Source organism: Pecten maximus, chromosome 13 (genome assembly GCF_902652985.1).
Source record: "Pecten maximus chromosome 13, xPecMax1.1, whole genome shotgun sequence".
NCBI lineage: Eukaryota > Metazoa > Mollusca > Bivalvia > Pectinida > Pectinidae > Pecten > Pecten maximus.
The window spans coordinates 35330511-35402599 of record NC_047027.1 but is presented as its reverse complement, the minus strand read 5'-3'; the positions used below and the strand labels follow the sequence as shown (position 1 = coordinate 35402599).

At 35.0% G+C, this 72089-nt stretch overlaps 4 protein-coding genes across 4 annotated transcripts in view; 1 reads left to right on the top strand and 3 right to left on the bottom strand.

The window, feature by feature from the left end:
* Window positions 1-14019: 14019 nt before the first annotated feature.
* Window positions 14020-24261, top strand: LOC117340703 (sodium-coupled monocarboxylate transporter 1-like). The gene is made up of 10 exons (XM_033902467.1): window positions 14020-14352; window positions 14901-14969; window positions 17267-17347; window positions 17961-18034; window positions 18452-18589; window positions 18673-18808; window positions 19374-19462; window positions 20587-20699; window positions 21260-21330; window positions 24010-24261. Exons 1-10 carry the CDS (start codon window positions 14020-14022, stop codon window positions 24259-24261), a joined length of 1356 nt encoding a protein of 451 aa, XP_033758358.1.
* A 161-nt stretch (window positions 24262-24422) lies between these two features.
* LOC117340702 (sodium-dependent multivitamin transporter-like) lies at window positions 24423-49589 on the bottom strand. Its single transcript, XM_033902466.1, has 13 exons — window positions 49528-49589; window positions 48851-48931; window positions 48295-48368; window positions 47263-47400; window positions 45928-46063; window positions 45506-45594; window positions 37509-37621; window positions 36628-36698; window positions 35201-35287; window positions 34240-34466; window positions 33027-33136; window positions 31789-31904; window positions 24423-24488 (listed from the first exon to the last, which is right to left on the bottom strand). The coding sequence occupies exons 1-13, from the start codon at window positions 49585-49587 to the stop codon at window positions 24423-24425; spliced, it is 1368 nt and encodes a 455-aa protein (XP_033758357.1). The 5' UTR covers window positions 49588-49589.
* A 6573-nt stretch (window positions 49590-56162) lies between these two features.
* LOC117341096 lies at window positions 56163-59509 on the bottom strand. The gene is made up of 2 exons (XM_033902930.1): window positions 56724-59509; window positions 56163-56624 (listed from the first exon to the last, which is right to left on the bottom strand). Exon 1 carries the CDS (start codon window positions 58294-58296, stop codon window positions 56806-56808), a length of 1491 nt encoding a protein of 496 aa, XP_033758821.1. The 5' UTR covers window positions 58297-59509; the 3' UTR covers window positions 56163-56624; window positions 56724-56805.
* Window positions 59510-62714: 3205 nt separating this feature from the next.
* LOC117341502 (sodium/myo-inositol cotransporter-like) overlaps window positions 62715-72089 on the bottom strand; it is a 16423-nt gene continuing 7048 nt past the window's right edge. The window contains exons 3-16 of the mRNA XM_033903373.1: window positions 71961-72032; window positions 71702-71806; window positions 71011-71070; window positions 69857-69961; window positions 69370-69475; window positions 69062-69142; window positions 68458-68669; window positions 68091-68226; window positions 67475-67582; window positions 66888-67038; window positions 64987-65155; window positions 64425-64643; window positions 63527-63740; window positions 62715-63049 (exon numbers count right to left, since the gene is read on the bottom strand). Coding sequence (XP_033759264.1) covers window positions 62817-63049; window positions 63527-63740; window positions 64425-64643; window positions 64987-65155; window positions 66888-67038; window positions 67475-67582; window positions 68091-68226; window positions 68458-68669; window positions 69062-69142; window positions 69370-69475; window positions 69857-69961; window positions 71011-71070; window positions 71702-71806; window positions 71961-72032 — 1971 coding nt within the window. The 3' untranslated portion in view covers window positions 62715-62816. The remainder of the gene's footprint in view (window positions 63050-63526; window positions 63741-64424; window positions 64644-64986; window positions 65156-66887; window positions 67039-67474; window positions 67583-68090; window positions 68227-68457; window positions 68670-69061; window positions 69143-69369; window positions 69476-69856; window positions 69962-71010; window positions 71071-71701; window positions 71807-71960; window positions 72033-72089) is intronic.

Genomic DNA, 72089 nt, shown 5'->3' with positions numbered 1-72089 from the left:
GTTCACTACCTCACTGAAGTACACTACCTCACTGAAGTACAATACCTCACTAAAATACACTGCCTCACTAAATACACCACCTCACTAAAGTACTCTACCTCACTAAAGTACACGTCCTCACTAAATACACTGCCTCACTAAATACACTACCTCACTAAAGTACAATACCTCACTAAAGTACACTACCTCACTAAAGTACAATACCTCACTAAAGTACACTACCTCACTTAAGTACACTACCTCACTAAAGTACACTGCCTCACTAAAGTACACTACCTCACTAAAGTACACTACCTCACTGAAGTACACTACCTCACAAAAGTACACTACCTCACTAAAGTACAATACCTCACTAAAGTACACTGCCTCACTAAAGTACACTACCTCACTAAAGTACACTACCTCACTAAAGTACAATACCTCACTAAAGTACACCACCTCACTTAAGTACACTACCTCACTAAAGTACACTACCTCACTAAAGTACACTACCTCACTCAAGTGCACCACCTCACTAAAGTACACTACCTCACTAAAGTACTCTACCTCACTAAAGTACACTACCTCACTAAAGTACACTACTTGTCTCCGGCATTATGCTAATGTGATGTAGCACTATAAACTCGACTTTGTTTTGGCTGTATAGATTATATAAAATGTGTGGCCTTTGTCATATTGAGTCAACAAAATGTACGTTCGTGTGAAATTATTGACATTCTGTCATTCTTATGAAACCATTGCATTATCTTTAAACGAATAAACCTCTAAAACGTTCATACCTTGGAAGAGCTCTGGCAGGCTTTGCTTCTTGATAAAATCTCTACAACTTTTTGAGTGGACACATATGTTAAATTGATTGTAACTGTGACGGAAAGGTCATAAAAGTAACAGAATAAACTAAAGAACCTCTGCCTAAAGTCTAATTTAAATAAATAAATCTTCAAATTGATTGGTTGCGTCTAATTGAAAATATTCCATCGGATCAACCGATTGAGACTGATGTACGATCCGTAAAAATAAGTCAAAATCTCATGAAATTGAAAGTGATTTAAAATGATATATATACTTACATATCAAAGTTTAATTCACATGGCATTTGTAGATACCTTTGAAATATACAATTATGTCACTTAAACTTGATCATTAGCAAGATAGGCTTTAACCAACATATGTTAGATTCTACAATACAGTATATCAGCTCTTGCCGATGAGCGTATAGCATAGCGCGGCGTCCGTTATCCGTCAACTTTTCATAAAGTTGTTACAAGTCATGAACGACACCATGACCAAATTCGGTCTGAAGCATCCTTGAGTGAAGAGGGAAACATTTTTGTGGAAACGACGGGTGAAGCACACATCCCCACTAACCCCCATTTCCATGAGTCTGAAAGGTGGGGTCTAATAAGGCAATTTACTGCATTTTTGCTGTGAAATATAGAAAATTATCAAACTAATATAACTTATATTTTCACTGCAGCAATGAGCAGTGAAAATATAAGATTTTGCAGTGAAAATATAAGATTTTGCAGTGAAAATATAAGATTTTCCGTTTTTGACCAATCAGAGCGGACCTTTGTATTCAGCTCGTTGAAACTTGCCGATTTTTCCAGTCGAAGCGGAGATAGATAAATGGGTTATTTTTCTGTATTTCTGAAATTTTCAGACTAGTTTTTGACTAAATACTCACTTGATGCTAGTTATTCATGCACAGATTCTCCTATAACAGCAGAAAGCTCTTAAATATTGCGTTAATCAGTCCTTTCAAAATGGCGCCGTCAAGTTGACGTGGAGTAACGTCACAAAGAGATGACGTCATTACCGTTTCCCGCACTTTCTGACACTATTAATTTTTCGATGTTTTTGATTTTGTTTTTCAAGTTGATGAAATGCAATAAAAAGAAAATTGAACGGTTTCCCGTTAAGTATAACATATATTTCACTCGTATGACAGAATATTTCGATATTTTTCAATCGTGCTTCGCACTCGTGAAAATATCGATATTCTGTCATACCTGAAATATATGTTATATTAAACAGGAAACCATTCAATATCCTCTATATATTTATCTATACATAACTCTCCGAATGGGCGTATCTCTTAAGGTTGATGGTTGTTGTGATGGAAAGGTGGTCAAATATATATAAAAAAAAAAAGTTTTTTTTTAATTGATCTGTTAAATACAACTTTAAAAACTCCCTTCAACAGACAACGGAATTATATAAACAGATATATCAATGGCTATTCACATTTTGTAGAATCATTTGGAAGTATACAGATATGTCATTTTGAATTGATCGTTAGCATGTTAGAATGATAAAATCCTTAAGCCAACATATAATACATTCAATAGTTCGTCTCTGCAAAGAAGAAGGTGCTAAACAGCTGTTATTTTAATATACATTGTACATGTATATAATCAGCTGTAAAGCTTATTTAAATAGTATCATCATTTTGAAGTGAATCATTTTACTATGTACCTCGTTACAGCTTGACACATCTCTTTATAGATTACATTTCATGATAATGTTTAATATTGACTTACAAGGCAATAAAGCAAGCATAAAGCGATCGTGTGTCACTGGCATTGGATATTCAATTTCAATATGATACACAACGAAGTTTTAAGTTTTAAATGAAATAAAACTTCGATTTAGATATTGACGTATTTTAATACAGTTTGAAATAACTACTTGATACTAAAATTGGCCTAATTGGTCCAACTAGTCAACTGCGTTCCTGTGAGTAAAATATAGACTTAACCTTTCAGAAAACACAGGCATACAGTAAACACAATCGTCTATACACAGTTTGTCCAGGCTACGACGGTACAACGCTATATTATGTCAGTGGGATTTCTTGAAACCAAAATCATAGACTCACTCATTCCTACACTAAACCAAGCTCATCACGCTTTGATGAAAGAGAATTCAAATATATCAAACAAAAAATAAATACATTTTAGCCAAATTCCACTTGTACAATAAGACATTTCTCTCCCTATACCGATTTAGAAAGGAGCTAAAACACTACTTCACCACTGAAGTCTATGTACATAGAACGATTTATATACCCCAAAGTTTCTAAGAAAATTGACTTATTTAAAAAATCTCTTCTAGCTGTTTTCTCGTATTTTTTGCACTTACAGTATAAGGATTTATCTTTTAAATGATCAATTTTTTAAGAGTGTGAAGGAATCGACGGTTTGAATAAACGTGTGAACATCCCGTTAACTGTCAATTATTTTTTTGATTAGTACATGGCAACTCTGTAAGTGGCACAATCCTTATTGAGTATATCTTCCCAGTTACAACTCCCCTTAATCTATTATAGGTAAAGGGAGGTAACTTGCATGAACATAAAATACTGTTTGTATTGATGTTTATAGTTGACAACTCTATCTCTATGTACTAATTGTTTTAAAAATGTTTATGAAAAGATTGCATGATTCTAAATTTATCCCCAAATCCACACATTCTATGTTCATTATTTTCCATAAATAAATCTACGTAAAGCAACTGGTCGTTAATTCTCGTATTGTTTTATTGAGCTTTTCTTGATAATCTAACAGTCAATATTGTTGATATATGTTGTATTAGTGATTTTTTTTATTATTAAATAACATGTACAAAGAAAATTATATAAGGAAAAAAAGGAAAATCTGCTAATCATAGATTGTAATTAACTTCAACTCTTTTGATAATTAAAATTCTATGCAATTAATATGACCAAACAATTGAATACATAAATGATAATACAATATGAAAAAATGACTACTTTCCTCGGAGTGTGTCGTAAGATCTTCGGTGATTGACAGCATCTGTATCAGGCGTGCTGGTAGGAAAATATGTGTATTTCAGCGCCGCATTCTTTACCTTCTTTAAAAATGTTAAGAAACAAATCTACTTGAACATGTGTTGGCTAGCACTTGAATGTTTTGCATTAATAATGCATTGCGTTGCGTTGTTTGCTTTAAGCGATGTTATTGAAAAACAAATATTGATTCGCTTGTGATCACAATATAATAAACTATAGAAAAACTGCATATAACGTATTATAAAAGTAGCCTTTTACCCTTTAAAATTATATTTCACAGAAAATGCGAAATCGTTATGGTGATCATAAATTACAGATAAGAAGGGTTTTTCCATCTATTGTGTTTATACGGTTGTACAACAACAAAAAACAGTGTTTTTCTTTCCATTACTCCAGCTGTTCGTGAGTCGAAGTCCAGCTTTCTGTACAATGTTTTGTAACTGCTTCATTGTATATTTACAGCTGAATCCAGCACCTTCGTGAAGATAGAGTCGTTCTCCTTTGGTCATTGTCAAGTCGATACCAAGTCCGGCTGTGGGAGAATTATTTAATATCAGTCAGTATTTCATAGCATATATGTAATTTACCATTTAACTTTCAATTGCATGTTAAAACACCAATAGTAAGGAAAAGAAAAAAGAAAATAATACCTATTCCGGCTGTAGGGAAATTATCTAATACCATTAGGTATTACATTGCATATGTACAATTTAATATTCAAAATTCAATTGGACGTTAATACTTTGTAAGGAAAAACAGCACATATTAATGGTTGAAGAATTTTTTTAATACTAGCGCTAGGCCGATAGTTGTGTCTAGCAGATAAGACTGAAGAAGTATACTATTGTATGATAATCAGAAGTAACGTTATATGGGATATTATCTTTTCTCTTCTTTATATTTAATTTTCTTGGTCCTATTGTCTCCCTTGACATTGCCTCGTGTTTGGATCGTAGTTGTGCGTTCGCCTATATAAGACTATGAGTTATATATCCCCTGGCTAAATATATCATACCAGAAATCATAAAATGGCGGTTGCCTCTCCTACCTAACTCTCGGTATTAATATTAGCAATAACAATACCAAAAATAGTAGAAAATAAGGAAGAGCTAGAATTGTCAATTGAAAACGGAAAAGAGTCCAAGCCTAAGAAGCCGAAATTATATATATATATATAAATATTTATTTATCAATATTTACAAATATAGATATGAATGTGCATTCTATTTCGAACATTTTTTTTTGTAAAGTCTGTAAATAGTTCGCATTTAAGTAAATGAATATGTATAGGTTGAATTATGAAATGATTATTATTACACAAGGAAGAACTTGATTTCCATTTTAAAATAATGCATTTTGCAAAGGATAACTCAACTTTTGACAGAAACAGTTTAACCAAAAACATATACACAAATGTATCAGTATCAATTATACACTACTTACGTATCGAATAGTTAACAGCTTCCTTTGCTTCCAAGTAAGCTGTGACGTAGCTCATATGATTGGGATTCTGGTCAGGGATAAAATCCATCTTATATGTGAACTTCTCGAGGTCAATCTGGCTGCCTTCCTCTTTATTCAGGCGACTGATGGAATATTTTATGAAGCGTTGAAGTAACCCTATCAGATAAGAAAATATGTATTAGCAAGTCAGGTATGATATATAAACTTTAAATTCCATATTGCCATTTTAATTGACAGAAGAAATCAGCATATACTGATTACCTTATACTGTATTTATCATGGATGTGTATATGTAATTTTGAAAAAAACCACTGACCATATACCATTTCAATCTATACTGGTTTAAATCATCGAATGTTAAAGATATAACATAATAAAAATTACCTTCGTCGTCATTGTAGGCTTTAAGAACAGTGGCTCTATCCTGTGTGATGTCACCAGTAAAGAATAGTAGGCATTTGTCTGAAAAAGGTAGGAACATCACAGTGAATATTTCATGACTAAATTGTTAATTGCCTATGCAAGTACTAACTGTAAATATCCTATACTCATACTACATCGATACAAACGCCTAGACATACAGACCAAGTTGATTTTCAAGTGAAATCATTTTCACTAACGTCTCCGGCGCCAAATCAAAGTGGTTCTTGTATTCGAATGTGTAAATTATGGAAACAATTGTACAATTCACATTCATAAGAAACCGTAATGATACATATTCTTTGTTTATATCAATATTTCTTTGTTCGTGCCAGTTTTTCAATCTTGTTGTTTGTTCTGTTGACTTTTGTTGAAACCGATATCTATGAAAACGTTTTAGAATGTGTTACTATGACGTAAAGTTCTCATTTTATGCAAAACCCGGAAATCACCTTGCACTGCTCATCTTTCCTTTGTATCGATGATTAGTATATATGGCATATTTAGTAAACGTATTCATGCAGTTTACTTTAAAGACTCTACAGTGCCTACGGCATATATACTGTCTGTTAAAAATGGCATGGAATTGTATCCTAGGTATAAAATCTAACTTATCAACACTGGAAAAATGGGAAATAAATACCAAGAATGTGACCGGTTTAAGACCATAAGTTGTAGCCCCATCACGCGTTGACCGGAAAATGTAGAAGTATTATGATATTTTTCTGCAAATGTTGACAGGAGGGGCAGAAACTTGGAAATACTTTACCCTCCAGTTAAAGTGTCTATCAAGGCATAAGCATATCGGTAACAACACCAACAATTGTTCTCGCATTCTCGTATTTCACGTTATACTAAAAACTGGTGGTGAAATGAAAATTGGTTTTATAATTAAAGATTAGGCCTACCATACCTGTCATAATGGTTGAAATCATCCTGAGAGTATTCACCTGCTCGTCATACGGTAAATTGATAATACCGCAAATCCAAAGTATCACCTTCGGGCCTTTAATGTGTCTAAAACAGAACAATAAAACAAAAGAACACGAATTTAACACCTTGTATAGTAGTCCAATCACCTTAATTCAACTGGGACAAGATTGTAACAGAAATAATTCTTGTTTTGAATTACCACATAAAAGAGATATACCAGAATTTTACCAAAATCTACCAACGGGAAGCCATCAAATAACATCAGCTTTCGTACGTGTATATACGCATGTATCATCTGCCAGCCTCGTCAAACATGAAGCCGTTGAAAGGGCTTTGATAAATGTGAAAATAAGACAAAAATTATAACTAATAAAGTTCAAGAAAACGGTTCGGACACCCAAACATGAAATCATAGAATCCTTCATGCATTCTTTTGTTGTCCACGATCTCTCTGCCAATATATGCTGTGCAATCATGTTTGAACACACTCGTACTGCTAGGATACCATACTGTACGTAGGAATACGTCTATTTCCTCATTTAATGACTGAATCGCCGATTCCACGGATTTCCTCAAATATATTACATATAGTCTTCCATTTTCGTTTAGTTGTTTTAGTTTTTGCTACACTATACATATTTTTGTTTTGGATTTCACGTCCATGACCAAATCTTCCATTTTTTTTTCATTAAATACTAAGCTACTCTGACGGGTGTATTTATACCTTTTTTGGATTTGTTGAGTATAAAAATTACACATTGAATTACCTTAATAACTGCTACTGTTTAACTGTCAGCCTTTCAAATGTTTTAAAATTAATACAATTTGTAAAACTAGTTTTGCGACTTACTTTAGTTGCTCCATTCCTTGTTGATAGTCCACACCTATAGGTGTAATTACAAGCGAGTCGTCATATTTTTCTCTCAGTTTATTTGTAGAATTCCAGCAGGAGTTCTGAAAAATAATCAACATAATATAAAATATCAAAAATAATTTGACAAAAATCCTTTTAAGCACCAGTATTAAGTAACTTACCCTTGGAAATATCTACCGGGAAAAACGAAAGGTTCCTCTGTCTTTTCAGAAGCTCATCTATAACAAATCTCGTTTTAGAACAGTCTCCACTTCCGAGGTCAACTAAGGTAAAGTCATGAAGAACCCGAGGAATCATATCCTGTAAAAACGGTACAGAAAAAGTGTTTACTTTTCAATTAGTTTTTTTTTTTTTTTATATATCCATGGTAATTGTTTAAATGATCTGTCAAAACTATTTATGCGTTAAGAGTGCAGTTGATTAAAGTTATCACGCATTTTAACGCGACATGACACCATTATCCCAATTTATTTTCATGTACCATTAAATAGTGATTGTTTTAATGATTTGTCAACACTTATTATGAATTTTATGTGCAGGTAATTCAAGTTACCTACACATATTATAATTATCACGCATTTAAATGCGATATTACTGTGTATTATACCACATTCTCCCCTAACAAGAGTTCATACACAATATAAGCATTCTGGCAGTCATTGTATGGGGGGTCAATAGAGAATAGTTGTTGCAAAAAGCACGAGTTTGTATTAAAATCAATACGTTAGGCTGAATTATCCTGTATATATTTTTTTCAACGTGTGTTTTCCCCCATACAATCAGATTTAAACATTTGATCGGAAGTGAAAAGCCGTTAATCAATATTCAAAACTAACAATTTCGGAGAAGTGTGCAGATATTACAATTTATTCCCAATATAGAAAATAATGAGAAAGTTCATTGTTTTTCAAATCAATACATTCAGCTATAATCTACATACCAATTTGTTATCACAATATCAATTTCGAGCTATAGTATGTGTGTCATCATTTCTGCGACCCCATGAAGCAGTCTTTAAGTGTTAGCCTATCAGAAATCATTGAACAATGTAATTAGAAATAATATCGGTCAAAGGTCACCCTGCCAACCATTTCAACGCAATTAGAGTTAGTTTCACGTGTGATACATGTATATACTATTTGCTATTCAATAGTTAAAATGCTTATCGCATGCCTTAAGAGTTGGATAACATACACCGAGTGTGCCAGAAAACCCGATTAGTCACGTGACCGTGTATTACTGTTTGAGGTTATCATTAATTGGTACATCATTGTAATCTTTTCCTCAAAACGATATCGATTTCAAGATTTGGCATTTGCTACCTTATTTCCTTGTCCTATGACTACCTGTCGAACTAACTGGGACATCTTTACCTGTCACTGAGATATGATTGGAAACATTTCATTATGAACCATGTCAGTAAATCGTATTTGGAAGTGTTTTTTAAGTCCTCAGTTACCGTTTTTGTCGGCAAATTTGAAATTCTGAGTTTGACAACTACTGTCAAATAGCAATAAGCGTGTCAATAAAACCTAATTTGAATTAAAATATCTTGTGATATTTAATTTATGAAATAAAATACATTAATTGTACTGACAAAATATTAATCAATTGTACTGTGTTTATATATTCACTACACTTCAAACCTTTGTATTTGATGACGGCAAAGATACTGTTGATTGTGAAACATTTGCTTTGGCTTATTCTTTAAATAATTGTGGTGACAATAAGTTTTCGAAAATACAGACGCAAACCTCACATTCCTACCTGGAATGTTCGTATTGATTTAATTCTTTGGAATAGAAATAATCAAAAGAATAAATGTAACGAAAAAAGAAGCTGGTAAATTAGTAATTGGCAAACCAAACTCGGCAAGACACAAACGTATGCTGTCCCTGGAAAAGAGATAATAAAAAGCAGAATGGTCACGAAGGAGCTGGTAGTTTATTAGTTTTAAATGAAACTCGGCAAGTGAGAAATGTTAGCTGTCACATTCCCTATAGTTTAATAATAAGCGTCTCGTGCATTGTATTAATTAACTTGCTAGCCTTACCTGTACATGGTGTTCCAGAGTAGAAATATGGCTTTTTGTCAAATAGTAATTAACATTTTTCGTGGTAGCTTTAAAGTAAAGTTCCGATCCAGTCTTGTCATAGTTGTACCAGGTTGGGATGTATTTTCGACTTGATGTCAGCCCTGTTACCAGGATCTGCTTTCGGGCATCTTCCATTTTCTAAATATATACAAAGTTATTGAAAGAAACATTTTTTTAAAAGATTGGTGTGTACATTTAATCGAATAAAGGTTAAATAATTGAATAAATATGCAAAGGTCACCCCAATGGTCGCCAATTTCAAATTTTGTGAGAAAGAGTGGCGATAGAAATGTGAAAAACAAAACAAAACAAAACAAAAAATAGCCAGTAGTTTGCCGAAAAAACAAACTAATTGTTGAAAGATAATCGTATATAGTTACAATTTGTCCCAATCACCTTTCCCAGGATAACTGTCATCCTATGGGGTAAATAACTTGTGACACGCTTTTGTTCAACTATAATCCATATCGTCGCGACTGGAATGCTTCTTTTGCGAGACACGCAAGCGCCGGGTACAAAAATATTGACATTTAACGTCAACCACAAACAACTTTACGGTAACGCAGTCATCCAATGAGTTTGTTCATTCAATTATTGGCCTATTTGGTAATGGTTAGGTGATTAATATAAGATTGATTGTCACTGAAACAATAGAAGGTCAGTGTCCACGCGTATTGATATGAGAAAAAAAATTCAGCTTTCGTGTTTGAAGTGATAGCACGGGTTTATTGCCATGCCATGGCATTACCCGGTATTGAACGTTTTCATAAGATCGGTTAAATCAAACGATGATTTTGTGTCGGTATTTCTTAAAATGACGGAAAATAATTTGTTATTCAACTATTCAGTACAGGATCGTCAAGATGAACGATAATTAAATCAATCCGTTACTTTGACAACTTACTGTACCAAGTTGTCATTGTAAGGGTTTTCGATACCAGTGAAGAAATAAGCACAAAACTGATTAACCCTGTTCCAAACCCAACTGATCCCAAGGACGTTCAAAGATGTTTGGAAATCAGAACATCCATGGCTACAATGTAACGCAAGGTCCTTTCGTCTTGTAAGGTAGGGTGTACGTTCGCGCATGTGTAGTATGACCATTACCCACATCACCTGTCCCACTCCAGTCACTCAACAACTGACCAGCAGACCACAACCAACGCAACCTGTTTCCTTGGTAAGTGCCATCCCTAATTATGTACATATATACATGCTTATGAAGCATTGCCATTATTTATATGTAATTACTCGCATGTATATTGTGTTTTTAGAAACCATAAAGCAAGCTTAAGCAACACGTCTGTGTTGCAGGCCCTCCGTGTGATGTGTCTTCGTCCTAATAAATATGAATCGTACCAACCCGCCTTGTGGAAGCCAAAGGTTGCATATGCATGTACCTGCGCAAGTGTGCAGCAACTAATGACCTTTTACTTATTCCTGAAATGTGATAATACATGTTTGTATGACAGTCATAACAGTTAACTCATTTAGCATATTAGTGCAGCGGATAAGTACATTCAATTTTTTGCAAAATAATTCTTGTCATATTTGAAAGTCAGTGGTTTTTATTAGGCCAAATACATGAATGATATTAAAAAACATTATGTATTATCTTATAATTAATTTCCAGTCTGTGTACCATAAGTCACGTTTCTGGAAATCAAGAGCATATTACTATAAACTAAATACTCAACATTGGTGTCAGAAGTGGGTCTCGAACCCACGCCTGGAACAAATGTTGAGTATTTAGTTTATAGTAATATGCCTTTGATTTACAGAAACGTGACGTATAAGTACGCAGAATGAGGTTTTCTGATTGGTTGAGATTTTTGTTCATACCTCTAATCCGAAAATGGCGTGTTTTGGCAAAATGGCCGAGTTTTGATTGAAACTTTCCATACATAGTGCACATTAAGCTCGAGAAGACTGGTCATAAATTGATATATATGAATAATTATGTAAATGTTCCGCTATGTATCATCATCAACACCAACGTTTTGATCTTCAGGTTTCGGCTATCGGTCCTGATTTTACCATCAGCTTTTAAAACATCAAGCAATCAATCGCCCTCGGACGGTCTTAAAATTCTAGTAAAATTCTTGGTTTTCATGTATCTGCTAAAGACAACTTTACAACCAAACAAATATCGTTAGACGCAATTTAATAAATAGGATAATTTTTTTTAATATGATATTTCAAATCATGGACATATCAAAGTATGTGGGATGGGGTATATGGGTATATGGGGTATATGGAGTATATTGGGTTTGGTTTATTTTGCTTAACGTCCTATTAACAGCCAGGGTCATTTAAGAACGTGTCAGTTTTGGATGTGGAGGAAAGCCAGAGAAAAACCACCGGCCTACCGTCAGTACCTGGTAACTGCCCCACCATAGGTTTCGAACTCGCAACCAGAGGTGGTTAAGGTGTCCCGATACTTTATCACTAGCCCTCCACCTCTGGGTTGCGAGTTCGAAACCTACGTCGGACAGTTGCCAGGCACTGACCGTATGCCGGTGGTTTTTATCCGGGTACTCCGGCTTTCCTCCACCTCCAAAACCTGGCACGTCCTTAAATTACCCTGGCTGTTGATAGGACGTTAAACAAAAACAAACAAACAAACAAACAAAATCAACAAGTCATTGACGTGACACACATCACATCAAAACCAAAACATCAACATTTTTGCACAAATGTTGATGCGATATTCAAGAAAAATTACTTACCTTGGTATTTGGATAAACACAACACAGTGAGAAGTGTAATAGTGACGTAGATGTGTACCTGTCGCACGCTCAATGAAGATATTTTTCAGTCTGGCCAGCGATATGATATTTCTCTACAATAATGACCATATTGTTGAATATTAAATATATACATACATATCAATAGACGATCAATGACATTCGAGATGTTGTGGAATTTACATACATGTATACGAGTTATGCATTTCCTTAAGGCTTCTCAGTATAAATTGGAAAAGTTACGCAATTTACATTTACATTATGCAGATGAAAATTCCGTATTTTCCAAGGCTTCACGGTATAATAGTAAAGTTATATTATTCAATGATATTGCTATAATATACATGTTTTGAATTAAACATTTTAAATAAATATCACTTATGCAGTATCAAAGGCTGAACTGACATTTATTCAAATACTATCACTTATGCAGTATCAAAGGCTAAAATGGCATTTATTGAAATACATATTTAGTCATAACCAACAAAGCGACCAACAACATATTGTATTTTCTACCGAAATTGATGGTTGGTACATTACTACTGATGAACAACATTCAGTTTGTATCGCGTGTGAAATAAACTGCAAATGCACTTTGATTGGCTGACACGGTGAACATTTGCTGGAACTACTTTCTAATGACGTGGTACATGGCGCTTTGTTTACTGACACGTAATAGAGGCAACAAATCTAACCTTGAAGATGAACTATTATTTATTGGACGCCATCTTCGTATGGCTTTTTATTTTGTTTTTAAGACTTCCACCTCGGTCTAATGACTTTGCTATGTCGTTGTGCGACTTGTTATTTCCTTATTACGATTTTTAACTCGTTCGATGATCTTTTCATTTCGTTTGTACGTATCTGCATTGTTCTAAACAGTAGCATGAATGAATTTGAATACTTTACAGAGTTTCGCCTATATATGTTCTGTTTGCTACACTCGATTCAACATCTGGTCACTATTAATTAAAAATATTTTCCTGTAAATATTCATGTGGTGAAATAAAAAAGAAATAACTGGAGAATCTAGTAAATTACTTATATGAATTACGTATAAAGTTATTGGTGAAGCAACAGCTGCTTTGTATACTGATCTCATTGCAGTCCTCTCTAAATTCCACTGACAACTGTAGAGTCATTGGTCATTCAAGTAGACAGGACAGCATATGTTGGTGAGTTATTTTTTTGATCATTAGTCTTCACAGTAAGAGAAAAATGTATGTCAAATGAAACTTGTTGAACACGAAATATATTATTCAAAGGATGAAAATGCAGACGTAACATGTGTTTCCTGATTAACATAGAGAGGGAGGGAGGGAGACAGAGACAGAGACAGAGACACAGACAGACAGACAGACAGACAGATGACAAAGCAGCTTCTGTTTCATCGGATGCTTTGCAAATCTAGCTCATTCTCAAAATGAAAACAAGGATCCTGTCAGTCGAACAACTAGGTACCTTCGCGAGCCTTGATCAAATTGATTTACCTTAGTGTTTGAAAATGGTCTTGTTTACTGCTTTCTTTTCTAGTTCATTTATGTTTAATGTGCTTTTGAGTTGACGAGATGATATTCGAATAAACATAATCAATCGTGGCTTTTGCAATCAGTTTGCGTAACGCAATTTTCTTGTTGATCAGACGGAAAAGTGATCTACAAAGACAAGCGACATGGCGTACCTTCAATTTGAGGATTACATCGTGATTTCAATAACTGTGGTGATGTCACTTGGAGCTGGACTGTTACAGTCCTTGAGAGGCAAGAAAGACAAAACAGTTTCCAAATACACAATGGGTAATGGCAAAATGGCGGTACTTCCGGTCGCATTATCATTATTAGTTTCCTACCAATCTGGTATATTGATGCTTGGAGTTCCAGCAGAAGTATACCTCTATGGTATGCAGATTAATATGATATTTCTTGGAAACATCTTGGGTGATTTGATAAGCGTTCATCTGTTTATTCCACGCCTGAGCAGATTGCAAATGACTTGTATTTTTCAGGTAAGTTCACATTTTGATAATCATCATTAAAAATTCAGCCTTCATTGTGTGTTTGTTTTTTTAATTTCAATTTCAAACAAGGATTTTTTTTATTGATATCAAACTAAACACCTTCCACAAGTAAAGGTAACATCAATCATTGAATGGGTTGGGCAAGGGCCGCTTCGTTGACATTTATAAATTCGACGATTTTAAGCACCTTCCCACTTCTGATGCTTTAGGTCTGTCAGTGGACTTTAGTGTTGAGGTACATGTAGCATACACCACCACCAGTCCAAATTTCATAATGTAGTATCATAAGACCTACTTCTAAGTAACTCATAAATCCATTGAGTAAAATCAATTCTCTCCAATGTTACATTTTTTCTTGCATACACCGAACTATATTTTGTAAATTATCATAGTAAGATATTTAATAACAAACAAAATAGTTGAAGCATTCAGACTCGGTTAATATCTGGATTTATCAACCAAGGAAAAGATACCTTCGGCAGAGAATTACGTGCAGAAAAACGTTATAATTGTATAATACTTCTGTTTTTTTGCAGTATTTGGAAGTCAGATACGATTCCCGTTGTATCCGGTTGATTGGAACTGTTCTGAGTATCATATCAATGGTAAGCATTACTTAAAATGACCAGTCTATCTATACCGAGGTTAAATTCTGTTTTTGAATCTAGTTATCAACTTTGTTAATTTATTATTAATCACTTTTATCGTTTATCTAATTGGTGCATTTTACTCGCCAGATCAATTACGTTGGAATAGCATTGGCGATGCCTGCTGTTGCTTTAAAAGCAGGTGATGTTTTTCTTTTATTATCAATAAGGTAGTATCATGTTTTTATATAAAATATACACGATTCGGTGTTAATGTATATATTAATTATTTATAAAGGAGCTGTAACCTCCCTGTATTGTTATAGTAGTATAAAAATGTCCACTTCGTTACCTATATTGTATTTTATTCAGTGTGGTATTCACAAGCTACTTCAATGATTCAATAAGGGCATTGGACGATAAATCTAACAAATAAAAAGGTTTTATGTAAAAAACAATTAAATAGTAAAATATTCAACTTCTTCCTGACATTAGCTATATTGCAGTTAGAACATTTAAGGAAGATAACATTTTGGAATTAAGATTTTTTTTCTAAAAATCATAAAAAATATCACATAGGCGACCAATGTGAAGGTCGACATCTTCCTATTTAATAGGAAGATATCGACATTTGCATTGGCTGCCTCTGTAATATGTTAATTTTTTATGATTTTGAGAAAAATTGCTAGATAAAACGACAGAATAAAAACTTGTAAATAAGGTAGCATGTGTGTATAATGGCCAGTCAAAACAATTTGATGTTTATTTTCCGTGGATTGTATGACATATTAATGAAGTATTTGTTTACTTGTTTATGCTGAATACAAGTTTTCATCGGTAAATAATCAATATTATGATAATCCTCACTTTCATTTACATTTTTTAGTGGCTGGGATCGATATATGGACTTCTATTGTTGGTCTGATGGTAGTTGTGTTGATATATACGTTGATCGTAAGTAAAACTTAAAAAGTATACGTTTTGATCTTTCAGTTTAGTCCAAGGTTGAAAATATATCCCGTGTACTTTTTTTACATTTCATTTAGGCATTGATGTCATTTGTTTTTAGTTTCATCGGGGTATGAAACAAAGTTTGCAAACTGTATGAATCCGATGAAACTTAAAAAAACTGACGTCAACGCTTATAATTAATTTTTGAACATGAGTTTCTAATTTAAAACATGTTTTATGTACAATTTTACTGGTTTTAAATGGGATTTTTTTTTCAAATCAAAACGCAACGTCAATTGTGGTATTGTGACGTCACATTGTTCTGGCCATTCCCGAAATTTCATAGGAAAATGAAAAGAATTTTTCGACCAATCACATTTGAGTATTTACCATGAAAACAAAGAAAAATTAATTATAACATATTGGTTAGATATACAAAACATGTTTCGGTATAGTCTGTCAAAGTAGGGAAATAAGCAATTAATTATCAACGGAAAAAATACCTAATATTTTAAGGTTGACATCACCAATGTTTTAGCGTCATGAAATCACAATTAATTGTACAGGTTGTCTTGTATGTTGTCATAATCAGATTCCTCTGCCATACCCTTAATGTAAGGCCTCATTCTATTATTCTCTCCAGGATATATGGAGTTTCCGCTTATGCATCCAATTAAAGCTGCATTGAGGCTGCATCGTTAATGCATTCTACTTATGTATTACTGTTGATCACAAGACTGCGCCATATTGAGATTTTTTGTAAGGCAGTTTTACAGTTTCTCATATAACGGCTATGGCTTTGCTATCTATTGAGATTAAAACTATAAAACCGATCGTATACGTTTTAGTATTAATTCCGCATGCAACAAAGATGCAGAAACATTCAAAATATATGCGACCTTTACTTATTTAACTTTTGTAAATATAGAAAAAAAAATGCAGAGACCAATATATTTCCTTTATTTACCAATCTTATAATTTTCTAGTTCAGTGCAATAGATAGACAATAAAATTTAAATCTTCAACAGCATATAATTTAATATCCCCTCCTTATCAAACCAAATTTCTCTCTAGGAAAGGGTAACGACTTACAGGATAGTTATCATTATTTCTGGGGTGGATTGTTTGTATATCTATTAAACTACTGGTTGACCTTCTCACCCCTTCCTGGATATTAAGCGTCAGTTTCCTGACAAAAATATAAAAGGACGAAAAGGCTGAATGAATATTTCATGATTCGGCATATGCTGTATCTATAAATTGTTAATAAATATTAAGTGTTATCATTGGTGTAGATTTTGTTTTGCATTTTCTGCAAATGTTAATCGCCTAAATAAGTCCACCACGATTTCTTTTGTCTACAGGGCGGATTCACAGCCGTTATTTGGACTGATGTTTTACAGTCAGTTCTCATGTTTGGTGGCATTTTCGCTGTTCTTATCAAGGTGACTATCTACATCAATAAATCTCATCCTTTCAACCTTCAGGATCATTGATGCTGGCCATAAATCATACTATTCTGAATCGATTGGTGTAAATCAAATTTTGTTTTTAAATCCCATTGCAACCTACCATCGAAATCGCAAAAATATACATTCACAAAAAATCAGCGTATCATAGTATATATTTGTTCGTTAATTAAGCCTTATATGAAAGCCGCGAAATTTGGAATATTTTATGACATCGTACAGCGGTTTCGTCGTCACATATCAATATTTTACTAAACAACATATACAAAAATTTTACTATGTCATAAGGAAGTATTTAGTTTTCTCCATTTAAATTGTCGTTAGTTCAGTCTTGGATAAAAATCTGTTTGCTCTTTGGAACTATCATTTATGTATTGCTTAGTAAATTTCCTTTCGTAGATATTTCCCCTTTGTTTTGCAGTTTTGGATATACTGAGCATTCAATTTCTGCTCTTTTCTGTCGACTTTTGATGATGATAAAAACTGTCCATTATACTAGCACCATGAAGCCATAAGGATACTGTTACCTGCGTGTCATGGATATAGCATATACCCTGTTTTGATTTCTGCCTACAAATTTTCTGAACAGGGTACAATGGATTCTGGGGGCCTAACGAAAACGTGGCAGACGGTCTACAATCAAGGGAGAATTAACTTCTTTGTGTAAGGCTAACAGATTCAACATTTTATCGTTAAAATAATATCGAATTATTTTCTTATTGATATTTTAATCATTATATCTTTATCAAAACATATATGTTGGAAAGAAGACCTTTAAACCTTCGATCTGTACGTGGTTCAAGTATGATTTATCTGTGTTAGACATACATAATACATGTATATAATTGAGGATTGGTTTTTAAAGGGACTAAATAATTATCCAATAATGTCCCCTTTCAAGTTTGGGTTATTCAGCTTTTGCACCATACGATGTGAATAAATATGTGATTTCGAAGGAAAGTTTTGGCATTTCGTCGACATTTTGTACCTTTTGTCGTTGGAGACCAATTTCATATTTGAACAATACTAATTAATAAAAATATATTTGTAACAATTCAGTTTGAATTTAACACATTTAAGATTTGATGTTGATCCAACAAGACGTCAGACTTTTTGGAGCCTTGTGGTAGGAGGTTTCGCTTCATCTTTATTAAAGCCGTTTGTACAAACAACGTTCCTCAGGATAAAAGCTACTCCGAACGTGCGGACACGGACCAGGTATGTTGTCTTATTGATAAAAGTGTGATATTTGGTAATTTGTCTTGTTTCATTAAGTCATGCTAGTTTTCTTTGACTTTCAGAACATATATGTTATCTGCGGTTCTGTCAGTGGTAATGCGCCTTTTGGTTAGTTTGTGTGGGGCCATCACGTTTGCCTACTACTTTAACAAAAGATGTGATCCCTTGGTCTCCAAGCAGCTTGATAACCCAAATCAGGTAGGACAATTTCCCTTGTTTATCACAGACAGACCGACAGACGGACACACAGACAAGATTGAGTTATGGTGTTTAGTCTTTTGTCTTTTAACTTGTGGGGTGCAACGCACAAGTTTAAAGAGCTATGGACATAATATTTGATTTCCGTTCATTCCGTCTCTAAAAAAAGCAGGTTTAATGATGAAGTATGGGACAAACTCAAAATTACATTAAATTTCATCTCCAAAAGGCGACGAATATACTTTCAGGGAATTGCTTACTCGTTAATTCACCCCACAAGTATATCGTAGTGAGTGCGGATTGTATGTCAGTTTGTCTCTGATAAACAGTGAAAATCAAAAAAAAAAAAAAAATCCCTTTAAACATAACCACAAAAACTTGTCATTTTCTAAATCTTCCCTCGATTGTGATAAAACATGTCATCCTTTCCGAAATCTGGATGCAGGCAGTACCAGCAAACACGATGCTGAAGTTGTATGGACCGGAGAGGATGCCTCTGTATGGTCGTTTAATTCTGTACAGTTCTATCCTTACATGTATAAAATGTTTCTTATCAATTTTGCAGCTGCTTCCATCTTTGGTACTAGATATATTCCGGGATACGCCGTGTTTACCTGGGCTTTTCATGGCAGCATTGTTCTGCGCCTCTCTCAGGTAAAATGTTCCAAATCAAAAGATATTTCTACATGTTGATATCCTTCCCAATATGATTAGTATTCACAGGACCTTACACTCTGTATGAGAACGTGACATTAATAGGACTGATATAACCGGCGGTTTGTTCAAGTCCATTCTTTTAAATATGTTCCATGTTCCCAGTACAATTTCTCCTCAATACTGAGCGGTATAATGTCCATATTCCAGATCAACCATCTTTTTTGGTTTTATAACAAATAATTGGCATTTGAATAAATGCTCAATTCTCGACAACCAAAGTGTTTGTTGTTTTATTGCCAAAAAACATAGCAGAGTAATTGTGGGATTAATGCATGTTCCAACATGCAAAATACGATGGTATAATTGGATTTATGTTAAACATAAAGTAATCTATATCATCTATTTAATATGTAATTAGTGAGTTTCCGGACTGATATATTAGTCCGGTTTTGTTATTAATTTAGTGTGGTATTTGATATAGTTTCCGGATTGTTAAGATTTTCCGTTCCAGCATTTAGTATCTCCCAGAAGGGATAGTCACATGATGTTTTGATTTTGATGATCACGTGACTACTACAGAAAATGTTCACTGCCAGGAAGAATTGGTTTATCCAAGTATTTTGCAAATACCCACCTCCTCCCCTGCTTTAAGGTCCTCCTAAAGTTAGGATGTAGGGCGGAGTGCATTTCATATTATAGTTTTACTTGTATGTTAAAGAAAAATATTTCTTGTATTTAAATGTCTATTGATATTATTGTTTTACTTGTGTGTAAATGTAAAAGCTTACTTACATGTCTATGGTGCGTTTTATTAGTAAGAAACCCCCATCATTTTTGGTTTGATAACAAATAACTGCCATTTGAATAAATGCTCAATTTTCGACAACCAAAGTGTTTGTTGTTTTATTGCCAAAAACATAGCAGAGTAATTGTGGGATTAATGTATGTTCCAACATGCAAAATACGATGGTAAAATGCCCATATTCAAGCATAATTTCTCCTCAGTACCGACTGGTATAATGCCAATACTCCAGCACAATTTCCCCTCAGTACTAAGCGGTTTTAATTCAATATTCCAGCACCTTCACTTCATACTGACCTGAATCATATCATTATTCTAGTACCATCTCTTCAGTACTGAGTGGTATGATGTCTATATTTTGGGAGGACATTGTAAAACCGTTCATAAAACCTGTTTCTGATAGACGAGGAATTTGCATTAACCAAATTTCAGGTAAGTATATCTTTTTTTAAACATGTAAGTATCAAAAATATGTTAATTGCTATTCCATCAATTGTCATCATACATAGTTTTTATCATTTTGATATGAAGGGCAGCGTTCAGGTTATTACTGACCTCGACCTTCGTTCAAGGTCACGTGGTCGATTAAAAGAATGCAGGGATGGCTATAGAAGTGAAACCATCAAATCCAATATTTATTCTTATTTTAGATACTAAAAAGTTTATATTTTAGCATCATTTCAATGGTCAAGGTCACAATAAATATTGCTTTATTTGTTGTTGTTTTTTATTTATTTAATTATTATTTCTTTTGAAAACTCTTTCTTAAAAACTGTTCGTTCCATTCAACGGGTGCTAAATTCGGGGCTAACTTTAATCATTAAATGACATCAGGGATTGAAAAAAAAAATATATTCTAAATGATATTTCTTCGTATCTGGATGATATTGAAGTAATCCATATAGATGCAAAAACGTAAAAATTACTTTCACGTGCAGGAATAAATGTTTTGAAGCAAGGGTTACCCTTCTTTATGGTACTCTATGTTTTAGGTTTGGCATTTGGAATTATCATCATTGGAGTGGCGTTCTTCGTGTCTACGATAGAGGGACCCATCATACAGGTTCGTTTGATGTATACATACACGGAGGGAATCACGTGATCTGAAGATACGAATTCAAAATGGTTGCCACTAGTGTAGAAAGCTTAAAATGAGGTAAGACACTGGAAATACTCATTACATAGGCTTTTCATTGTAGCGAGCATATGATATACTATAATTTAGACAGATCCATACCTCAATGTATGCTGGAACAGTCCGTATTTTTCTGTAACATTCTGACCAAAATTTTGAATCGAATTCGTCAGTGGAATCCTTTCGATTCGAAATTTTGGTCAGAATGTTACGGATAACTACAAACTGTCCCAGCACACATGAGGTATGGATATGCCGCGATTATAGTATGACATATGCTCGCTACAATACAAAACCTATGTAATGAGTATTTTCAATATCTTACCTCGTTTATGTTTTCTGCACTTGCGGTCGCCATTTTGAATTCTCATCTTCTAACCACGTGATTCCCAACTGTGTACATTTGGCATTAGTAAAGTAAGTTTGATACATTAAGTTCGCAAAAAGATTGTTATGGAAATTATGAAAATAAGTACATTTTGATTTTGTGCATCAAATTAAGATATTTCTGCGTGATCTGTCCATTCGACAAGAATATATGACTAATGAATTAAGTACTTGTGCGAATAACCAATACATATGTAATGCTAGTTAAATGAGACATTTAGTAAGTCTATTGTCATAAATGAATCAATCTTACTGCGTTATAACAATAGCTGGAATCAATGAAATGGAAATCCATCTCCGTTTGTTTAAAGACCATTTGTAAAAATTGAAGATGATTATGATGCAGTATATTATTGAGCACAACAGCAAAATATACAGTACTTATAAGTGGAACTTGACCTTTGGACATATATTTTTCATTAAAAACATCTTAATTAGATTTGTTTTATTATTAATGTACGGATAAAACACATTAAAGCAAAAGAAATAAGTCTGTACGAGTTTTGTTTTGTGACAAATAGCTAACGAGGGTTTGGGGCGTAAGGATATGACTTGTAGTGAAATGCCGTTAATTAATATGAAATAATGAAAATTTCAGAAATTCGTTGAAATGAAATAAAAAGTAATAGAATCGTTATTCATCTTTAAATTATTTAACTGATAGCAATCCATATAAAAATCATTGATCGCATTAGATGAGTGCGGACTACTTTCTGTGCGTTATTATTTCCGCGACCGCTTGAAGTGACCTTCAAGTGTCAGCCAATTAAATCGCAACGATTTATGTCAGTAAATAGTAGGCCCAGTCAAAGATCATCATGAAAGCCACTTACTTACAGTTTTAACCACGTGTGGTAATCTCTTTGTTTAGTTTGGTTTGGTTTGGTTTATTTTGTTTAACGTCCTATTAACAGCTAAGGTCATTTAAGGACGGCCTCCCGTGTGTGCGACATGAATGCGTGTGGTGAGTGCGTATGTGTGTTTTGGGAGGCTGCGGTATGTTCGTGTTAAGTCTCCTTGTGATAGGCCGGAACTTTTGCCGATTTATAGTGCTACCTCACTGAAGCATACTGCCGAAGACACCCAGCAGCACACCCCACCCGGTCACATTATACTGACAACGGGTGAACCAGTCGTCCCACTCCTTGTATGCTGAGTGCTAAGCAGGAGCAGCAACTACCATTTTTAGAGACTCTGGTATGTCTCGGCCAGGGGACAGAACCCAAAGCCTTCCTCACAGAGGCGAACGCTCAACTAAAGGCCAAAAGTGAGGCATTGTCAAGGGAGACATTAGGAAGAATAAAGTTGTTCAGAAAGAAGAGAAACGATAAGATCCCAAATTTAGTCGCCTCTTACGATCATGCAATGGGGGCAGCAGGTACAATTCTTACACCCTACCTGCAGGGCAGCTCTTTGTTTATACAACAGTTGTATGGATTAGTGGATGTCTAAGGAGTAAAATAACATATTATGGTATGCTATTATATATACTCTAAACATATGCATTCGGCGTACGCAAATTTAAGCGCTTAACCGAGTTGAAATAGATTTGCGAAATCATATTTCTTGCCATATACAACAATGAAGATAAATAAAAATTAGCAAAATTATAATTTAGCAGAATTTGTCGGGCGGTAAAATCGCTAAAATAAGATAACCTATAAAATGATTAGTATTACAGGATGCTTATCAGTATGGTCGTTTTGTCTATGCAGATATTCGTCACCACCAACGCCTGTGTCTCCGGTACAATAACTGGAATCTTCCTTCTTGGCTTTTTGCTTCCCTGGGCTAACAAGTCGGTAATTGTCTATATGTGATGTCTTTAATGTTCTCTTAAAGACGTTTATGATTTTAAAATGTGTTTATAGACATAGTGTTATTGTTAAGTTTTTCTGACTGTAATTCTGGTAAAAAATGCTGTGTATTTGGCAATATTCTGGAGGGGATTTATCCGCTATTTTCGCGATCATTTAACATAGCGATTATTTATACATTGTACACAAAAAATATGTACAGGGCGAAAATGTTAATGAATACCTTTGAATAAGTCCCGACTGAGATAACGTTGGAATAAAACAGTTATTCAGTAACAAAAATCTGATTTCATGCAATCAATTGTTTCTGAGAAATACATATGCTAAACATAAGAATAATAATTCCACTTTTGTATTTTCAAGTTGTTGCTATCATCGGTGAATATAAATGATACTTTGACAGGGTGTCATCGCCGGTGGAGCGGTCAGTGTAGTTTTAGTTGCCTGGATCATGATTGGTAAAATGTCTTCGTCAGGAACGAGGAAGAACCAGACATTAGAATTCGCCCCGATCGATAGTTGCCCATTCTACAACGTTTCTGCTGTCACTACAGATATCACGTCTACGTCATTGTATGACGCTGACGTCACATCTACACCGTTTTATGACGCTGACGTCACAATACGACAGAACGCTGCCATCAAGGAACCGTAAGAACTAATCCTCAAAATATTATTATTCCATTTGGAATATTTGTGGAACGGATATAAATTCATCTGAAATGACAAAAAATATATGTAACCATATCAAAAAAGCATACAATCATGTATATGTTTGATATTTACAGGTATGGCTTAGACGTGCTATATTCTCTATCATTTCATTACCTGGAACCAATTGGTATCATTACTGTCCTCCTCATCGGCTCTCTCGTCAGTCTTCTGACAAGAAGGAATCATGGTAATTCTCATGAAAAAATGGTGACGTCATTTCTTCTTGTAATCAAAATAAAAAATCCACACCAGGATATGTAAATGAATGTTTTATTACTTAAATGTAAATATCTGAGGCAGCACTAGAATATGTTTATTTATTTGACGATGGGGGATACATTAGACAGCAATTTCTAAAATAATGTTAGGTGTGAGAATCTTGTTAAGGGGTAAGTCTATGTCAGCATACTGCTTTATTAAAACGTTAAATTGATGTTATATAATAGCTAACCTGTAAACTCAAAAAAAAAAAAACAACCCATTTAAACACCTGAGTGTCCTTAATATTGCTCCGTAAGATTGCCTGTATAGGCCAAATGATGGCTTCAGAACTTACTTAAGCATTAATGCTTTTTTTAGCTTCATCGGGGTATGAAAATCATTTTGTTTGCAAACTGTATGAATCCGCGTACTGAATTTTGCAAACAAAATTTGTTTCATACCCCTATGAAACTAAAAAATAACCGACATCAACGTTTATAATTAATTTAAAAAAATAATTTTCTAATTCAAAACATGTTTTATGTAAAATATTACTGGTTTTATATGGGATTATTTTTCTCAAATCAATACGCAACGTCAATTGTATTGTGACGTCACATTTTTCGCGCCATTCTCGGATCTTATTTGATAGTAGTATGAAACAAAATCGCAACCAATCAGAAAGCCACATTCTGCGTATAAACAATGGAAAATTAATTATAGTCTGTTGATAAGCCAACCTGGTAAATTACCTAATTTACAAATTCGGTATTATGGCATAACCGTACTGTAATGTATTTAGCTCTTACGGTCAACCTCTATTTCCCCGACACGCTGAAAGTATTAATACACGTATATCTATATCAGGTAAATTCACTACTGATAATTCTCATATTTCGAACGTAAACAGCAATACTGGCACAGTTTTGTTTTCAATCTTTAAGCCCACAGATAGTACTAATAGTATGCTTTGATTTATATTAAGACACTTAGCATTTTTTTTATCATATTTTAATTATACTTTATGACAATAGGAATAATCGAGGTTGTATTTTCCAGTGAAACAGACAGTCAATCCGGAACTAGTCGTACCCGTCTTTGAACTCATCTGCTGTTGTATCCCTAACGACATTAGGGAGCGACTCCATTGTGGGGTGAAATACCACAACCCAAATATTGATGACGTAAGTACAGGGGTTAATCATTACTAAAAGAAGAGATGAAACAAAACGAAACGAAAAGAGGAATGACTCGTTACGCTCAATCCTTTCGTTACTTTTAATTTTTAAAGTTGTATTTTTGCGAATATAGAGGTGACACCACGATATTATTAGATATGTTCTTTATCTTACACGAGTAAGTTGATTTAAAAGAATTACAAAACGACCTTTTAGTGTTAAGAGTGTTTATTTTAACTTTTTAAATTTGATTAACTGTAAGGATATATGTATACCATATACTTGTTTGTACATCAATAATTTGAGGACGAGTGTGGTCTGGTGTGAATAGACATGCATTTATTGACAATCAAAGGAGGCGGAGGGATATTACCGTATTTATTGACAGTCAAAGGAGGCGGAGGGATATTACCGTATTTATTGACAGTCAAAGGAGGCGGAGGGATATAACCGTATTTAAAATGTGACTAATCGATTTAAAAATTCAATGAAAACTTTATTATCTTCAAATCTAATGGTCAGAAACAACTCGATTACAAACCAATCTTATCTTAAATTTTCGCAGTTCTTTAATTCTTCAAATAAACAATCGTGGACTATACAGGTCAGCGTGAAAGTATGTGACGGCGCCATCTGGTTACCATAAAAAAAACCCAGCAAATCAATGTCAATGCTGGATTTCAATTCCCTTGGTCTCGGATGTTTAGAACTTATAATCGGACGTTTAATAATTGCTCATTGTAAATATTATATAACTCCTGTAAATAGAAATGACATTGTTTTTTTTTCTCTGTGTACCGTTATGACAAAGGGGGCTACACACCGTATAGTTGTTATTACGAGAATGACTTGATCCCCATGTGTTTTGTTTAGCATATCATTTTGACAGAAAGATGCAAAATTGGTAATCTTAGAAATCTGTGGAAATATTATTACAAATCATAACAAGTAATTAACAAATTCATTATCTTTAAAACATCGAACTGTCAGAAATCCATATAAAAACTCATCACCAGAAAAACAAGTGTGAAATTCAAACCAGCGTGAAATTCAAACAAGTGTGAAATTCAAGCAAGCGTGAAATTCAAACAAGCGTGAAATTCAAACAAGTGTGAAATTCAAACAAGCGTGAAATTCAAACAAGCGTGAAATTCAAACAAGCATGAAATTCAAACAAGCGTGAAATTCTTCCGCGACGACCTAAAGTGACATTCATGAATCAATCAAAACCCCATGAATAAAATAAATGAATAAAAAGTTGTCCCGGTCAAATTTCACCAAGTCAGCCAATCAAAACGGATTTACAGTTTACTCCACGTGTGGTAAGCAGCTCGCGATTAAATTAGAATACAGTATAACCTTCCTTTAATGTACATGTACACAGCAAGGATACGAATGAAAGTATCTGATAAGCAACGTAACACAACGCATTGTAATTGACACGGTATGTAAGGCTACCTGCAGATTATATTTTCAGCATTGACCGCTATAGTCAGGTTTGACCTTCGTTTATATTGTGACCTCTATAGTCAGTATTGACCTCTGAGAAGTGATCTCTTTAGTCAGGCTTGAATGTACTTCCAGTTGTATTACCTATACTACCAGTTTTAATTGTTTATTGTTTATGTTAATCATGTTAAACAAAATTACGAATAATTATTTGTCCTCAATGAACTGTTTCCTTTTTAATCGCGTTAATCATGAAATCAAGGGGTCATTAATACCATTTTTTTTTTGTATTATTTTTTTCAGGACAATCAAGATGATTGCAACACAAATGATATTCATCTTAACCCAACGTCAGGAATATAAAGATTTCTTAACAATGATTAATCACCAGTTTTTACGTAAACTATCATTGTCGCTCCTTACCCGTGTCGGGTTTTGTTTATCGTTAATTTGACAAACGAAGGGACTGTCTGTGCTGTCGTTGATGATTCAATGGGAAAGACAATTCCATAATTGCTATGGATGGCATTCGACGGGCCTCCCGTATCCTGTTTATTGAGGTATTCACCAACTACTACCAGGAACCTCCGACTCAAGATGACCAAGTGTGTTCACCGGTTATTAAACCTAACAAACAAATAAAACGTCTCCATGTTTTGCCACGGTATAATATGCAAGGGAACCAGAAGACGAAATTAATTTAAATGCTTCAGACAAATTGAACAGGAGAAAATATTTATCTTATATTAGGTAAACGCGTTATAAATCTGTCACTGCAAGACGGAAGTATATATAAGGTAGGCTGAACGCCACCAGGAAGATAAGATTTGTTAGCCATATATAAATGCGGTGTGTCTTTTTTAAACGATTGTTTCAAAGCTACATTGTCAGGTAGGTTGATAGTTAAATATGTAAAGTTGTCTAACAAAACCATTATCTCTTTTTCAAATATGCTCGTGATACACGGGTACGTATACCTAATCTTATAATGTGTTAAAATGCAGTGAGCCATATGATGTAATAAAACATACTCAGTCATATCAAGAAACAAAACATATTCGATCATGTCATGTAACAAAATATATCCTGTCATATTATGCAACAAAATATATTCAGTCATATTATGTAACAAACATAGATTGGAATTAATTTGTATTTATCTAACTCACATTTGAATACAAGTACTCGCCATTTTTCTCTGTTTGGTCATTTTCGAATTAGCTTTTGTGAAATTGGTATTGTTTATGTAACTAAATACCACTATCTTTGTGATTGTTCTGACTTAACAGTACATGGTAGAATAGAAATAATCAACTTTGACTCGTGTATTGTTGCAGGATATATAACTCGGACTCGGATATTTTGCAATTTTAATTAATAACTCAGGCCTGCGGCCTTCGTTATTAATTCAATTGCAAAATACCCTCGTCCTCGTTGTATATCCTGCAATAAAACACGAATCATCGTTAATTATTTCTTAAGCAACTACCAAATAAGGGTCAAAGGGGAAATGCGAGTTGTCTTTGATTTTTAACAGAAAGGGAGATTACCTCTGAATACTGAATACTACAGAAGATGTAACAATTTGAAATCAAGTTAAATGCAATTTTTGAACCATTCAGTGTTTACTCCATTTCAAAGTGACCCTCCCTCAACAATGAATTGGTTATACTAGTGGGGTGACACCTAAAGGAGTGTCACAGAAAGAATGAAGTGTAGTGAGGGACGATAACTCTGGTTGAGCACGAAAGACAGATAAAAATAAATGCTGAAGATGATATAGAAATGTCCGTCTTGAGTTCAGTGGTTCCATGCACGAGTCATGGTTTACATTAAAATAATTCATTGTCAATATTTCGACCAATAAGAAGCCTCAGCGTGGTTCTATGGCAAGAGAACCCGTGAGGTTGAATTTGCATCTAAAATTTTACCACCTGAATTCCCCCATGTGGTTCCTATGGCAATGAATCCCATGTGGTTGAATTCGAATTCCCCTATTTACCATTTTGCATCCAAATCCAATATCTAAACTTCGACCATTCAGAAGCCTTGATATGGCAATGATACCCATGCAATGGAATATGCAGTCCCCTAATACCCCTATATATCAAATACCAATTGTAATCGAAATCAAACAATATCTAAATTTTCACTAGTCAGAGGCAAGTAAGTCTGTGGCGGCCATCTTGGTAGACCGATCGGAAAATAAAGCGTCATGCAGTTGCACACCCCATAATCTTGAAGAACACCTGTGTCAAGTTTTTTTTAAGTGGGGGATTTAATAAAGTATTGGTTATCTTATAACACTGGTAACCCCCAAAACCTTTATTTCCCTTCCTTTAGCATTAATACCTTCATTTGCACTTAATTTCCTCATTTTCACTTAATACATTTGTATCCTCACTTGCACTTAATGTATTCGTGCGACATTTAAAACTCTCAATTACGTTTAGATATTAATACTGGCGCGAGGAAATTGAAGGTTTGGGGGTTACCACTGTAACAATTTTCACAATTCTTCAGTTTTATGAGACAGCAATTGGCATCTATCCAAGCATACGTTGTAGTCATCCACTACTATAAGGAGACCCAGCCTCAAAACGATCCTGATTGCAATATATATACACGTGGTGATAAAACAAGCAAACAAACAAACCTAAGTTCATCTTAGTAACAGATGTACTCGCGGTATTCTAATCGATAAATAGTGACATATACCATCAAAGGTAAAAAAAATGTCATGCATATCATATGATGTCAAAATCAAGGCTCCTAATGTGTTGTTCATACTGACAATAACTTCCACAAGTGTACACACAACCTTAAACATCACTTCTGGTCTGAACATGATATTGGGACAGAGATCACAATTAACTTCGATATATTTTATGGAGATAGCTGTCAATATTCATCTATAACCAAAGTGTAGATTATTTACATCTGGGTCAGGGTTAGAGGTCAAATCTACATCCAAAAATGTGTTAACGACTGGTGCAACTCGATCGGCCAATCAGCCGGTGTTTCACCTGATTCAAGTCCCTGTGGAGAATATGTTTCCCTGGTTTGTAGCTGTTTTCCCGAGTAAATAACACATGAAACGGGTACTTTATATACCATACGAGGATAAATAGTGTGTTGAGATTTAGAAAATCACAAATACACACTGTTACTTAAAATAGAATGACGTAGGATTCTGGGTGTAAAAAGGCGGGAATTCTTCCCCAGTGCAGTGTAAATGTCTGGCTTACTGTCTTTCGATTATACGTACCCGTGTGCCCTTAGCGGAAACTGTTGCATCACGGACATGATGAACTTAATGTACCATATATGTCAAAACAAGATTAATCCTGTCTTTGGGATGGAGATATTTGTGAAAAATATGTAAAAAAAAAAAAAAAAAAAATGTGCCGAGAATTGTATCGTTTGTATTTTCTCTGATATTGTAAAATTGTAAGAAATATAGGCAGTGACAGCAAAATACAACCAGCTCACCGAGCGCTACAAGTTCAATCAGACAAGCAGAACAGACGTAGTAACGTCACTCGTGACGTACGTCCGTACATGTAATGGACTCTCCGAAATGTGTGACCTCGCGGTACATAGTACCTATGTTTAAAACCCTATTGTGACCGTTCTCTGATAGATATAGAAAAACTAAAGATACTGTTTTCTTTGGAATTATATGTACTTGTGATGTGTGGAGTTTCAATAAGATGGCTTTATGCGTTAATTCTCTAGGCCGAGTTGTGCAGAAACCAGCAGTCAAAGTGTCGATTTTGGCGTGTTTGTACTCAAAATATCTCCATAACTAGATTATTCCTAGATATACGGGATATGCCTGGACATACATGTAGATCACACCGAGTCTTATAAGTGTGGAAAGTTTTATCAAAATGTATAGAGTCGCTTTTCAGTTAGCTCCAGAAAGTGGTCTGAATTAGCCGCATGTACTTTACGTTCCGTCCTTCAATACACTACATTCCACACATTCTTGTGACGTAACACTCGTGACGTAACATCCGCCACCTCTCGATAAAATACGACCCTTTTTCAAAACCCTATTGCGGCCGTTCTATGAAAGATATAGAAAAACTAAAGATACTCTTTTCTTCAGAACTATCTCTTCTTGTTATGTTTGGAGTTTCAGATTTTTGGATTGAAACGCTGATTTTTAAGGACCGGTTAAACAGAAGCTACCGGTCAAAGTGACGATTTTGGCATGTTTGACCCAAAATATCTCATAAATACGAATTTCCACAGGGATACCAAATACATCCAGACCTAGATCGAGCCGAGTTTTACAATGGTTCAAAAGACCATCAAAATTGTATGTGCCATTTTTTCCGCTCCCAAATCGCTACAATAGCCGGCAAAATAGGCGAATTAGCTCATACTATCATTACGTTCCGTAAGGAACGATAACGAGTTATCGTCCCTTACTACACTTCATTCTTTATTATATCAATGATTGGTGATTGCAAAACACTCACAGTTGTGACAGAAAAGTAATACTCTATTAATACTGATAAAGTGATGATAACTCATACCTAACCACATTCAATATCTTTGACATCAGACAGTTTGTTATAAATTTTACAGGAATCCATGATATTTCTGCCGCACGAGGCACATGCACTTACGTCATCGTGTAGATTATGGTTTTTATCCCCACAAATTCGCTCCCTGAAAGTTGCTGGAATACAACGGCAGAGGAGGTCGCAGACAGGTATGACTAGTTCAGGAGCCACGGTCGTTTCTATGGAAACAATTAAAGTTGCCAAGTTTGCTTCCTACTTGATAATACTTACATAATTATAACTTGAAATCATGAAGTCTACGGACTCTTAAAGTACTTTAAACGAAGCCAGCAAGGACAGCTAACAACTAAGCGCTAAGTGATATGACTAGTTGTTATGTTGTTATCATTATAGTTGTGTTTCAGCTTGACTTTGATTTGTATGGCGGGTGCCATAGTGAAATCAAAAGACGCTTAACCTTGAGGAACACCTGACTTATTCTCCTTGTACATTTTCTAGAGTCATTGTTTGAATATAATTTTTACTCATATCAACGCTTCCTTATTGATTTTGATGTAGAATATATGGTTTCGTTTTGTCGGTATTCTATGCTGTTTTGGATTTATTATCTCAAGTTAAATGAAATAGCTCAAACATTTGTATTCATTGCAAATCGCTTAATTCCTTAGATAATAATTTAACTGTTTTGCATACCAAGATGTCGTCCCCATTATATGGAAATGATATGAATATCATATTATAAAATGGAACATGTTATTTTCCGTTTACAATCGTAGCATTGCAATGTGTAACGGTCACATTTACCAAGGTCATGCCCCCTATCGGGAGCCCGATTAAAATCCAAAAATGTTTGATATTGCATTGTTCGAAAGAGAAGATTCGTTACTTCGAGGATATCAATATTAGTTAGCTTATTCAATTGATGAGGTCACAAATCATCTTGAAATGTCAAAAAATTAGGAAGTGTACCTGTTTCTGGTATATGATTTATAATAATGATTTATTCACTTGGGAAATAAAACACGAAACGGTATATATATTATATATATAACAAAAAAAAAATATGTTCATGTCTCTTATATTTGTAAGATATGGCCTTATCAGATCAATTCCATCTATTTCGACAAAAGAAAATCACTACGTATGATGAGATTGAGGTGATACTGGGTTGATTGTAACTATAAATCATATGACTCACGATGATAAATAACGGTTTCCTAGCATAGTTTCTGTACATATATGTGAACCCTTCATATATAAAACATAATACGTATATATGAACAAATATACGACGTTGAAATGGATAATGTCCTGAATTATTTAGGAAAGAAGAATTTTACCTGGATTTTTAGTCAGACGACTGACAAGAGAGCCGATGAGGAGGACAGTTATGATACCAATGGGTTCCAGCCATCGATAGGAGAGAGAATAGAGGAGGTCCAAACCGTGTCTATAATTAACGATTAAACAATAGTAAAATATGAAATCTAAAGTTTACTCGTGGATAAAGTATTTTTAGTCAGTAATTGCAATTGACGTGAATGTGAAGACAGCTTATTCTAAATTACATATTATGTTCGCTTCGTAGCAATAGCTTTACCCGAGTGGACCTTGAGAAAATCTAAATATAGTCTATTTCAACATATACAATGTATGGATCAATCTAAAGCCACGGTACAATTGGTACAATTATATTACAGTACTTTAAAATTGACATCGCCTCTAAACTCTTTATTATCTTAAGAGTAATCTATTTACCTAGTAAATCATTTTATTATATCAAATAATATTTTTGACATGTTCAGCATAAAGACTATCTATCATTCATTCATTCATACTCTAAATAACTATTACGAAACACACTCTCATCTTCTTTTTGTTGAGCTTGATGAGATTTCTTTTTTCAATTCCAGACTAGTATTTTACTATGGTATATTTTGCCTGTTTACCGTATAAAATGATAACACGAGTTAGATGTAGATAGTATTAAGATAATTTAATAGTCATAGTGTGTATTTTTTGCATCAATACGAAACTTAGTATCTAAGGTCGTATAGTTGCAATATATGAAACCCGATTAGTAAGAGACGGAAACTGCCCTGCCCGCAACACGCCATTTTCAGAGGCGACAAATGTGGACCCTATGAATGTATAAACAAGTAAACAACTTTTGTTTTCTGGGCAATGATGTAGCAGATCACAAAATGACATCCCGGTAATTGGGATTTAAAAAAAAAAAATTTGGCTTTTGTTTTTGATTTTTATAGTATAGAATATAACATAATATTAAGACTTTTCATTAATTCCTGTACAGAAAAATATAAAAATTAAATTGTTACCAACATTGGTCTGTTACGGTTTTCTTTTACTTTATCGATCCTGATTTCAGCAGTGTCTGACTATGCATTCATACGAATTTAACTCTTCCATTGATGTTTTAACAAGAACAAGACCGCACAACGGGTTCAATGGTCTGGTACACATTTTTCATTGCACGAGCTAGTTAGTGATGCATAAGTGTATATCTGACTGATCATTGAATACTGCACTTACGGTTCCTGGATGACATTATCAGGCCGTAACGTGACGTCAATGTCATAGGCTGCTGTGGACATTAGGTCGGTGCCGTATAAAGGGACAGAGGAAGCGTTGTAGAGCGGACAGTTATCTATCGGAGCTGGTTCCAATATTGGGCTCCTCCTTGTTCCTGACGAAGTCATTTTGCCAATCGTGATCCAGGCAACTAAAACTACACTGACCGCTCCACCGACGATAGCACCCTGCCAAAGAATAAGACAATACATGATGTCAATTTTCTCAAATTACAAGTACATGCCTCTAACATTTCTGAATCATATTTCGCATTTCTCCATAGAAGATTTCTGCTCTTAAGGCATCTAATAAACACTCTTAATTGCTTTCTCTGCAATTGAATCCTAATCTGTTGTGGTTTGCGGTTATTGATAAGAGAAAGGCCAGCCAAGAAAATCAATTATGTGCGCAACAAATTGAACTACCACAATTTTACACGAAGAATTATAGACAATCATAAAAACAAAGGAATACGTTTTCTGTTTATTTTCCCAAACACCGTGACGAATCAAAGCTATGTAGCACTTTTGCGCCTATTTAACCTGATACATTTATATAGAATTGCGGTACAATGTCAGATATTGTTTTTTACACGGCATGAAACACTGTGTGAAGATATATAGTATTTTCTGGATTTCCCTGTCTTATTTGTCTATATCAATCTTATAGCATTCTGTAATGTTAAGTAAAACCTAATACACCACATATGAAATGTTTTAAAATATGTTTTTCCTTTCATCTTAGACAGAGGATAAAGAATAGCGCTAAGGTAATGTTTCTTTAACATTTTCGCCTTCATCTTCCTTTGATATTATATATCTGTAGAGGATATTTAGTCGCGGTCCCACCATTTCTTCTATTCTTAAGTGTTCGGACCAACTCCATGATGTTAGTAGCTCCAATACAAATATAAGGTACTTACCAATTTGTTAGCCCAGGGTACAATAAATCCAAGAAGGAATATCCCTGTTAGCGCACCAGAGAAACTAGCAGTGATAGTTCTAAATATCTACACGACGAAAATAAAAGCAACTTTAGATGTGGTATGATTTTCTCAGTTGCATTTGGCTAAACATTGTCAGGTCCAGATTAATATTGTGACATATTCATCTGATGTTACAATTTTTAGAAGACCGGGCTAAAACATATTGCATTTACGACGCCTTATTCATTGTGAACCCGGATTTGCGATCCACGTAAGGTTGGAGTATCACCCTGAACACAAATTTGCCAAAATACACTTTTCTTTACAATACAATGATGTCATACATCTTATGCCAAAGTGTCAAAGAAATTGAACAAAGCGTTTTTTCTGTGTTGACACTCGACTAAATCAGCCTTTTCGGAAGCGTTTCCACTCATAAAAATACTAAACTAACCAAACATTGTAGGATAAGTGCAATTTTAAAGAATATACATATGCTATTTTTTTATTGTAAAAATTAGTGTATGTTTGATATCAATAAATAATGCCATTCATTTTTTGATGAAATCGAGGTAAAAACAGATCATCTCAATTCCTAAAAAATCCTTACATAAACCAAGCAAACTCGAAATTCAATTGCAGTAAAAGAAAATAAAAAATAAACATCCACTTTTCATAACGTCATAACCTCCGAATACTTTGTGCTCCGTTTCCTGTTTTACTCATCACTACCGACTTCGGTTTGTTTTTTTTGTGTATTAATTTTGACACCTTTTAAAATTTGATGATATATCTATACAGCTTCATGTTCTAAAAGCTATTAGAATTTTTTTTTCAGTTAAGCATTGATGTCATTTTTTTTAGTTTCATCGGGGTATGAAACAAATTTTGTTTGTAAACTGTATGAATCCGCGTAGCGGATTCTTACAGAAGTTTGCAAACAAAATTTGTTTCATACCCCGATGATACTAAAAAATAATTGACATCAACGCTTATAATTAATTTTTGAAAATGATTTTCTAATTTAAAACATGTTTTATGTACAATTTCACTGGTTTTAAATGGGAGTTTTTTCTCAAATCAATACGCAACGTCAATTGTCGTATTGTGACGTCACATTTTTAGCGCTATTCTCGGAATTTCTTTCATAGAAGAATGAAAAGAATTTTTCGACCAATCAGATTTGAGTATTTACCATGAAAACAAAGAAAAATTAATTATTAAAGCAATAAAAACAAAACAAAACAAAATAAAAAAGGTCGGATGCGATGAAATGTATTTCACACATTGTGTTTAAAATGTGTATGTATGGGTTTTCGACAGTCATCCAGCGTATTTGAACTGTAGCAAAACTTTTAACGTTTGGTAAAATAAAAATAGAAATACGCTAATTTATGAGAAAATACAAGAAAACTTAATACGACCTGTCCAACGGGACCTTCAATCTCGGACACCATCAGTGCCATTCCTATGCCAACAACGCCAAACACCAATCCTGTAAAAATTATAACAATAGATCAAAAAATCATTTTGTTTACAATTATTATTATTATAAATTTTGTTTGCTATTTCTCCTAACAGATGAGCTTCGATGGCAAAATACTACTAAATCAATATATAATTATATCGACGAAATAAGATATAGCACTTTGCGAAATCGAGGCTAAAAGATGGGCCTGCTCTGTTCATATAGCCAACCTGAAACATTTCTTTGGAATAAGATTGGCCTTTTGGGTGTTATATAAAAACCAATCTGGCATCTGCTGGTTAGGGACACATCGCCTTCTTATAGAAGCTGCTTACGGTCACTTTTTGTTGGCATATTGGCGCTTTCAAAGTAAGATTTAAGAATTAAAATGTCGTCTTATCGAGTTTTTAAACAGCTATCAGGCAACAATTTGCCAAAACGTCAAAGCAAAATTTAACCACGCCAACACCAAATAGCCGTATTAAGCAACCATGCCTTCTCTATTTGCAAACTTCATGTATTTTTTCTAGCCTTGTGACAGGTAGCCTCATCCAAAATTCTAAAAAATAAAAGTACTGGAAACTGTTACTGGTTAGGTTATTTCAACAAAATGTTCACTATTTCAATTCAGTAACATAATCCTTGACATGTATTTAAATGTTTCGCAAGTTTTTAACACGTGCTTTCTAATTTCTAACAAATATTATCAGACATATTAAAGTTCCATGTTAGAAAATAAATGTGTAACAAACGTGTAACGGGACTCTTTAATAACCACATGTACATTGAAAAAATGAGAGCACATTCATCATGCGAATTAATAGAAAATAGACAAACCTGAAAGTTGGTTAATGAGAATCCCTCGTCTCTCTGACCTAGACTTGGTATATGGCTTCACAAAATCGACCCAAAACACTGCCATTATACTGCTCAGTACTGAGGAAAGAGTGCTGAAATATTGACATAACATATCTTACTACATAGGAAAGAAAGATGGAATATTGACATAATATCTTTTACTACTGAGGAAAGGTTGCTGGAATATTGACATAATATCTCTCACTACTGAGGAAAGGATGCTGGAATATTGACATAATATATCTTACTAACGAGGATAGGATGCTGGAATGCTGACATAATATATGTTACTACCGAGGAAAGGATGCTGGAATGCTGACTTAATAGCTCTTACCACTGAGGAAATGGTGATCGAATGTTGACATAATATCTCTCACTACTGAGGAAAGGATACTGGAATTTTGACATAATATATCTTACTACTGAGGAAAAAGTACTGGAATGTTGCGATGGTACAGATCAGTGATGAGCAAAAGGTTCTGAAATAATGACATAATATATCTTACTACCGAGGAAAGGATGCTGGAATGTTGACATAATATATCTTACTGCCGAGGAAAGGATGCTGTAATGTTGACATAATATATCTTACTACCGAGGAAAGGATGCTGGAATGTTGACATAATATATCTTACTACCGAGGAAAGGATGCTGGAATGTTGACATAATATATCTTACTACTGAGGAAAGATAGATGGAATATTGACATAATATATCTTACTATTGAGGAAAAGGTGATCGAATGTTGACATAATATATCTTACTACCGAGGAAAAAGTACTGGAATGTTGCGATGGTACAGATCAGTGATGAGCAAAAGGTTCTGAAATAATGACATAATATATCTTACTACCGAGGAAAGGATGCTGGAATGTTGACATAATATATCTTACTGCCGAGGAAAGGATGCTGTAATGTTGACATAATATATCTTACTACCGAGGAAAGGATGCTGGAATGTTGACATAATATATCTTACAACCGAGGAAAGGATCCTGGAATGTTGACATAATATATCTTACTACTGAGGAAAGATAGATGGAATATTGACATAATATATCTTACTACTGAGGAAAAGGTGATCGAATGTTGACATAATATATCTTACTACCGAGGAAAGGGTGCTGGAATGTTGACATAATATATCTTACTACCGAGTAAAGGATGCTGGAATGTTGACATAATAGCTCTTACTACCGAGGAAATGGTGATCGAATGTTGACATAATATCTCTCACTACTGAGGAAAGGATGCTGGAATATTGACATAATATATCTTACTACCGAGGAAAGGATGCTGGAATGTTGACATAATATATCTCACTACTGAGGAAAGGGTGCTGGAATGTTGACATAATATATATTACTACTGGGGAAAGGGTGCTGGAATGTTGACATAATATATCTTACTACCGAGGAAAGGATGCTGGAATGTTGACATAATATATCTTACTACTGAGGAAAAGATGCTGGAATGTTGACATAATATATCTTACTACCGATGAAAGGATGCTGGAATGTTGACATACTATATCTTACTACCGAGGAAAAGATGCTGGAATGTTGACATAATATATCTTACTACCGAGGAAAAGATGCTGGAATGTTGACATAATATATCTTACTACCGATGAAAAGATGCTGGAATGTTGACATACTATAACTTACTACTGAGGAAAAGGTACTGGAATGTTGACATAAGATATCTTACTACTGGGGAAAGGATGCTGGAATGTTGACATAATATATCTTACTACTGAGGAAAGGATGCTGGAATGTTGACATAATATATCTTACTACCGAGGAAAGGATGCTGTAATGTTGATATAATCTATCTTACTACTGAGGAAAGGATGCTGGAATGTTGACATAATAGCTCTTACTACCGAGGAAATGGTGATCGAATGTTGACATAATATCTCTCACTACTGAGGAAAGGATGCTGGAATATTGACATAATATATCTTACTACCGAGGAAAGGATGCTGGAATGTTGACATAATATATCTTACTACCGAGGAAAAGATGCTGGAATGTTGACATAATATATCTTACTACTGGGGAAAGGGTGTTGTAATGTTGACATAATATATCTTAATACCGAGGAAAGGATGCTGGAATGTTGAGATGATATATCTTACTACTGAGGAAAAGGTGATCGAATGTTGACATAATATATCTTACTACTGAGGAAAGGATGCATGAATGTTGACATAATAGCTCTTACTACCGAGGAAATGGTGATCGAATGTTGACATAATATCTCTCACTACTGGAGGAAAGGATGCTGGAATATTGACATAATATATCTTACTACCGAGGATAGGATGCTGGAATGCTGACATAATATATGTTACTACCGAGGAAAGGATGCTGGAATGCTGACTTAATAGCTCTTACCACTGAGGAAATGGTGATCGAATGTTGACATAATATCTCTCACTACTGAGGAAAGGATACTGGAATTTTGACATAATATATCTTACTACTGAGGAAAAAGTACTGGAATGTTGCGATGGTACAGATCAGTGATGAGCAAAAGGTTCTGAAATAATGACATAATATATCTTACTACCGAGGAAAGGATGCTGGAATGTTGACATAATATATCTTACTGCCGAGGAAAGGATGCTGTAATGTTGACATAATATATCTTACTACCGAGGAAAGGATGCTGGAATGTTGACATAATATATCTTACTACTGGGGAAAGGATGCTGGAATATTGACATAATATATCTTACTACCGAGGAAAGGATGCTGGAATGTTGACATAATATATCTTACTACTGAGGAAAGATAGATGGAATATTGACATAATATATCTTACTACTGAGGAAAAGGTGATCGAATGTTGACATAATATATCTTACTACTGAGGAAAGGGTGCTGGAATGTTGACATAATATATATTACTACTGGGGAAAGGGTGCTGGAATGTTGACATAATATATCTTACTACCGAGGAAAGGATGCTGGAATGTTGACATAATATATCTTACTACTGAGGAAAAGATGCTGGAATGTTGACATAATATATCTTACTACCGATGAAAGGATGCTGGAATGTTGACATACTATATCTTACTACCGAGGAAAAGATGCTGGAATGTTGACATAATATATCTTACTACCGAGGAAAGGATGCTGGAATATTGACATAATATATATTACTACTGAGGAAAGGGTGCTGGAATGTTGACATAATATATCTTACTACCGAGTAAAGGATGCTGGAATGTTGACATAATAGCTCTTACTACCGAGGAAATGGTGATCGAATGTTGACATAATATCTCTCACTACTGAGGAAAGGATGCTGGAATATTGACATAATATATCTTGCTACCGAGGAAAGGATGCTGGAATGTTGACATAATATATCTCACTACTGAGGAAAGGATGCTGGAATGTTGACATATTATATATTACTACTGGGGAAAGGATGCTGGAATGTTGACATAATATATCTTACTACCGAGGAAAAGATGCGGGAATGTTGACATAATATATCTTACTACCGATGAAAGGATGCTGGAATGTTGACATACTATATCTTACTACTGAGGAAAAGATGCTGGAATGTTGACATAATATATCTTACTACCGAGGAAAAGATGCTGGAATGTTGACATAATATATCTTACTACCGATGAAAGGATGCTGGAATGTTGACATACTATCACTTACTACTGAGGAAAAGGTACTGGAATGTTGACATAAGATATCTTACTACTGGGGAAAGGATGCTGGAATGTTGACATAATATATCTTACTACTGAGGAAAGGATGCTGGAATGTTGACATAATATATCTTACTACCGAGGAAAGGATGCTGTAATGTTGATATAATCTATCTTACTACTGAGGAAAGGATGCTGGAATGTTGACATAATAGCTCTTACTACCGAGGAAATGGTGATCGAATGTTGACATAATATCTCTCACTACTGAGGAAAGGATGCTGGAATATTGACATAATATATCTTACTACCGAGGAAAGGATGCTGGAATGTTGACATAATATATCTTACTACTGAGGAAAGGGTGCTGGAATGTTGACATAATATATCTTACTACTGGGGAAAGGGTGCTGTAATGTTGACATAATATATCTTAATACCGAGGAAAGGATGCTGGAATGTTGAGATGATATATCTTACTACTGAGGAAAAGGTGATCGAATGTCAACATAATATATCTTACTACTGAGGAAAGGATGCTTGAATGTTGACATAATAGCTCTTACTACCGAGGAAATGGTGATCGAATGTTGACATAATATCTCTCACTACTGGAGGAAAGGATGCTGGAATATTGACATAATATATCTTACTACCGAGGAAAGGATGCTGGAATGTTGACATAAATATCTTACTACTGAGGAAAGGGTGCTGGAATGTTGACATAATATATCTTACTACTGGGGAAAGGGTGCTGTAATGTTGACATAATATATCTTAATACCGAGGAAAGGATGCTGTAATGTTGACATAATATATCTTAATACCGAGGAAAGGATGCTGGAATGTTGACATAATATATCTTACTACTGAGGAAAGGATGCTGGAATGTTGACATAATATATCTTACTACCGAGGAAAAGATGCTGGAATGTTGACATAATATATCTTACTACCGATGAAAGGATGCTGGAATGTTGACATACTATATCTTACTACTGAGGAAAAGGTACTTGAATGTTGACATACTATATCTTACTACTGAGGAAAAGGTACTGGAATGCTGACATAATATATCTTACTACTGCGGAAAGGATGCTGGAATGCTGACATAATATATCTTACTACCGAGGAAAAGATGCTGGAATGTTGACATAATATATCTTACTACCGATGAAAGGATGCTGGAATGTTGACATAATATATCTTACTACTGAGGAAAGGGTGCTGGAATGTTGACATAATATATCTTACTACTGGGGAAAGGGTGCTGTAATGTTGACATAATATATCTTAATACCGAGGAAGGGATGCTGGAATGTTGACATAATATATCTTACTACTGAGGAAAGGATGCTGGAATGTTGACATAATATATCTTACTACCGAGGAAAAGATGCTGGAATGTTGACATAATATATCTTACTACCGATGAAAGGATGATGGAATGTTGACATACTATATCTTACTACTGAGGAAAAGGTACTGGAATGCTGACATAATATATCTTACTACTGAGGAAAGGATGCTGGAATGCTGACATAATATATCTTACTACCGAGGAAAAGATGCTGGAATGTTGACATAATATATCTTACTACCGATGAAAGGATGCTGGAATGTTGACATACTATATCTTACTACTGAGGAAAAGGTACTGGAATGTTGACATCATATATCTTACTACTGGGGAAAGGATGCTGAAATGTTGACATAATATATCTAACTACTGAGGAAAGGATGCTGGAATGTTGACATAATATATCTTACTACCGAGGAAAGGATGCTGTAATGTTGACATAATATATCTTACTACTTGGGAAAGGATGCTGGAATGTTGACATAATATATCTTACTACCGAGGAAAAGATGCTGGAATGTTGAGATGATATATCTAACTACTGAGGAAAAGGTGATCGAATGTTGACATAATATATCTTACTACTGAGGAAAGGATGCTTGAATGTTGACATAATATATCTTACTACCGAGGAAAGGATGCTGGAATATTGACATAATATATCTTACTACTGAGGAAAGGATGCTGGAATGTTGACATAATATATCTTACTACTGAGGAAAGGGTGCTGGAATGTTGACATAACATATCTTACTACTGAGGAAAGGATGCTGGAATGTTGACATAATATATCTTACTACCGAGGAAAGGATGCTGGAATGTTGACATAATATATCTTACTACCGAGGAAAGGATGCTGGAATATTGACATAATATATCTTACTACTGAGGAAAGGATGCTGGAATGTTGACATAATATATCTTACTACTGAGGAAAAGGTGCTGGAATATTGACATAATATATCTTACTACTGGGGAAAGGATGCTGGAATATAGACATAATATATCTTACTACTGAGGAAAGGATGCTGGAATGTTGACATAATAGCTCTTACTACCGAGGAAAGAGTGCTGGAATGTTGAGATGATATATCTAACTACTGAGGAAAAGGTGATCGAATGTTGACATAATATATCTTACTACTGAGGAAAGGATGCTTGAATGTTGACATAATATATCTTACTACCGAGGAAAGGATGCTGGAATATTGACATAATATATCTTACTACCGAGGAAAGGATGCTGGAATATTGACATAATATATATTACTACTGAGGAAAGGATGCTGGAATGTTGACATAATATATCTTACTACTGAGGAAAGGGTGCTGGAATGTTGACATAACATATCTTACTACTGAGGAAAGGATGCTGGAATGTTGACATAATATATCTTACTACCGAGGAAAGGATGCTGGAATGTTGACATAATATATCTTACTACCGAGGAAAGGATGCTGGAATATTGACATAATATATCTTACTACTGAGGAAAGGATGCTGGAATGTTGACATAATATATCTTACTACTGAGGAAAAGGTGCTGGAATATTGACATAATATATCTTGCTACTGGGGAAAGGATGCTGGAATATAGACATAATATATCTTACTACTGAGGAAAGGATGCTGGAATGTTGACATAATATATCTTACTACCGAGGAAAGGATGCTGGAATATTGACATAATATATCTTACTACCGAGGAAAGGATGCTGGAATGTTGACATAATATATCTTACTACTGGGGAAAGGATGCTGGAATATTGACATAATATATCTTACTACCGAGGAAAGGATGCTGGAATGTTGACATAATATATCTTACTACCGAGGAAAGGATGCTGGAATGTTGACATAATATATCTTACTACTGAGGAAAGGATGCTGGAATGTTGACATAATATATCTTACTACTGAGGAAAAGGTGCTGGAATATTGACATAATATATCTTACTACTGGGGAAAGGATGCTGGAATATAGACATAATATATCTTACTACTGAGGAAAGGATGCTGGAATGTTGACATAATATATCTTATTACCGAGGAAAGGATGCTGGAATATTGACATAATATATCTTACTACCGAGGAAAGGATGCTGGAATGTTGACATAATATATCTTACTACTGGGGAAAGGATGCTGGAATATTGACATAATATATCTTACTACCGATGAAAGGGTGCTGGAATGTTGACATAATATATCTTACTACTGGGGAAAGGATGCTGGAATATTGACATAATATATCTTACTACCGAGGAAAGGTTGCTGGAATATTGACATAATATATCTTACTACTGAGGAAAGATAGATGGAATATTGACATAATATATCTTACTACTGAGGAAAAGGATGCTGGAATGTTGACATAATATATCTTACTACTGGGGAAAGGATGCTGGAACGTTGACATAATATATCTTACTACTGAGGAAAGGATGCTGGAACGTTGACATAATATATCTTACTACTGAGGAAAGGATGCTGGAATGTTGATATACTATATCTTACTACTGAGGAAAGGATGCTGGAATGTTGACATAATAGCTCTTACCACTGAGGAAATGGTGATCGAATGTTGACATAATATATCTCACTACTGGGGAAAGGATGCTGGAATATTGACATAATATATCTTACTACCGAGGAAAGGATGCTGGAATGTTGACATAATATATCTTACTAAAGAGGAAAGGATGCTGGAATGTTGACATAATATATCTTACTACCGAGGAAAGGATGCTGGAATGTTGAGATGATATAGATCAGTGATGAGGAAAAGGTTCTGGAATATTGACATAATACTATTCAGTACTGAGGAGAGGGTGCTGGAATGATGACTTAATGCCATTCAATTTTGAGGTTCTGAACTGAGATATGGACCGTAAGATAAAAGAAGTTTGTTAAAACTGAAAAATCAAAATTACCTGAGAGAGGCGCAGAATAGAGCTGCCAGAAAGAGCCCAGGCAAACAAGGCGTATCCTGGAATACATCTAGTACCATAGCTGGCATCAGCTCCAAAATGAGTATGAAGTATTAGATCAATAAGAAAATACATGTGTTATAATTGGTGTGTTTCTAAACCCAAATTTTGGTTTTTCCTTTTGATACAGAAACACTTCAAAATTATGACATGACAGACAGATATACCAAAGACAAGACAGACAAACTAAAGACAAGACAGACATACCAAAGACAAGACAGACATACCAAAGACAAAACAGACATACCAAAGACAAAACCGACATACCAAAGACAAGACAGACATACCAAGGACAAGACAGATATACCAAAGACAAAACAGACAAACCAAAGACAAGACAGAGAAACATTTGGTAGGAATGGTACCTGGTTTGCATTATCTAGCTGCTTGGAAGCCAAGGGATCACATCCTTTGTTGTAGAAGTAAGCAAATGCGATAGCTCCACACATACCAGCCAAGACGCGTATCACGAGGGACAGAAACCCGGCGAGGAGATACATTCTAAAATGTTATCGAAATCAAAACTGTTAGAAGCAAGCTGTATAATCCTAGGCGGTTAACCATGGACAAAGACAGAGGGACGATTGGTACATCGTCGGTAGCCCACGGTCCTGACACTCACGGTCAAAGACCGTGGGACGATTGGTACATCGTCGTTAGTCCATGGTCCTGACTCGCACGGACAAAGACAGAGGGACGATTGGTACATCGTCGGTAACCAACGGTCCTGACTCTCACGAACAAAGACCATGAGACGCTCACGGACCGACACTGTGTGGAATAGTCTTTGTCGTTAATGAAATATTTTCTTTGTGAATTTGGACTATCAGAAGATCGCTTTCATGGAGGTATCGGTTCGACTATTTACAGTAATAGCGACCTCCATGGCTAACCTTTCGATAATAAAAGAACCGTTTTAAATACATTAATTCATATTCTTTTAAAAATCAGACATCAACGTTATTATGAAAAAAACAATATTTGTATTTGTCAGATAAATGATAAATGCATTTACCATTTGCAGCACATGCATTGCATTTTTTGGTGGCGACCCCATTACGGCGATCCCCATAATATGTTTCACACAAAGGAGATCCGAAGTTTAATATGTATGGTGGTATTTGATTGGTTGTTTTTAAAAACCGAAACGGTATTATCTATACCAATCGTCTCATGGTCTCTGTCCGTGAGCGTGGACCGTTGGTTACCGACGATTAGCAATAAGTAACATTAGACGACCTACCTGTTGATTGTTTGTTATTACCTAACTCTGACATGACAAACACACTGTTAGACAAGAAAGTTTTTTTTCTAATCCAACTTCGTTATTAAGATGATGAAATCTGTTATTTTTTCAAAGAACTTTTTGTTACTTATACGTTCGACTATTTGTCTTGTTATTATCAAGATGAACTACCTCTTGTACCATGTTTTTAAACCGCTGAAATACATGGTTTTAAACCATACAATTTCATGTTTTAAACCACTTAGTTCCATATCATCAATCCTTTTTTATTTAAACAACCCTTTTCCGGTTGACCGAAAATTACCAAGTTTTTTCTTGTTATTCATACGTCACCTATGTTTTGCTAGCATTGAGATGAAATTCCCTTTCTTACGCGATAAGTTGAAAAACTAATGCTTATAAAGAAACTGAAAATGAATCTTTCTTGTCCATCTTTGTTGTTTGGACGACCTACCTCTTACTTGTCTTTACATTTGGTGTAGCCTTAATCCGCAGATATGTAGTTTGGGAGAATGGGGCGCCTAAATGTGAGATGATACTTCCAAAGACAAGGTTCGTGAAAGTGTGTCGGGTTGTTGGATCCAGATCAAGCCTGAAAAAAAGGGAAAGGTATTTTTTCAACTTGATCGATAGTCATATTGAGTACGGGATGAGAGTGTTATGATATGTAGTGCGCGGTATCAATTTTAATGATACTACCTTTAGCATTCTTTCAAAATATCCAAACACTGGTTAAGCAATACCAAATGCGATTATGAAATATCCTTTGAAGTAAGGGAGGATGATTGGTCCTATGGAAAAGGTTTTAACTTGACGCAATGAACATATGATTGTAATTGGAAGGAGTATTGAAAAATATCCTGCCCGTGTCAGGCTTCGAATTAACGACCATTCACTCTCAAGGCAAACATCCTACCACTAGGCTAAACAGAAATTCCAACTAGTCTGAGCTAATAAGGTGACGTTATACTCTCTACTTTTACACTACTCCCTCCCTCTTTCAAAACGTCTTCGCCACCGAAGACAACCACAAGCCGGTTTCTTTATTTCCATGGAAGCCTCTCAATCTCGTATAGCGTTTACTTGAAGTGGTCAAATCTGTAATAGGAAGAAGTAATGAAAATACCCTGCCCGTACCGGGGCTTCGAACTAGCGACCCTTCGCTCTCAAGGCAAACATCCTACACTAGGCTTACGGGAATTTCCCGCTAGTCTGAGCTAGCGAGGTGACCTTATACCCTCCACTTTAGCATGATAATCCCGTACATGGTCTGTCGGATCGCACAGTGGTAGCTTTCATCTAGACGACCTTGATTTGATTCCCCGATCGAACTTGAAAAGGTAGCACCTGCCCAACAACATAGATTTTCTCCGGGTATTCCTGTTTTCCACCCGCAATTAGACTCATCGCGTGCTTTAATCGGGGCCAACAAGAACTATTTACATCAGGTAAGATTTAGTTTAAAGTATTTTTATAATAAACTTACACCAACAAGTTAACTCGTCCCTTATTGTTTATTGTCTGCCATGTCTTCGTCAGGCCCCCGGCATCCATTGTACCCTGCTCAGGAATTAACAGCCATTAGAATACATGTTTGCTACTTTTCTAACAATAGCTTTTGTTTCGATGAAGAAGAAATAAATCTATAATGTTCTCCGACACAAATAGTTTTTTTTTATATTAGAATGGAATGACGACAAAACAAAAACGTATTTCTAACTCAAAATTGGGTTATTTGTTCCTGAAGAGTAAGCGTCCTCATGGATGATACCCGCTATGCAAGTCTAGGTCAAATTCTGGTTAAATTACATCCTCAAAATGATGTCAACGGAAACGGCAAATCAACGGACGCCGAACGGATCTAAATTCATATCGTACAAGAAACTAGTAATAAATGCATCTAAATGAGGTTAGATATCGACAAAAAAAACAAACTATATACTATAAACTATAAATGAATACATTAATCAATAAATAAATAATTAAAGAAATAGCAGTAGTGGCTGGAGTCACATTAATCAATTTCAATAATGTGACTTAACCTTGATAAGAACTGCAAATATGCCACCAAACATGAGAACGGACTGCAAAACATCTGTCCAAATGACGGCTGTGAATCCTCCCTGGAAACAAAAACATAATTTGTATTTTTTATGCTTTTTATCTGACTTTAAAAAAAACGCGTTGATTTACTTACTTATATTACTGTCCCTGCACGTAACCTATCTTTGCGAATTCTGCTACTCAAAAAATTGCATAAATTAGAAATCATAAAATTTGCCACTGTCGGTTGTCTGTACGAATTACTTCCCTTTTTCTTGCATATACGACCTTCGACAGTAACAACGTATTGTTGAATAGCTTTCATTTGTTTTACAGAATTATAATAAATGAAACAATAACGATTTCCCATTATCCCCTATCAATATTCCCACCAATTTGCCACCACACGGTGTTCATAAATCAGAAGACATCTATTTTCGTAAGAGAAACCAAACATTGAACTACCAAAAAGGTTGACTTATGTATGGTTGTTGAACTTCACGGGGCTATTACATTTCGTGCAACCACGCTTAGTTAACATTATTTCGTGAGCAATTATATACGTTTTTGTGTATATATGAATATTTGCGGAATGTTTATTTTCGCGCTGTATTAATGAACGCGAATATAGGGAAAATAAATCTCCCACGAATATTACCAATTATGCAGTACTTACGATCAAAGTATATATCAACACTATGACCATAAGGCCAACGATAGACACCAAGACATCCATCCCGACAACTAGAAAATTAGAAGAAAATGAGAAGTAATGACTTGTACAAAAATAAAGAGAATAAGTTAATAAATATATATTTCCTGTCTCACGATTAAAAAGTAGAAACAAAAGCAACACCTACATATTTCAAACGTATATATACCTGGTTGTATATCAACATTTCATAAAAGGACTTAATACGTTATAACATCTGCCTTAGGGTATTTGCATCAACGAACGATATTTATCAAATGAGACTATTGAAAATATATTAGGATGATAACTGTTTCAGGGGGTGGGGGGTGGGGGTGGGGGTGGAGGTAAGCGTCTTCATTGACGACACCCACATTGCAAATCTAGCTCAAATCCAGAAGAAATTTCATTTTAAAAATAAGAAGTATTGCGTAAAGACAAAGGAGCCACTAAACACATCAAAACGCATCAAAAATGTCTGACATCATTTCGCACAAGATAATACAAGATTTCAAAACAAATACTGATGTCGACTATATAACTTCTTCAATGGTTTCCCTTGCTTCCCTCGAAACTGTGTGCTCAGTCAGTAGTCGACATATTATGTCATGAAAATTGTTAAATGATAACAAGTCCTTGAATATCAAATCAACTGGGACGTGTAAATAACAAAGATACGTGAAGCAGGAATACTACTATCTAGAAATAGAAAATCAACAATTCGGTAATCGGTGTTTTCACTTATATTATACAACCCTGTAAGTAAATATAAAGCGAAGTGGTCGTTGTTGAAGAGAGCTGGTAGTGTCCTTGATTTCAAGTCAATGTGATTTATCCGGTCTAAAAGATCAATATTATCAACAACTGTATGAAAAGCTGAGGCTGTAATTGAACTACAAAACTAGCATATGAGAAGTCTAAGTCAAAATGACCTTCTTTTATTGGTGGCTAATTTATCATTATCTTTTTAACATAAAGATCTAACTATAAATAATTGAAATAATATACTTGCCGGCTTTCAGAGTAACTGCAGGCATTGCCAACGCTGCTCCAAGGTAGTTGATCTTAGGAAAAGAAAAACATTTATACAGAAAGGTTATTGAGGGTTACAGCTAATCAAAAATTTGTAAGAATAGGATAAAATAATTGAGAAGAGGTAAATCGACTAGAAGACGAAATATTCGATAAGAGAATAATCGACAAGAGAATGAAATATTAGATAAGAGGATAATATAATTGATAAGAGAATAATCCATAAGAGGATAAAATAGTCAATAAGAGGATAAAATAATCGAAAATGGGATGAAATAATCGATATGAGCATAAAATAATTGACAAGAGAAAATTCGATAAGACGACGAAATAATAGATAAGAGAATAAGAGGATGAACTATCAGACAAGGGGATAATATAATTGATAAGAGAATAATCCATAAGAGGATAAAATAGTCGATAAGATTAAATAATCGATGAAGGAATAATCGATAAGAGGCAGCAATAATTGATAAGAAGATAAAAATAATAGTTAAAGGATAAATATAATCGATAGATTTGTCATCATTTGTTACAGACGAAATAGGTAGTACATACCGCAAAAATAATACTCAGAATAGTTCCAAATAATCGGATACCACGGGAATCGTATCTTGTTTCCAGGTACTGAAACAGAGGTCATTAATACTCAGAAAAGTTCCAAATAATCGGATACCACGGGAATCGTATCTTGTTTCCAGGTACTGAAACAGAGGTCATTGATACTCAGAAAAGTTCCAAATAATCTGATGAAATGGGAATCGTATTTTTTTTCAAGTTGGTTTAGTTTTGTCTTTTATAACGTCCTAATAACAGCTATGGACATTTACAGACTGCGTTCACTGTATGCTAGCTGCATAGGATTGGAGAGAGTGATATGATAAAAAAAGCAGAAATCTTGAAAGAGAAAATAAAACTTGACCATATTCTGTTTAGTAGCATGTATCGCATGAACTTTGACCCTTATTGAAATACTAAAATTTTAATCTTGAAATTTCTTCTGACCTTTTCTTTCCTTTATCTCATTTAAGTTGTAACTGAATAAAAAAGGGTCTCTTTAGCGTTATTGAGTTGCTATGGGTATAGGGAAGGACCTGCAAATATCGGTAGATATATTGCATTTTTCAGCAAGTTAAATTGAACCTTTATCTTAATCCCGTTAGGGGCCGCGGTGGCCGAGTGGTTAAGGTGTACCGACACCTTAACACTAGCCCTCCACTACTGGGTTGCGAGTTCGAAACCTACGTGGGGCAGTTGCCAGGTACTGACCGTAGGCCGGTGGCTTTTCTCCGGGTACTCCGGCTTTCCTCCACCTCCAAAACCTGGCACGTCCTTAAATGACCCTGGCTGTTAATAGGACGTTAAAACAAAAACAAACCAAACCAAACTACTCCCGTTACGTTGACTAACAGTTTCCATTAATATGTTCCTGTAATGAAATAATGAGTGATAAATATATGATGGACTTACCTCAAAAATACTAGTAAATTTCAGTCGACTGAGATGGGGTACAAACACATGCATGTTAATTAAATCGCACAGGATGTTACCGAAGAACGACATGTAGATCTGCATTCCATACATGTACACTTCAACGGGTAGTCCAAGCATTGTTATACCTGATTGGTACGAAACCAGAAGCGAAAGAGCTACCGGAAGTACCGCCATTTTACCATTACCCATGATGTATCTGGTCGTTGTTTTATCTTTCTTGCCTCTCAAAGACTGAAACAGTCCCGTCCCAAGTGAGAGCACTAGTGTTATTACAAGTATGACGTAGTCCTCCCATCGCAGATAAGCCATGCTGATGTTTTACACAAATGCTGTAAAAAGATGAAAACATTACCATATTATCAAAATCAACCATCAATATGACATCAAAATAATGACCTTCCTAGATACTCATTACATTATACGTTGTTGGTCTGCTTACCTAATTAAAACGGGCAATATCACATGAACTTGAAAATGTCCTCTTCCAAGTTTTTCAAAGATTGTCTTGTTGGCCTTTTTGTTTCCTCTTTGTCTCAGTCAAAACAAGAAATGATCTAACATGGTTGACCGTATGAACGGAAATACATGTTTTTTTTAAAAATCCAAATAATTTGTTTTAGCCGACATATTACATCACATTTAATGAGATCAGTACATATGAACTCTCATGCTCATGTAATTGTGTTCATGTATTGGAATAAATTTCAGACTTCGTCGGAGAAAGAAAGGTCATTAACCTGAGAGATACCTCAGCCTTCAACCATTTTGTTTGATGAATTCATTACAATATTGAACAGAAGAATATCCCAGAAGAGTACTATTTATGCAACCTGATATTATTTGTTGAAATGTAAAATAAAAATTACATCTTTACCAGAGGATGTAATTACATAATGTATGAATTGTTTACTTGGCTGTTTTAAACATGACTTTAGCTTAAAAAAATTATTTTCTTGACGAATGTAAATTTAAAGGGTCCTGCTCATTTACATAATGACAATCCCGGATATGATTACGTATTACATAACGTGTAATTGTCTGGATAGGTGTTGCATTGTCTACACTTTGTCTATAGTCATAAACATTGCTACATCATAAACAAAGCAATTTACTTGAAATCTCGTTAAGGGATACGTTTTATATTAGATTATTAATCTACAGATGCTCCTGATTCGGTTAGAAGAATCGTACCCTACCTTTAATGCGTGACAGAGTAATACCCAACAAGATGGCTGATATCCCTGCTTGTCTAACCTTGGACTGTATCAAATGTAAGAAATCCAGAATGTCACCTCAGGGGAGATTTATCTGTCATGTACTCAAGGTAGGGGATGAATACTTTTTTTCACATTATAACACTTCATTTATGCAGTATGCAGTTGTTCAACTGATACGTTTTATGATAAAAAAATGATGTGATTTTTTACGGTACAAATATCTTGTTACTCAGCAGTTGATATATCTATAGGCAATATAATGAAAAATTAATGAGACAAAAACGGACCAAAAAATACATTATACATTCACAACGAGGACAGAAACTTAATACATACATTACGTCAAATCACATCTACACATATAACACCATACTGTGATCATGTTGTAACCGAGTGCAGGGAGGACTTTCTTCTGAAATGTGCTTTGTTACTTATGATATATAGCACATTATATAGTGCCATGACCTACATTTTATCCCGTTCATTTTTTTTTTTTTTTTTTTACATTTTTGGCCTCTGTGAATATAATAACTATATGTCAAACTTAGAATCGTAATGGCGATAACATATCACCAACATTCATGTTGTGAATCGAATCTGGGGACACGTATGACTGTTAGTTTGCCTTTTCTCGATATTCACATCGCATCATCACTTACGTATTCATTAGCATTGCTGCGGTTGTTAACCAATCTAATAGCTTCATAATATTCTAGGTCTCTTTTTGTTTATTTTCACTTGTCAACAGTTCCTTTCGAGGAATAAACGCCAACTAAATTGCAAAAGTTTTATTCATAGTAACGCTAGAAATTCAAACAACAACTTGGGCTAGAACTAAAAGATATTCTTATCAAAGCATAAATCAATAATTGATTTCTGAATGACAACAGGTAAAACAAAAAATAACAAAAACAACAACAACAAAAACCGAAAAAAAAAAAGAAAAAAAAAATATATATATATATATCGACCACTACACCAATTCAACAATTTAATTACAAATTAATTTTTTGACATGTCACTACGTTCAGAAATCCTTTCTTTCTGTGGCCCCTTGTTTGGCGTACGTGACACGTGACGTCACAAACAGCTGATTCTAGCCAATTTCAGTCTGGGGGAAATTCAGTCATGAGCGGGTCTCGTCACTTTCGAAACAAAAATGTGCAGTAATGAAACGACGGAGGTCACAGCAATCTAGAAGATGCAAGTTCTTGATTAGACGCAAATTAATGAGTAGTCAGTGTTGAAATTACTGGAGTGATACACGAAGAGCAGCATATCGAAGTGAGAAATCGTTTGTTTACACCGTTGGACATGACCATAGTGGAATATAACGAGGATGCCATACATCTTTATTTGTCAATGGAAGCAAGAATACCATCTGAAATCATATTCTTTACTTTCTGTAGTCATAAAGGTCGGACGCACACCTCATAAATGTGAGCAGACGACGTTTTGTTTTGATGGCGTGGGTCCTATAATTAATTTCATCATGACGAACTCAATCTTGTTCATTGTTTTTTTTGTATTTTGTTTCTTCCTTTTGCTGTAACATACAGCAAATGTATTCAAATATTATACGTTGTTGCAGTTCGCAGTTGTGTTATCTAAGCTCATAAATAGTTAATTTCATTTTGAATACATTACCTATGCTCAACGTGGATATTTACCTTTACTCTTGTGATTGAAACATATGCACGAAAAACTGAATGTAAGACAATTCATTGTTTCTGGAAATAATATATAAAGATCACCTGCCTGTCATCGTTCTTGTTGTCTGATTTCTAAAGTGGTCCGGACAAAGAATGTTATTTTCTATTTTTAATGAAATCATGTATCCATCTATATCAATCTTATTCAGATACGCTAACGAAGAAAATGTTAATATTAGACACTGTTATACATCTAGGTACGACTATCCCCCGTATAATGTGATTTTTTGCGAGTGGTTGTTTTCGTGTCGGTGTCGACAAATAGGTGTCGGTTGGAAGTACTCTCTCTCTCTCTCTCTCTCTCTCTCTCTCTCTCTCTCTCTCTCTCTCTCTCTCTCACCTGGAACCCATCGGTTTCATATTTGTCCTCGTCGTCGGATCTCTCATCGTCACAGCACGTGCAGAATTCGTTAACAAAAAATATCAACAATTAATAGCACGTCAAACAGTCCTCGTCGGATTCATTAATAAGTGACATTTTCTCGGAAGTGTAGTAACATGAAAGGAAGTACATTGTTGCGATATTGGAAATAAAATACCGCCAGTTACATTCGCCCCAGAAAACATATTCGTGGCAAGATTTTGACAGTCTCAAAGAGACCTTGGTATCGTTGAAGTTTTAATCGGTGCGACCACATTTTCATTTCGGATTTCCTTTTTTACATCAAGACTTTGTTTATGATGCAGAGTTTGAGAATGTTTTCGGGACACCTTGTACAATTTCAGGCTGTCGATTCATAGACGACGCTGCTTGATTGTGTCCACTTTTTACATTTTTGTTGCCAAACAGCAGCTGTTTTGAACATCAAAGAACGTTTATTTTCCAAAGTGGCTGATTTCGTTGAATTAAAAATATTTTTGTCTGCTTTATCAGTAGAATATCAAAATTCTGATTGTCAAACTTCCCAAAGGCATGTTTTTCTTTCTCAAATAATTCGATATATTCAAAGATATTAGAGCAGTTATTTGTTTAATCTATATATCAATATAGAAATGTTTTCCAGTTTTTAAATTAATGTAATTTTTTTTATCCAAAAAACAGTCTTTTTTTTCTCGAGATGAAAGAGGAGAATTCCCCTAAAACATAGGTTCGGCTGGTAAAGTGATACAACATCTTGTCTCATACATATCGAGTGATAGTGAAAAAGCACAGAAATCATTTCAATTCGTTTTGTATCTTTTATTCATAATATTATGCCACTAAGATAGGTTACTATAAGTACTAATATCACCGATATTCATAATACAGTCGGGGGTTTAAGTGGCTCTAAAACCTACGTATCCAAAATAAAATGGCGCTGCAAATGGAATATAGAGTAAATTTCAACTTAATAATTCCAGTGAACAATACATATACTCACTATACTCCGACACAAATATCAGACAGCCAATTGATTATTGAAGCATAACGAATTGGACTGGAAACTATTTACTCCATCATTAAAATCATCTCTGTTTATTTGATTACAGTTTCGTTCATTTGCACACCCCAATGTACACATATGTAAGGTTCAGCATTCGCCTGAATGATGTCATCAATAAGTAAGGAAAAGAATGCGATAAGGGTTATGACAAAACAAAATCTACTTACATAACTACTATTCGTTACCCTAAAACAACATCAACAAAACCAGCGTTGATTTCATACACCACATCAACATAACCAGCGTTGATTTCATACACCACAGCAACATAACCAGCGTTGATTTCATACACCACAGCAACATAACCAGCGTTGAATCATACACCAACGCAATATAACCAGCAATAATTTCATACACAACATAAACATATCCACAGTTGATCTCTTACATTATATTAACAAAACCAGCGTTGATTTCATACACCATATCAACAAAATCAACGTTGATTTCATACACATCAACAAAATCAGCGTTGATTTCATACACCACATCAACATAACCAGCGTTGATTTCATAAACCACATCAACGTAACCAGTGTTGATTTCATACACCACATCAACAAAACCAGCGTTGATTTCATACACCACATCAACATAACCAGCGTTGATTTCATACAACACATCAACATAACCAGCGTTGATTTCATACACCACATCAACAAAACCAGTGTTGATTTCATACACCACATCAACAAAACCAGCGTTGATTTCATACACCACATCAACATAACCAGCGTTGATTTCATACAACACATCAACATAACCAGCGTTGATTTCATACACCACATCAACAAAACCAGTGTTGATTTCATACATCACATCAACAAAACCAGCGTTGATTTCATACACCACATCAACATAACCAGTGTTGATTTCATACATCACATCAACAAAAGCAGCGTTGATTTCATACACCACATCAACATAACCAGTGTTGATTTCATACATCACATCAACAAAACCAGCGTTGATTTCATACACCACATCAACATAACCAGTGTTGATTTCATACATCACATCAACATAACCAGTGTTGATTTCATACACCACATCAACATAACCAGTGTTGATTTCATACACCATATTAACAAAATCAACGTTGATTTCATACACCACATCAACATAACCAGTGTTGATTTCATACATCACATCAACATAACCAGTGTTGATTTCATACACCACATCAACATAACCAGTGTTGATTTCATACACCATATTAACAAAATCAACGTTGATTTCATACACCACATCAACAAAACCAGTGTTGATTTCATACACCACGTCAACATAACCAGCGTTGATTTCATACACCACATCAACAAAACCAGTTTTGATTTCATACACCACATCAACAAAACCAGTGTTGATTTCATACACCACATCAACATAACCAGTGTTGATTTCATACACCACATCAACATAACCAGCGTTGATTTCATACACCACATCAACATAGCCAGCGTTGATTTCATACATCACATCAACATAACCAGCGTTGAATGCATACACCACATCAACATAACCAGTGTTGATTTCATACACCACATCAACAAAACCAGTGTTGATTTCATACACCACATCAACAAAACCAGCGTTGATTTCATACACCACATCAACAAAACCAGCGTTGATTTCATACATCACATCAACATAACCAGCGTTGAATGCATACACCACATCAACATAACCAGTGTTGATTTCATACACCACATCAACAAAACCAGTGTTGATTTCATACACCACATCAACAAAACCAGCGTTGATTTCATACACCACATCAACAAAACCAGCGTTGATTTCATACACCACATCAACATAACCAGCGTTGATTTCATACACCACATCAACATAACCAGCGTTGATTTCATACACCATATCAACAAAATCAACGTTGATTTCATACACCACATCAACAAAACCAGTGTTGATTTCATACACCACATCAACATAACCAGCGTTGAATTCATACACCACATCAACATTAACCACTCTTGATTTTATACTATATAAGAAGGGGAGACACTGCTCGGGATTGCTATTTGGCGATTGTCCGTAACCTGAGAAAAGGCAATCTGTGGAGCGCGAGGAACAAGCTGTTTTGAAGTGTCGAATTCCGAAATCGTTTTAACGACCTTTTGTTCAGGCCGGGGAGAGTTTGAAGTTTCAATCAGCTTTCAATCGTTTTTCCAGTCAATACATTTCTATTTTATGATATAAAAAAGATTCAAGTACACGTTGTCACTTAAAAAAATAACTGCCATAGCTCGCTAACAATGTGAGGTGAAGGCCATTTGAACACTATCAGTATTACAAATGTCGGTGAGCATGTTCACGTGATTTAGTTGTATACCACACCGGAAGTGACTTGTTTTCCACAGCCTTTTTTGTTGTTGTGATTGAAAAGACGAGTTGCATCCAGATCGGTTGTTAATTTTTCAATGTGAAGGTTCAACATTTTAACAGGATATACGTCTAACCCTACGGCGTACAGTCGTTGGTCATTTTTTGACATAAAACGTAATGAGATAATGCTACATTTTCCACAGAGTCGTTACAGTGAAACTGAAAGGAATCTGTCTTAACTTGACAATGAGACTTTATACCCTTGGACACAAAGTGGATACTTAGGTTGTAACAAACATGTTGTCGTAAGATAATTGGACCAGGTTGCGCTTTACAAAGGTTAAGTGGATTTTTTTTTTCTAAATCGCAATCATCAATAATTGAATTGTGCTGTGTGGGTTTTGATATCCCAAATCGTACACACTCTTTTAATAGGTTATCTAGCAAACCATTGGATTAGTTTCGCTTTATACAGGTAAGTGCATGTTTTTGTTTTTTTTTTGTTTTTTTAATTTCAGTGTGACAACTTCAACAACTGATCAATAGCGACGTCATTGCTTGGTCATTAGGTGGGATGTTTTATATACCGCCTATAGGGTATTGCTTGTTTACATAATGCAGCTGTCTCTATTCCTACACCGTCTGGGTGTTATAGCCTGAGACACTGGGTGTTATAGCCTAAGACACTGGGTGTTATAGCCGGAGACACTGGGTGTTATAGCCTAAGACACTGGGTGTTATAGCCGGAGACACTGGGTGTTATAGCCGGAGACACTGGGTGTTATAGCCTGAGACACTGGGTGTTAAAGCCGGAGACACTGGGTGTTATAGCCTGACGCAATGGGTGTTATAGTCTGAGACACTCGGTGTTATAGCCTAAGACACTGGGTGTTATAGCCGGAGACACTGGGTGTTACAACCCGAGACACTGGGTGTTATAGTCCGAGACACTGGTGTTATAGCCTGAGACACTGGGTGTTATAGCCTGACGCAATGGGTGTTATAGTCTGAGACACTCGGTGTTATGGCCAGAGACACTGGGTGTTATAGCCTGAGACACTAGGTGTTATAGCCTGACGCAATGGGTGTTATAGTCTGAGACACTCGGTGTTATGGCCAGAGACACTGGGTGTTACAGCCTGACGCAATGGGTGTTATAGTCTGAGACACTGGGTGTTATAGCCTGAGACCCTGGGTGTTATAGCCTGAGACACTGGGTGTTATAGCCTGAGACACTGGGTGTTATAGCCTGACGCAATGGGTGTTATAGCCTGAGACACTGGGTGTTATAGCCTGAGACACTGGCTGTTATAGCCTGAGACACTGGTGTTATAGCCTGAGACACTGGGTGTTATAGCCTGAGACACTGGGTGTTATAGCCTGACGCACTGGGTGTTATAGCCTGAGACACTGGGTGTTATAGCCTGAGACACTGGGTGTTATAGCCTGACGCAATGGGTGTTATAGCCCGAGGCACTGGGTGTTATAGCCTGACGCACTGGGTGTTATAGCCTGAGACACTGGGTGTTATAGCCTGAGACACTGGGTGTTATAGCCTGAGGCACTGGATGTTATAGCCTGACGCACTGGGTGTTATAGTCTGAGACACTGGGTGTTATAGCCGGAGACACTGGGTGTTATAGCCTGAGGCACTATATGTTATAGTCCGAGGCACTGGGTGTTATAGCCTGACGCAATGGGTGTTATAGTCTGAGACACTGGGTGTTATAGCCTGAGACACTGGGTGTTATAGGCGTATGGTGGCAACTACCTCTTAGCATATTGAGATACAAATTGCAATTATAACCCAGTATATCTATACATAATGATATAAAACCCAGTATATATATACATAATGATATAAAACCCAGTATATATACACATAATGATATTATAACCCAGTATATATACACAAAATGATATTATAAACCAGTATATATACACATAATGATATTATAACCCAGTAAATATATACATAATGATATTATAACCCAGTATATATACACATAATGATATTATAACCCAGTATATATACACATAATGATATTATAACCCAGTATATATACACATAATGATATTATAACACACAGTATATATACACATAATGATATTATAACCCAGTATATATACACATAATGATATTATAACCCACAGTATATATACACATAATGATATTATAACCCAGTATATATACACATAATGATATTATAACCCAGTATATATACAAATAATGCTATTATAACCCAGTATATATACACATAATGAGATTATAACCCAGTATATATACACATAATGATATTATAACCCACAGTATATATATACATAATGAGATTATAACCCACAGTATATATACACATAATGAGATTATAACCCAGTATATATACACATGATATTATAACCCAGTCTATATACATATAATGATATTATAACCCATAGTATATATACACATAATGATAGTATAACCCAGTATATATACACATAATGATATTATAACACAGTATATATATACACATAATGATATTATAAACCAGTATATATACACATAATGAGATTATAACCCAGTATATATACACATAATGATATTATAACCCACAGTAAATATACACATAATGATATTATAACCCACAGTATATATACACATAATGATATTATAACCCAGTATATATACACATAATGATATTATAACCCAGTATATATATACATAATGATATTATAACCCAGTATATATACACATAATGATATTATAACCCAGTATATATATACATAATGATATTATAACCCAGTAAATATACACATAATGATATTATAACCCACAGTATATATACACATAATGATATTATAACCCAGTATATATACACATAATGATATTATAACCCAGTATATATATACATAATGATATTATAACCCAGTATAGATACACATAATGATATTATAACTCAGTATATATACACATAATGATATTATAACCCAGTATATATACACATAATGATATTATAACCCACAGTATATATACACATAATGATATTATAACCCACAGTATATATACACATAATGATATTATAACCCAGTATATATACACATAATGATATTATAACCCATAGTATATATACACATAATGAGATTATAACCCAGTATATATACACATAATTATATTATAACCCAGTATATATACACATAATGATATTATAACCCACAGTATATATACACATAATGATATTATAACCCAGTATATATAGACATAATGAGATTATAACTCAGTATATATACACATAATGATATTATAACCCACAGAATATATACACATAATGATATTATAACCCAGTATATATACACATAATGATATTATAACCCAGTATATATACACATAATGATATTATAACCCAGTATATATATACATAATGATATTATAACCCAGTATATATACACATAATGAGATTATAACTCAGTATATATACACATAATGATATTATAACCCACAGTATATATACACATAATGATATTATAACCCAGTGTATATACACATAATGATATTATAACCCAGTATATATACACATAATGATATTATAACCCAGTATATATATACATAATGATATTATAACCCAGTATATATACACATAATGATATTATAACCCAGTATATACACATAATGATATTATAACCCAGTACATATACACATAATGATATTATAACCCAGTATATATACACATAATGATATTATAACCCACAGTAAATATACACATAATGATATTATAACCCATAGTATATATACACATAATGATATTATAACCCAGTATATATACACATAATGATATTATAACCCAGTATATATACACATAATGATATTATAACCCACAGTATATATACACATAATAATATTATAACCCACAGTATATATACACATAATGATATTATAACCCAGTATATATACACATAATGATATTATAACACAGTATATATACACATAATGATATTATAAACCAGTATATATACACATAATGAGATTATAAACCAGTATATATACACATCATGATATCATATCTGCAGTTAAAAGGTCAAGGCTGATACTGCCAATAGGACCAGAAGATGTAGAGACCTGCCCCACACAATAATATCATAACTAGACCTATATTTAGTACGATACGGATCGTTGGGTTTTGCTTTAACTCGGAAACTTTCTCAAGGTGTTTTTGCATCGCTCGCTCCTCTTCCTCACTAACACCTTTCCCGCCAAATCCACAAGCGATGTGTAACATTCGGTTTCTGCATGAAGTCTCCTCCTCGAGATCTGAAGTTACAAAACAAGTACAACCAGTAATATATATTTGAGATAAATGGTGTTTGCGTGGAAGGACATCTTAAATACAATATGTTCTTTGCAAAGTGTTTACATGGAAGGACATCTTAAATACAATATGTTCTTTGCAAAGTGTTTTCATGGAAATACATCTTAAATACTATATGTACCTTACAAGGTGTTTTCATGGAAGGACATCTTAGATATTATATGAAACTTGCAAGGTGTTTTCATGGAAATACATCTTAAATACTATATGTACCTTACAAGATGTTCCTTTTTGCAGTTCATGCAACATGTGCACGTGGTGGTTGTTAATTGATTTAAACATGTCCATTTTTAAGACTTAATATGAAGAAATAGTATAAAGAAATAATGTAAAGATATATTATCAAGAAATAATATAAAGAAGCAAAATAAAGAAATAAAATAAAGAAATAATATACAGAATACAATGCTGTCGAATACCTGGTAGGGGTTTGCCTTTATCTAGCCCGGGGTCCCGGTATACTTTTCTTGGTTCGTTTTCTTCTTTGACCCCTGTTGACCCCTCGGAGCGTACCCGGAGAGCTATATCGTTCGTACTTAGAGCTGGGTTGTCGTAGCCTTCCCGTCTATCTGCTGACTCTGTGTCCTTGGGAAGAGATTTTTGGAACCGCGTCCAATAAGTGGTTCTATGCAGCTGTGGAGAGAATTCAGTGATCTTCAGATAACAATTTAAAAACATATTGTGGCGTTAATAAAGAAAATCACATCTATCTTAGTTACGATTCTAGAAGTGGCATTTAAATTATATTTCAACGGAGGCGGTTTCCTTTTTATCATTTTGAGGAGGAGATGACCCTTCTTTGACATTTGGCGTCCTCTTTTGTTTCTGGTGATGTTAATTGGAATTGACCTAGATTTGTTTGCCGGATGTCGTCGATGAATCAAAAGACGCTACTCTTCCGGAACACCTCGTACTTATACAATGGTATCCGTGTAAATATATAGTTCCTTCATCTTTTGAGGTCGTTTGATCAATGTAAATTTAAATTACGTTTTTGTTTGTATTTCGGATTTCCCTTGTTGGTTTCTCAAAGGAAAACATATATCATTTTATTGCCTTACTTTAGGTATTAACGCACTTAGTTTTAATCGAGCTAAATTTGTATTCACCAATCATAAAAGTGGCTTTCCGAACTAAATTTTAATTCACTAATCATAAAAGTGGCTTTCAGCTTATTGTTTTAATTTAGCCGACTGTTGCATTGGGTTTTTTTTATAGTCTGGTGATATACCAAAATTGATAGTGCTAAAACATTAACGCTTTGAGGAACTTCAATTCTGTTATGTATATATATTTTTTGAACCTGAATCCACTTACATATTTAGGATCTGGTTTGCCAGTGATCAGACTGATAATGATGGCTAGGACAGCCGTCATGAGTGTGATGAAGAGTGAGAAATACATATAGTGGAAGTTCTTGATGATGTCAGGGCGAGGATCAGGGCGTAAACAGTCCCCACTGTCGTAGTACACAAATACCAACACCATCCGGGTAACCCCAGCAATCAGCGCGATCATCAGTGACCAGAACGCCCCCTGTAGGAAAAATCAAAACAAAATGATTTCAAAAAAGATAACTCCATATACCGTGCGCCCTTTGGGAAATGAGAATAAGGCGTTCATTTATTTGTTGTAAGTAAACACATCTATTGAATATACATAGCAATAATTTGATTGATGATGTTACGAGTCACTGAGGTGTTTTTTGGAAAAGAACTGTATATATTTTTCTAACATGATATTTGTTTGGGAAAAAAAACAACAAAAAACAAAAAAAACAAAAAACAAACAAAAAAAGACAACACTATTTTACATGTACTACCGCTAGTGGCAATAAGCTACATAAGCTATTGTTTAACCATAGCTCGTATACTTTTACCTTCTCGTTGACCTGGGGGACCAATATTGCCAGGAGGAAGACAGCGGCGAAGGGGGGCGCCAAATAGTTAGTGATTTCCTGTATGTATATAAACACCTGGCCACCCTGGGTCTCTTTAAGGATGGGAACCCAAGCGATACTGACGCCAATCATCACCAGGATAAACACCCTGCAACGCATACACACGTATCGGTTACGTCATAAACCTACACACGTATCGGTTACTTTATAAACTCTACACACGTATCGGTTACGTCATTACCCTTAAACACGTATCGGTTACGTCATAAACCTTGCACATGTATCGGTTACGTCATCATACCTAGGCACAGAGTGTCAGTAACGTCATCACCTCTGGCTACCAAGGTCTCTTACGTCATCAAAGCTAGGTACACAGTGTCATCAACGTAATCATCGCTAGGTACACGGTGTCAGTTACGTCATCATCTTTATGTACACGCGCATTTTTACATCGTCAACTCTAGGTACACATGTTTACGTCATCCTCCAAAAATATAAAAAAAAAAGTAGTTATGTTGGAATCACAAGGCACACACGTCTTTGTTACGTAATCATTCCAAGGTACACGAGTATCACTTCATCAACATGTACAAAATGATAACGGCATTACCCGTAGTAACATATTATGTACACACGTATCAGTTACGTTTTTATCCAATCTAATTAAAATCTAGATGGTCATTCCCACTACGTTTTATGAACATCTAACAACATCCAATAAGGGGTCACGTTCTGATGACCTTTGAGATATGTGTATTTCACTTTCAGGGCGAATTGTAAATTTGTCGATGTAATCGAAGCAAACCATTTCGCCACAGCATGCATCTGACGCAAACCATTTCGGCACATTATATAGCTTTATGCTTTATGGGACGAAATGACTTGAACTAAATTGACAGATTATACAAGCTATGCACCCTAGTCATGCTAATTCGGACATATAAATTTACTTCCAAGACTCTGGAAGTAGTCATTTGATTGGGTAATCCAAAGGGTCACCCTGACGTGACCCCTTATGGGATGTTGTTAGATGTTTATGTAGCGTAACTGCATTGAGATGTTATATGTCAAAGGACAGGTGTTCAAGAAAAAAAAATTTGCAATATGTTGATATGATATTCATGACGATCCTACGATTTAAGGTATAGCTAGATCTCCCGTTTGGTGTAAGTCACTCACTTACCAGTGACGTGCACGAAGTACTTTCAGACAAGATGGTGGCATGTCTTTACGTCACGAAGAAAATTAGTCATTTTTCAAACATCTATTTCACCAATAAAATGAAATAACGAAAACATACCAAGTTCTTTTAATCATATTGCGCTCATTGATTACCTGGGAATTAACCGGTAGAGGCATTAAAAAATAAGGAGGTGATCTCCGTCAAGATACAGCAGAACATTTATAGTTGCAATCTTCCAAACTCAATCACTGTAGTTTTCACTTAATTCATCAGAAACGCATTAATAACCACACCTATTGTAAATTATAAGCCACGCCAACACGAGAAACACATTCTTAGCCAAGCTTCTTGTCTGTTTTAACCCACACCCAAATAAGAAACTTGTTCATATATACGTCCCTTGTGTGTCATAAATCACATCAACACAAACATATTCATAGCCACGCCTCGTCTGTTTTAAACCACACCCACAAAAATGTTCATAGCAATTCCTCTTGTCTGTTTTAAACCACGCCCACAAAAAATAAATATATTTATAGCCAATCCTATTGTCTGTTTCAAACCGCGCCAACAAAAGAATAAATACATGCATAGCCAATCCTCTTCTCTATTTTAAACCGCGCCCACAAAAATAAATTTATTCGTAACCACACCCCCTGCCTGTAATAAACCACGCCCATATTAAGTGTATACAAACCTGCCAACAATGAGTTGTTCCTTGACGGACGCAGTTTTGCGGATCCTTTTGTAGATATCGATGGTGAAGAGAGTGCTGGCACTGTTAAATATAGAGTCAAGATCACTCATCAATGCTGCTATCATCACCGCCATCATCAGACCTCTCAAACCTACAGGAAAATCATCATCATCATCATCATCATCATCATCATCATCATCATCATCATTCATTGACACCTTCAGGATAGGAATCATTCAGTAGTGCAGATCCTTGAAAAGTAGGAACTGTTAAAGTACAATTTTATCGACAATTTCATGAAATATGATTAGTATATCTATTGTATATATAATGACGTGACGGATATTTGTGTTCCTGTTGAAGAAATGGTGACGTCACTTATTCCTGTTTACTTGTCATAGAATTTGTGACGTAACGATTAAGTGTGCTTATATCTACGCTAGGTGGTCTTGTTTTGATCTTGTTTACACAACAACATCATCCGGAATCAAAACTACAAACGAAAGAACCATAGAACCTGTTTTTTTGGGATTTTTTTTTTTTACAATGTTTAAATGTTTGATACTCTCGGGATAAGTAGTGTTTACCTTCCGGCATGATACCCAGAACCAGTCTTGGGTAGGCAATGTTTGTACAGCCGGCATAGCTCTGACACACCGTGTAACAGATATCCTTGTCCACGCACGCTACTTCGTCTGCCGGAAATGACAATAAAATACTTGTCAATAAAGATAATAAGGTTAAAAAGTATCAAAATACTAAATCATGGCTCACATAGTTTCAAATCGTATATAACTGTTTTATCTAAATTTGGTGGTTTTTAGTTGATTAATGGATTATTAATCTACAATTGAATTAAGTACAAGAGACCAAAATAATAACACTCAGTGCTAATCCGCCAAGGCTTTAACATAAAATATTCAAGGAGTGTTAAAAATTAGTCAACCTCAGAGAATATACAATATTCCGGAAAGTACACGTTATACAAATATTAGGGATATAAAATTAAAGAAAGCAAGTATTGGTTTCTGCATCTAAAAATATATATCTCCGTTGAGATCGTATTAGATACAATTGTTGCAGCAGATTATCGTCCATGCTAAATCGTGCTATTTATGTGCTGTAGATGCCTATGGTATTGTTGTGGGTGGTAATAAAGAGAGAATACTATTACATTGTATTTTCTGTTGATCTTTAACCCACCTGGAAACAGGATACGACTTATCATTCCGGGCATGACCATCATGAAGAGAGGCAGAATCTTGATGAAGCCGGCCATCAGGGTGGCGCCCTTGGCGTGAGAGACACTCTTGGCAGCCAACAACCTTTGTACAATTACCTGAGGACAGAGGCCAAGGTCATAGGGTGTTAACGTCAACGTTATTGGGTCATGAGAAAATGTATTGGCGATGAAGATAAAATCGTCATTAATAAAATATGAAATTACGGATAATTAGATAAATTAGCCAATCAACACATTTAGCGGTAAACTAAAAGGCGGAAGGGGACTGTTGGAAATTAGGGTCAGTTATTTCCAAAGTCGAACCAAAGGGGCATAGCTTTATCGTACCTGATCTGCACACCAGTACCAGATGGAGCCGGGTGTCTGGCCTAAAAGGAAACCTGGCCAAGGCATATAATCATCATCAGCCTCGCGCAACATTCGGAAGGCATTGACGTCCGGTTCATGACACGTAGCATTAGGAATTCGGAATGTCTCGTTTGTCATTGATGTCTTGTAATCACGAACCATACCGTCGTATCCACCAACCTTTGAGAACGCTGAAACCATTGTGATTACATGCAAAATGAAGCCTAAACAAGTTTAAAACGTCACTTATCAATGAGGCGTAGAATCGTTTACAGCGCCACCTATCAATATGGAAGGGACACGATTTCAACGCCACCTACAGTATATAAATGAAGCCTAAGGAAGTTCAACACTCCACCTATAAATGAAGCAAAGACTAGTTTACAGCGCCACCTTTCAATGTGGTAAGGTAAGGACTGGTTTACAGAGCCACCTATCAAAAAGGAGGGGACACGATTTCAGCGCCACCTAGAGTGTATAAAAGAAGCTTAGACAAACTCAAAACGTCCGTATCAATGAGACCTAGACACGTTTATAGCGCCACCTATCAATAGTGCATGGACACTCTTACAGCGCCACCTACCAATCCCCATGAGAGTGAGACCCCCGCCAACCATCAGTAAAGCTTGGAGGGTGTCTGTGTATATCACGGCCGTTAGTCCACCTGTAATAATATATTTTTTTTTAGTTAAAATCACCTTAAACTACATGTAATTCTCTAAACTCCATCATATCCAAAATTCCAATTTCAACATTTTACAAGCAATTTTTAATTTTTTGTTTATTTATTAATCTTTTCCGAGACAGAAACTTCCTTTTTCCCGAAATTAAAAAGGAATGATGTAAAAAGTATGACGTAATGTTTCATGAAATGTGAAATATGACTTTTACCTGTCATGGTGAGGATTCCGGTGATGAGGACGAGAACGAATATGCTGAGATAGAGGTCCCACCTTAACGACTGCTGGATAAACAGGGCGCCGGTAAACAAATCTCCCTGTCGACACAGGACAACAGTGTCATAAATGTATCCATAGCAACAGCGATAAACAATATATCCGTAACAACAACGATTAACAATATCTCCATATCAACAATATCTCCGTATCAACAATATCTCCGTATCAACAACGAAAATGCCTCCATAGCAACAGCAATTAACAATATCTCCATATCAACAACGAAAATGGCTCCATAGACCATAAATAATATATACCACCCCGAGACAGTTTTTTAATTTTCCTTTTGTCATTTGTAAGTAGTGTTTTGATTGGTCAAATCATAAATGTTTTTCATTAATGTTAAAAAATCACTTTTGTAGTTTGAATATTCTTCAATATTTCACTGGTAAAATAAATGTAATAAACGTATTACTCACTGAGCACTTAGTGAAGATATAGAGGATAAGAGACAGGACAGCGAAGTATACCCGAAGTCTCGTCCCTCCGAACCTCTTCGACAAGTATTCCGGCATGGTGTAGGTCTAACAGTAAAAAAAAATAGAATTTTATAGTGTATACATAGTATGACGTCATCAACACTTTGTGACGTCAGACAAGCACCACGACGTCTTTCTTTGTTTGTTTGTTTTTGTTTAACGTCCTATTAACAGCCCAGGTCATTTAAGGACGAGCCAGGAGTACCCGGAGAAAAACTACCGGCCTACGGTCAGTAACTGGCAACTACCCCACGTAGGTTTCAAACTCGCAACCCAGGGGTGGAGGGCTAGTGATAAAGTGTCGGGACACCTTAACCACTCTGCCACCGCGGCCCTGTTACGACGTAAAGCAATATACACAGTGTAGTGTTGTCATAATAACAAATAATATACTTTTATGGGATAACCCTACAATGAATTTTATAAGGTACTTGATGAGATAAAATTCACAAGATGAACATTTCGAGAAAACTTTATGAGATGAACATTACGACAAAAATTGTATTAGATGAGAATTATAAAATGAAAATAACGAGATAAACTGTATGAGATGAGCTTTATGAGAAAACATTAACTTGATGACATAAACATTACGAGATAAACTTGATAAGATGAGAAATACGAGATACGTTATGAGATAAACTTTATGAGGTAAAGTTTATGAGATGAGCATTACGACATAAACTTTATGGGATAAACTTTATGAGATAAACTTTATGAGATAAACTTTATGTGATAAACTTCATGAGATAAACTTCATGAGATAAACTTTATGGGATTGGCATTACAACATAAACTTTATGAGATAAACTTCATGAGATAAACTTCATGAGATAAACTTTATGGGATTGGCATTACAACATAAACTTCATGAGATAAACTTCATGAGATAAACTTCATGAGATGGTCATTACAACATAAACTTTATGAGATGGGCATTACAGGAAAAACACAATATGAGATAATTTTACGAGATAAACTTGGGGAAATCAAGTTACGTAATAAACTTCATGGGATGAGCATTATGGGATAAACTTCATAAGATGAGCATTACGATATAAACTTGAGTTGTTGATGTTTAATTTAATACTTACCCCACACGCTATATATACGGGGATAAATATCCAGCCCAGGAGCTGAAGCAGCAGAATTGCCTACAAGTAAACAAGTCGTCGTTTAGATATCGTCAGTATTATAATAAACACTTTATATTGTTACAGGGCAATCACCACCCAAGGGCGTACTAGGACGGGTGTCTACTGGGACATAAACAGTCAAGGTCACAAGAGGACAAGTGACTAAGGGACATCAACAGCCAGGTTCATACGAGGAAGGGTGTCTTAGGAAAGGCCATTAGCCATCGTCACAAAAGGATGGTTGCCTATGGCGACACTAACAGCAAGGGTCACAGGAGGACGGCTGTCCAGTGAGACACCATTACCCATGGTCATGAGAAATAAGGGTCTAAGGAGACTCCCACATAAACGATGATTTTGTGTGCAGTTGTCTCCCTTGACATATTCCAAAAGAGACAACAAACATCAGAAAAGGGCGGGAAATATAAAAATTACATCGGATGCTCTTGGTTCGACACTATAAACAAACCATAACATCCCCAGGCCCTAAAATAGTCCCAGTTATTGAACATTATAATCTGTATTGACTTTCACACTCCCTCCCCCATCGACTGTCATCATGCTTATTTGCTACTTTGATAGGAGTGGAGTGAGATGAAGTAATTCTGGTACATCAAACAGTAACATCACAAACAAAATGTTTACTTACATTGAACTCCCAAGCCCCGACACTGATACCATTAGCGGCTCCTGATCCCGCGAGACCAATGAAATGTTCTGTTCCTATATTACTGACGAACAACGAGGCTCCAAGCTGGAAAATTAAGTTTACAATGATTGAAAATCCATACACGTATTAAAAAAAACAAACAAACAAACAAACAAAAAAGAAAAAAAAAGAAAAAAAAAAACTTTCTCAGTTTTTTTTGGAAATACGTGTTGATGTGTTTGATTTCTATACTACGAACCGGGATAAAGGTCATAGATCTTCCCGCCAAGAAGTATCCGCTGACAGTTCCTCTATTGGCCCTCCACATCGCCTGAAAATACAGTAATATATGTATTTGTTGGACGCATGATGTAAAAGATAAAAAAAA

Coding starts and splice junctions, on each gene's coding strand:
- LOC117340703 (XM_033902467.1), top strand. CDS start 14,020: ATGGCGTACCTTCAATTTGAGGATTACATCGTGATTTCAATAACTGTG. Junction 18,809..19,373: donor AGCTTGATAACCCAAATCAG/GTAGGACAATTT, acceptor TCAATTTTGCAG/CTGCTTCCATCTTTGGTACT. Junction 20,700..21,259: donor TTGCATTAACCAAATTTCAG/GTAAGTATATCT, acceptor TCTATGTTTTAG/GTTTGGCATTTGGAATTATC.
- LOC117340702 (XM_033902466.1), bottom strand. CDS start 49,587: ATGGATGTCTTGGTGTCTATCGTTGGCCTTATGGTCATAGTGTTGATA. Junction 48,932..49,527: donor TGTTGATATATACTTTGATC/GTAAGTACTGCA, acceptor TTTTGTTTCCAG/GGAGGATTCACAGCCGTCAT. Junction 34,467..35,200: donor TACCCTGGGCTAACAAATTG/GTAAGTACCTTA, acceptor ATTCTTTGGCAG/GGTGCTATCGTCGGTGGAGC.
- LOC117341096 (XM_033902930.1), bottom strand. CDS start 58,296: ATGGTGTATGAAATCAACGCTGGTTATGTTGATGTGGTGTATGAAATC.